The sequence below is a fragment of the Rhipicephalus microplus genome, chromosome 1, assembly GCF_043290135.1.
Source record: "Rhipicephalus microplus isolate Deutch F79 chromosome 1, USDA_Rmic, whole genome shotgun sequence".
NCBI classification, from domain to species: Eukaryota; Metazoa; Arthropoda; class Arachnida; order Ixodida; family Ixodidae; genus Rhipicephalus; species Rhipicephalus microplus.
In genome coordinates, this window is record NC_134700.1 from 287,404,205 (window position 1) to 287,465,152 (window position 60,948).

The window sequence follows — 60,948 nt, forward strand, 5'->3', positions numbered from 1 at the left end:
AGGGTTCGGCATCGAAATATGTCCAGAAAACGCAACTGAGCGTGCTACGCTGGTAATGGTAACAAAATACGTCAAGAAAATGCGACAGATGTATAACGTATGTACAGCGGCGTTCAAAATTTTGCGGACCACGGGAGCGCGTGGATGGATGGATGGATGGATGGATGGATGGATATGGCTGTACCCTTTAGATCGGGCGGTGGCTAGCGCCACCAAGCCGTAATACTTAATGAACCAAAAACTAGATTTTTTTTTCTTTAAAGAGTGAGTTTGAGGATTCGTACTTTGCAGTGAAGGGTTTAATTTTCACTCGTGCTTTGACTTCAGCCACCAATCAGATAACCTCCTTCTAGTTAAGTCTACCCGCTTAAAGTCTATTCTGCCCTCCCTGTCCCTAAACCCCAGTGCTTTGAAAAACTCTGCGCCGTCATCCTGAACTATAGGGTGAAGCCCTTTACAAAACATTATCAAGTGTTAGGCAGTTTCTTCTTCCTCTCCACACGCACTGCATACTGTGTCTACCCCTTCGTATTTGGCCCGATATGTCTTGGTTCGCAGTACTCCCGTCCTGGCCTCAAACAGTAGGGAACTACCCCGAGTATTATCATAGATCCTTTCCTTGGCAATTTCCTGCTTAAAAGTTCGATAGATCTCTAGTGCGGACTTCTTAATCATGCCCATTCTCCACATGTCAGTCTCCGTTTCCTTCACTTTCTTCTTAACCGATAGTTCTTTTTGGTTTGGCCACCTGCTGTTTTCTAAGTATCTACCAGTCAATTTCCTGGTTCGGTTCCTCCATTTTGTATCGACATTCTTCATGTACAAGTAGCTGAAAACCTTCCTAGCCCAACGCTCCTCCCCCATTTCTCTCAATCGCTTCTCAAATTTTATCTTGCTGCTAGCTTCCCTGCCCTCAAATGATGTCCATCCCATATCACCTTGTACTCCCTGATTTGGTGTATTCCCGTGAGCTTTTAAAGCAAGCCTACCTATTCCACGTTGCTTAATTTCTAATCTTGCTTGAACTTCTGATCTCATGCACAAGACCGCATTGCCGAACGTCAGCCCAGGAACCATGACCCCTTTCCATATTCCTCTCACAACATCATACCTATTGTAATTCCACAGTGCCCTATTTTTCATCACTGCTGCATTCCTGTTACCTTTAGTCGTCACATATATTTCGTGTTCCCTCAGGTACTCGGTCCCATTGCTTATCCATACGCCCAGATATTTGTATTTATCTGTTATCTCTAGCGTGTCCTCCTGTATTCTAAGCTCACTACCTTCGTTATCATTGAAAATCATGACTGCTGATTTTTCCTTACTGAATCTGAAATCTAACTTATCTCCCTCATTACCGCAGATGTCCATCAATCTCTGCAAATCTTCCTTGTTGTTGGCCATTAGCACTATATCATCTGCGTACATTAATGCTGGTAGTGCCTGATCAATGAGTTTTCCTTGTTTGACTAAAGAGAGGTATAAGCCCAGTCCACTTCCCTCTAATTTGGCCTCTAATCCTTGTAGGTACATCATGAATAATAAGGGTGACAGGGGACACCCCTGTCTAAGCCCCCGTTTTACCTCTGCAGGCTTGGATACCTGTCTTCCCCACTTTATAACTACCTTGTTACCTTTATAGATATCCTTTAAAAGATTAGTGACTACATGTTCCACGCCTAGTGTGTCCAGTATTCCCCACAATTCCTCTTGAACCACGCTATCGTACGCTCCCTTGATATCCAAAAATCACCGTGTCAAACAGCACCGGGGCGCCGTCTGACGGCTGCCTGCAAAGCTAGAGACAGCGCACTGCGCACGCGCGTCCTTTTTTTCGTGTCAGCCTGCTTGTTTCTTCTCTTCAACAGCGCGCGCACCGGAACGCCAGAAGAAGCGCGAGATGTCACTTCTGGCACCGCGGAAACACCGAGCGATGATATCTAGAGGACAAGAAGTAACTCGTACTGGTAGTGCCCGATTGTACGCGCCGCACTCTACGCTTTAGTCCCCGACACTTGCGCAGAACACCACGCGAAATTCCAGCAGACATGTCTTTCACGAATGAAATCTGTTCAGTACCCTTATCATTAGGGCCTATTTTCGAGAAACTGACACCGCATGCATGTTTTCGTTGTCGCGGAGCGTCTGCAGGACTAATGCGCAGAATGCGGCGCGCACCAAGCATCGTCAGTACAAGTTACGTGTTTTCGTCTCGATATAATCGCTTGGTGTTTCCGTGGCGACAGCAAGAGTGACACTTTGAGCTGCTTCTGGCACTCGGGTGCGCCCGCTGTCGAGCAGAGCGATAGAGCAGGCTGGCAGGAAAGAAAGGGCGCGCGTGCGCTCTCGAGCTTCGCAGGAAACCGTCAGACTGCGCCGCTGTGCTGCTTGACATAGTTACTTTATATGCTACCTAAAGGTAGAATATACAGTAACTCTAGCTTGACATAAAGCCCCTATACTTCGTAAGTATAGGGGATTTAGCTTGACACGTGTTTCCGTGGTCCGCAAAATTTTGACCGCCGCTGTACAAGTGCTGGCCATGAATCTGTCTCTCCCTGGTGTGATTAACTGCAAGATTCATCCCATTTGCCCTTTCCTAAACGCGCATCGTTCATACTCATAGGCGTGCGCAGGAGTGGACGAAGTTTCACGGCGGCGTTCCCATTCCCTCTTTGCAAACTCCTCCGAATGTCCTTACTGTCAGTAAATTATGCCAACACGAGGTATTCGGGAGGAAGGCGCCCCTGCTAGGTATTATAGGAGAGCCCCCCCCCCCCCTTTTTTTTTTCTGCGCGCACGCCTACTGTCATACTGTCATTCTTGGTGCGAGTGACGTACCTGTCAGCATGACACTGGCCCGGTGTTCTGGCCGGCAATGGGCACAGAGTGGTGGAATAATTCACAGAAAGCAACAGCTCGTCACAGTCCAAGTGAGCGACCGTTTTTTATTGATCGCTAAAACCATTCATAAGGAAATCGTCGCGAATTTCACAGGCTCCTCCTCTTCGAAATGAGACAAGCAACGCTCCCAGATTGAGTCGATAAGGTGAGACACAGCTTCGTCACACACAGCACACTGTACGCAGTTCATCACGTGCGGCGAAGCGGCAATCTACAATGCCCAGCAACTGGCGCATGCGCGTTTGGTTATTCTACAGAAAAGAAGGAACCCGACACACACAATACACTCGGTTCACCCCGATCAACTGTTCGTGCACTACCACGGTGGGGTGAGCTATACAAATCACGCGCAGAAGCGGCGAGGCGCGGACTTCCTGCGTGCTAAGTCTGCGGGCGTGCCGTACTATTGCGGCACAACTGGGGCCGTGTCACTATACCGCATGCCGACCTGTTTTACGGGCAACCCCACAGTGCCCGTATAGTTAACCGAGTTTCTGCTGCGCAACAAGGACTACAGCTCCACTACCACGCGGTGCTTACACTGGACTAGAATTTCTACGTTACAACTCTGTCAGCATGCACTGTTGGTCCCTGGGACTTCGTCGTTAGAAACAAGAAAGAAATGTTCAGTTTCCAAATATTTCACTCGTTTTGTCTTCATTGTTGCTTTCGACTACTGTTAGCCAAACCGACATAAGTCAACACGTGTTTCTTTTGAGGAAGATAAAGAAAAAAAAACAATACATTTCGCACTACACCAGATGCAGACTTGGAACGTGGTGCTGTCGCAGACCGCATTACTGACATCAGAATGTTCTGCACAGATTTGCTTCAAAATAAACAAGCAACGATTTGCAAGACAGGTTTCTTCACTCGTTCCATGTAGAAACATTTAAATGCAATTCGCTCGTCATTTCGAATACGACCAGTAAAAATCAACTGCTACCGGCTGAAAATTGCACAATAGTCCACATAAACGTATTTCTACCATGGGCGAAGAGACATTAGTAGTAAACTCAAGCAGAAGCAAAACTAAAGTGCGAACAAATGCTTCGTTGAAAAAAAAATGTTTAGTAGCTAGGTTTGACATCTTTAAGTTGCACTATCTCACGCATTGTAGAATTATTTGCCCGAATATTAAGAGATCGCATACAAATATACAGCAAGACTGTAACCAGAAAACATTACAGCGACACAAATTAACAATGCATGACACAGTTGTGTCTGTTGATTTCATACAGACGTCCTTACTACGAATGGCAATCCGTTATCCATAAGCACACCTACCTCCAAATACGCTGATGTCAGCGCGGATGCACATGCACGACTGAAACGTCACTCATAACAGATTGTTGTCGCTACCACAGTCGTCACCAGCTTTGTGCTTGTTATCTCACACATTGACAGGGGCTGCGGCGCTAATATGCTTAAAGATGCAAGATTAACCGTATGAGTACAGTGTCATGACAAGTCCTTAAGCTAACATCACATAAAGCGACTGGGACACTGAAACTAACGTGTCAACATAATGAATTCACGCTGCAGTAATTGTCTTTGCAATATCTCTGCCGTTATCTACGTTATCTATGGTTGCATGGTTGCATTCAATAACCCACGCTATCAGCCCCAAAGAGTCTCGCTTTCCTGCGTGGCTTGGCGACCTTGCATATGAGCTTGTCAAAGACAGAAGAGTCTACATGGAAAAGTCGCACGATTTATTTAGCGAATGTTTCTAAATGTAAAGCAAGATGGTTATCTTGAAACAAGAACTGTCGCACTGAATTCGTGCGAATACAGAAGTTACACATATATATGAAGTTACTAATTAGTTCGATCGTTCCATTCTACTGTGACTTTTGCATTGATTCATCTCAAGCATGACAGAAAGAAAATTATATCAAAACAGAGCTGCTTCAGAAGTGAACATGAGGAGGTGGTCACTGAAGTTCATACATATTTCTAAAAAAGTTCATACATACATTTAAAGAGCTACAGATCTTGGTGACAGGTATATGTGTATATTGTTGCATTTAGAGAAATTTTAGCCTGACCATTCTAAGAGAATGTCGCAGGAAAGTTTAAGATGCTTGAAGCCAATTAATTTAATATCCTGAGTTCATTGTTTTGTTAATACAGTGATATATACTGAATCCTGTACAGCAACAGTCCTGAAAACATCAATGTCAGCACAATGACTGTGCCGTACCATTAATGAAAGTCCTGCAAGATGCAGTATGTTCACGTTTGCAACTCATAACCCTCCATCACACATCTAGACTTCTTCCTACAGAGCACGTCTCAGAAATAAACTCAAGCGAGCAACAAATCGCATATTGATAAACAATTGGTATTTTCATTTTCATCCATGTGTTTCATCTTTTGAGCCTCACTTGTACTAAAGACAGTGACAGTTGAAGACGACATATGCTAATGATTAAAAGGAATGTTCTTGCTACGCCGCAGCGTCTACCGTACACGGTCTGACATCATGGCAACAATAGGACAATGGTCCATTGAATCACCTGGCCATCAACCTATAGGGCATAATTCACACACATGTGCTGCCTCCCATGGGAAGAAGTAAATTCAGTGCCCGTGGGTAACGGCACTGATTTTATTGTTCAGTTCTACAACCAAAAGAATGTACTCTTGCAAGAATTATGCTTGGTTTCACCATAGAGTTAATGTTTAAATTTCCATGTTAAGTACTTTAGATCTAATGAAAAAAATAAAGAATAATGGTCTAGCGAAGCTTTTCCCTTAAACAGCACTGTTGAAACGAATTAAAAGGCACATAAAAGCTTTCAAACAATGTACAAGACAGAGGACAGCATCAACTAAGAACACTGGCAGTGCAGTCTTAAGAAATGCATGAACAACATGGGCTTCTATTGGCAAAGGAGCTCAACATGCTTTGTTCTCCCCATACAGTGGCACAATGAAAACATGCACATAGTGTAAAGTCTACGGAGGTACATCAAGAGCAGTAGTCCTCAATTGCACAGAGAAGCAACCTGCAGAAATTACATCTTGCTCACAGCAGAACTAACATTTAATATTGCTTTCAAGTGCAGCTCCTTTCATAAAAAGTGAAGAACGTTAGTTATCTAGCAAATGAGCAGCCAACTCCAGGAGTGGCTCTAAAGAGAGGAGGGACCCCCAACCCCTTATTGCCCCTCTCACACCAATGCTAATTAAATGCCTTCATATACTGCCTTGCCTCTCTCCCATGAAATATTCTGGTGCCATCTTTAGTTTATTTCACTGCCAAAGGTTCACCTGATCAAGTGATTCTAGACAGACATCCAAGATGAAAGAAACCATCGTGAGGGTGCGACTAAACACAACACACAAGAAGAGACAGAGGAGGACAAGCTCTTCCTGTGTTATGTTTAGTTGTGCCCTCACAATGCTGTCTATGTCTAAGCACCAACTTGTCCAACAGTCAACTATTTCCAAGATGAAAGGTTTATGAGAGATAAACATGGAAGTATTTTAACACCAAGACATTATTGACACCAAAAATCTCAATTACACCTTCCTTACCAAGGCAGGCAGAGGTTGCAGGAAGCAAGCAAAAATGAAGCTAGATGATTATTCTAATTTTCTTCATTATATGTCACACAGGCCACACATGACCAGTTGTAGGCACCAAACTGAATGCTCATTTGAAAATATTAGTGGCATGTATATAAAGAATTAAAATTTACAACTGATCAACCTGGTGACAGTGTAAACAAGGTGACAACTAAGGACATTTCCTCATACAGCAGAAGTGCTTTGAAAAGGTGCAAATATTCTTGAGTCGAAGAAAACTTCAGATAAACTATTCTATTCCAACGACAGTGCCACACCTTAGTGCAACTTTCAAGCTACAGTCCTTAACGTGCAGTTATAACATAGTGCTTATGAATACCACAAGTGACCACATGCTATCTGTACTGATAGGGCTTACTTTATCTTCCCAGCACTCTGAATCATGTATGAATTAAAAAACCTTCAGCATGTTCCTGATTTTCTTTTTCCAGAGATAAATATTGAGCTGGCCCATTGAAACCATACCTTGGAACCATGTGCAAGGAATAGCTCTGTATAACTATCATGCCAAGTAAGAGGCTGCAAACAAGGTGATGTGTTGATAAGAAGTGTTTGTGATATCTAACAGGTCAACCATAAAGCAATATACTATAAATTACATTCTCTAGCAAACAATGGCTGTTTGCTTTTCACAACTCGCATAACCAAGAACACTCTCAAAAACTATTCAAGCTTACATAATGTAACCTGAATAAGTTAACCAGATAAGTTATTTAGAAAAAACCTGCATGATTAATTAGTCTTGCTAAAAAGACAAAATGATGTTTAAGAATAGAGATAACATACACGAGGGCACAACATGTGCAGATTTATTATGCTTTTGCTAGGTCAATAATTTATTTGATATTGCAAAGCATAAGGTCTGTTCCCTAAAGTCAAATTATAAAAGCACGACACCACTTCTGTGTTACTACAAGGCTACTTATGGCGGTTCATAAAAAGCCAGCATGGGAGAGTATGCAAAGTAACTATCAACTGATAATTAAAAAAGAAGACAGGCCAACAACCCATAGACGTACAAAAGATATATAGTAAGTATGCTCAATTAGAAGTTGTTACGATGTTTGCTTTTGAAGGTTATTTAAAGCTATATGCAATAATCACCAATACAGATATTATGCCAACATTGCGAGCCTTAGATACCTAACCACTAGCCCTAACAAGACACCTCATTTCATTGAAGCCTGAAGTACTCAACATCACGAGATGTCTGTAACAGAGACCAAGTGGTGGATTAGCCAGCGACACTTGGGGTGGTCATAATGCACATGCACTCAGGACTTTTGAGTGGCGTCCACAGGCCCTCTAGGCCACAAAATTGCTCTCGGTGCTCCCCGTGTAGTACACTCGCCTTCAAAGTCATGTGTTAACCCTAACATGCGCGTGCCTGCTTCGAGGCGGCCACAATTGTACCTGTGCACTACTATCTTTCGTTTTCTTTAATATAAGCATCCCCAGGTAACAGCAGACCATCATGTTAGCTCCTGCAGAGCTTCACATATGTCATGAAAGCACTGCACAAGTGTGAATGAGGGAATAAAATTTAGTTAGAAATCAAATAAGTTATCTTTTTTGAAGTGAGTTCCAAAAAATTTTAATACAGGTTTTCGATATACCAATGAAATGCCATGGCATGTGCTTAGAAGAACAGCTGATAAACATAACTGTTGAAAACACCATGCTGAGCTGCCAGGTTGACCACTAACTATCACTACAGTGTTAGGAGTTTGAGAATTTTCATTTTTATTCCTACTCACAAAGCGTAATCAATAGACTAAACAAACAAAGAATACAAATGAATTGAACACGACTTTTAGCTCTTGAGAGTTGATAAGTTAGAACAGTAACAATTATTCCCTTTTTTTTCTCAAAATAAAGCACTCAGCTGATGAAAAAAAAATAATGAGCATGCTTGAGGGCTGTAAAGTACAATCCTTTAACTATCAATGGCTTCATCGGCATTCCAGCTATGTGATCAAACAAGCACTCATTTCTTTTTTGCAGTAATTGCTAATAAAATGTAGGCAGGCATCTTGCTCGTGAAATAGAGGCAAGACCTCAAAAGTAGATATCACAAATGTGTCTGTGTTGATTCCACTGCCACAAAGAGAACAAGATAAAAAATTCAGAGACCAGCTCATTTATAGAACCAGGAATGCTACAGTCTGGCAATTTCACAAAATAAGACCACGAAATACATTTGAACTATGCCACTGTTAAGATATAACCAATTTCCCAAAAGCCGTTCATATTCGTATCACTATGTTCAAGTGTATTAACGCTGTTTTTGATCTTTTTTTCCAAGTTTTTGATGCTATACAAAAAAGCAGATTGAGTAACAAGATACTAATACAAATAAATATGATTCTTAGAAGACACTAGCATTTCTATAGATGTGCAGCACATGCTACTTGCAATTTATTGCATTCGGGATCGTTTAGAAGCATGCACCTGTCCGAATGGACAATGCAGACAAACAACACTTTGCATGAAACAAAAGACCGTTACCCTAATGGAAAGACAACATTTCGGCAAGAGGTCATCTACAATAGTTGCTTTCAGCCTCACACATCATAGGAATCGGCTTTCTTCCCTAACAGCAGCCAAACAGATTATGCTTCAAGCCTGGTCACATAACGTGCAGCCGAGTTCCACAACAGCGTTTAAGTGTTCCCTGGCATAAACTTTGAAACATTTAAACCAGCCTGCCACACTGTCCCAGAAAAATTTCTAACACGAGAACAATGGGAGGAAAGAAACAACCTGCAAAACAGAGGCCTTTCTTTTTTTTCTTTAAATGCTATGTCTGAACTCTGGCTAGAGTATAAAGCCAACACTACCTACCGAGTAGTTCAAATGCATTACATGTGGAGCTGCAGTGCACATGCACAGCTATCTTGCTGTATGGCAACACTAAAGATTGCTGCAGGAGTAACAGTGTTTGTTAGATATAAGGGCTAGCAGTGTAGAGTTATATGCGCAAGCTACACAATAAGAAGCACTTGGGTCAATGCTTCAATCATGACTCAAAAACAGCTTAGCCCAGAGTTGCACAGAGAGCGAATGAATTCATTCGTAAGTAAGGCACATATATTTCTTCACACATAGGGTGACAACACTGTGTTAATGATACTAGAAATATATCCTCACTCGTAGGTAACAAGAAAGAATGCACGTATGACGAAACACAGGCAGTTGACATAGCTTTCACAGAGGCAGCATCTCCCAAGCCTCTTCTGAAAAAGACTAGTACTCAAGTATAGTGTGCGATTAGGACGAAAGCATGTTCACACACATATAAAAGCATGCATGCACACGTAAGGTTGGCCAACTGCGAAAGCACCACAGCCATCTAGGCAACTCGCTATTGCATTTCCCACATCATCACACTGAGCATGCTTTCTTTAAAAGCTCAGTGCAACATTATGAAACATGCTAAGAAAGTTTAATGAAGAAACTGACAAACGAAATGCGGAATCGCTTGGTCGCTCGTCTAAGCACATGCAAAGTGAATGTTTCACTGCACAACCAAGAATTGGGGTAATATCGCTTAAATGGTATCACCAAAAGTGAAAAAAAAAAAAACTTGTCATGAGCTGTGTATACAAAAGCATTGCAATGGGACACATTCTGTAGAATGTATGACAAATATTTTTGTTGTGGCTGACCACAACAAGATGCACAATTCAACAAGACATGAAAACATACAACACAAGTGAGAAAGATGGATGAAGTATCACTCCCTATGCAATATCACACATACATTATGACAAATGTAATAGCATTCCTTTGCTCAGCCTCCACTGAATACAGCTTGGTGTATGCTAAAGTGGAACAAATATTGCCTTATGAAAATGAACCTCAGAAAGTAGGTAAAAAGAAAATGTTTTAGTTACGTCCTAAAGATGAAAACATGCTGGACACACAATGTGGTTTGAGTGATGTTACTAGTTGAGAGAACACTGAGAAGACAGACAATACAAAGCCTCCTAGGGACATTGAGCCAACATGATCAATAGCAACTCAATATACCTTGATGGCAGGTATACCTACAGTGTGCGTGCATTCACTTTTTTTTTTTAGAATGAGTTGAGTGTTGGATGGCAGAGTCAAATCGAAAAAATGCAGTAGCAGAAAAAAGTTGGTGACAATGGAAAAATTCTGAAATGCTATCATTTCGAGGAGCTGGCTGTGAGCACTCGGGATTAGCTTCCACATTCAAAATTATATCACAGACTCTCGCAATGAGACCAAACCACCAGCAGCCGAAAGGCACCAGAAAAACAAAAGGAAAGACAACAGAATCGGTGCCCGCAAGAGCTTATGACTAAAACAAGACATTGTTTACGTACTTTGAACAGTATTTCCACTGAGCGAGCGCTTCAAGTAAAGTGCTGTATTCAAAGAAGTGTCTTATGCATGTATATATATACAAGGTGTTTTGTTTTTACTCATGCAGATCTGTTACAAAAGGAGAGGAATTATTAGTCATGACATGTAACCCGCCTTTACGGACCAATTAGTGGGCATGCCAGATGCAGGATGGGGTACACGACTGTCTGTACAGAAGACATCTTTGTTCAGATTTTGAAGCAATACAACTGATAATAGTATTTCACGAAAGAGCATTTTGGGCCAGAAGCAAAGGTTGGGCAAGCTATTTCTGGGCAACCACAGCAACTTGTTTCAAATTACAAGCGTAAATATGACTGTGTGAAGCCTTAGATGCAGCCTAGGGTTGCAAGGCAGATGACTCTATCCAAATAATGTAAAGGGTTATACACTGATATCATGAATGATGCCATACTGTTGTACAGTAAGCATTAACGAAACCCCCTGTCATCTGAAGCAGCACACTAGAAGATGCGAGTAAGACTATATAATATTGCGCACATCATGTTCCTTACATGAACACTCCCTAAATAGTGTATATACATAAACTTAAATGAAATCCTTCACCTTTTCGCCATTAACAAAACACAGCACTAAACAGATAAGGAAAGAGTAAAAACAAGCAAAGGCTTGTCTTGTTCTCATTTTGCACGGCCCCTATATTCATTTAGCCCTGTAGCTTGCCATTTGTGAGTTAAATCTAACTCATCTACGTTTCTCTTTATCTTACAATTTCAGGTTATGTACACTACATGTTAGATTGTGTTAAAATATAACAAGGTAACATTTCTCATTGTTTTTTCAATGCAACGAGTCCCACTGCCAAGCATCTGAAGCCCTGAAAAAAAAAAAAAAGCCGGCACTAGACTACACCCACATAAACAGACTTCTCAATGTAATCTATCACCAAGTTTAGCCCAATGCAGCATAGCATGGTCAGACAAGTGATGCTAACTTGCTGTGCTTACTGGTGGTAGTAGAAGTGAAGCTAGTGAAAATTTATCAACTTTTCTTTAGACCCTTAACAGTGGCTGCCATATGCTGTATCAGATCCTTTGGTTATTTTTGAAACACCAAAGAGTTGGCTCCTACACTACAATAAGTAACAGTCATATTAAGCTCATGCAGGCATAATGGGAAAGTTCCGAGTACTAGACCATATGGCTGCATTCTGAGATTATCATTAATGGATATATCACCAAGTAGTCACTTTCGATGACCACTGATTGACTGGTGAGAAAAAGCTAAAAATTGATGGCATCATTTAATATTTCGGGCTAAGTCAATTTAACGCCACAGTGTTCTACGGGGCTCTTGACACACATGGAATGAACTAACATACTTTATCCCCACTAATGGAAAAGTTTAGAATTTTCGTGCCATACCGTAGGTGGTAAATTCTAGTATTGTTCCATGGCATATGTGCACATCATATTGCCTGAACTCTGTGAGTATGCTATTTTAAGCTCTCAACAAAAATATGTATCACGCAAACATGCATTCTTTGAAAAATTATACTGCACTTTGCACAATATGACAAAAACTACAAACGCTGAAAACTTTTTCAACAATTTTTGTTTCCTAAGAAGCCAAAGCCAGGACTAGCCATGGCACAGAAGGCTGTACACTCAAAAATGCCAAACTTTGGCCATTATTGACGTGTCCAATGCCTTTACTCTTGTGTTGTGAGATATTTGAAAACACCGACGGCTAACGCAACAATGACATTACAGGCATGTACTTGATTCAGTTATAGAACGTGTGAAACTCCACACCATGCAAACTACACTGTTGCCGTAAGTAATCATCTCGGAATACGGTCCCAGATTCCAGTGTGATGCCACAAATCTTCTCACGCATTTTGAGCCCTTTGTTTTTTATTGAAGCTGCCACAAACAGCAAACAGCAGCAGCACAAATATAACATTAATGCTCAATTTGAATTTGAATTGATTAGTGTGGGAAATTTTCTTTAAAGGGTCTTAATAATGATAATATCTGGGGGTTTACGTCCAAAAAGTACAACATTATTATTCTTGACGCTGTATTAGAGGGCTCAAGAATATTTGACGCACTAGTGTTCTTTAATGTACACTGATATCGCACAATACACAGGCCTATACCATTTAACCTCCAGCAAAATGCGACCACCATGGCTGGGATCAAACCCGCTACCTTTGGGTCAACCGCCGAGCACTGTAGCCACTGTTTCAATAAGGCGGACATAGAGGGCTTTCAGGTTTACAACAATGAAGACTTGTAGGTTAGTTTAATCATAACAATCACAATTGTGCATGCTGTCATGATGATCCTTTCCATTCGATACTTTTACCAGAAGCGAGAACAGAAGAAAAACATTATAGTAATAGGAGAAAAGAAAAGTATGCAGTGAAATACTACACAGCATCTCTTACAAGTACAGCCTCGGCAATGTAAATGCACCAATCTGAAACATACTCATACAATTTTTTAAGTACGGATAATTTCGTATGGTAAGACAAATTTTGATCAGGTGATGTTCAACGCAAAAACTGATACAGATTGTTGCCAATCAGCAAGGTTATCAACATAGTAGTTGGATGGTAGAAATGGTGTGGTCATAGAAGCATGAAAGCAACTCGCCCTATAAGTGAGCCTTCGAGCCCTATTGGCAATATCAAACGCATTTTGTGCAGCTGCTTTCATTGATAACATACAAGCTTCATAAGCCTTTACGAGGTTTGGTGAGGGCAGGCTTGCCAACTCACAACAGCTATGTCACTACAGTACACTCTTAGTGCTACGCTACGCAACATGGGGAATTCCGGCAGTCATCATATTCTGTTGCACTGTTATAGGTGATCATCTCAGATGTGGGCTTCACTTACATAAGTATGCCCTCAATCATTCAGCAGTTTCAATGGCATGCCTAGGCTTTCAACAAGTTTGCCCGCATGTTTACAGACCGTAATGAAGGAAGTCTGCATGCAGCAAAAAGATGCAAATCGAGTTCATGCAACACGGCATAACCGTAGAATGCCAACATTAACACTAGCAGTAACATGCAACAAACATCGAGCAGTTGGCATTGTTTAAAAATTGGGCTAACAGAAGAAGCACAGCTACTTCGAAATGTAAAATAGATGATATTATAGCACTAAAGTGCAAGATTCAGCAAAACTCTACTGACAAGCATTGGAACAGGCAATCAATTATTTTTCTTTAAGTGATTAAATTAACTTTAGAGCATTTTTTCAGTAGCAGGGAAGTTTATAATCACATGCATGCTCAAAAGATCAACTGGCTGCTATGACAACCATTCCAGCACTTTGAATGCAATTCTGCTTCACTATAAATGACCATTTTTTACTTTATAAATTTTGATGCTCCAATGTTTTCACGTGTGTACCTTCTTGAAAGGACTTTTAGTTAGCTTTGGGCATGTAAAAATAAAAATATGGTGAAAAACATTAGTGAATTTGTTGCAATTTTACTGCCGTGGGACTTTGTTAAAAATGACATGGCATGTGAAGCCTATGTCCCCTACTAAATGTTCTCTGTTGTAAATGATATTAACGATGTAATATAAGCCCAAGTCACATTTCAATTATTTTCACACATTGAAGCATGAAGTTTTCCTGTACTGCTGTAGCTCCAAGCAGACATGCTGGTAAACTGAATATTAATGTTTAAATGATGCAAGAATGACGAATCACTGCGGAGTGCACAAAAAAATATCGTCTTTAAAAAGTCAGCATAATGGCACTTTTCTTTTTCGGTGCCTTCACAAACATTCATCTTCCTTCAGACTGTTACAATAATCTAGGAAGCTTATACATTACAAATAAAAAGTGGTATATTCTGAAATGTAGCACTACCTGTTAGGTACAGACTTTTCAATTATGGCAGCATCAAGTGATGGCCAGAATGCATGAATGATGATTGGAAATGAATCAATAGAGTAAAACAGCCACACCCACTTTTGTCCACGTTCTGACATGCCCAAGAATAAGATGTTGCTGGTAACGATACGTTTATGCAGCCGTCACTCTCCATAAGTGGCAGGTGAATTCCAAAAAAGAAAAAAAAAACACCATGTATACACATACCAATATACATAATATATATATGTATAATAGTTGTATGTACTATCGTACAAGTTCTATCTTATGAAGGAAGACTGTATGCTATATGCACACTGTAATAATGTCTACAACTGCTATACAGCTCTTTATGTACAAGCCTTCCTTGACGACACAGGAAGGTGTCTGAAGAGAAAGACCAGCCAAGCAGGATTGAAGCTAAGAGAGGAAGCTGATGACCCAAAGTTTTTGAAATGGTGTAAACGGTGTGCTTCAACAAGCAGCTGATCTAACTCCAGCACACGCTTCCACAAAATATAAACAATCTTGATAAAAGAGGGCATGAAAATTACGGACGACACGGTTCTCGAAACTGCAGGTACACAGACTTCGGCGCTCCAACAACAAAACCAACTCCGCATAAACAGATTGCCAAGATAACAATGCAAAACAGCAAAAGTACGGCGACCCTTGTGACACAATGGGCACCTCTGTGAGCAACACACACGATAGCTGCCCACTCACCTAAAGCTATGCTAGTCAACAAGATCCCCAACATTTTGTGCATGGCCATGGAAAAAAAATACTTTGTAGCAACACATAGTATCTTGTATATCACAAGGAACCAAACATAGGCAGGTTCATCAGCTTTGGATACACGATTCAGCATTGGACTCTGTACTTTTTCATACACAGCGTTCAAATGAAATATAAACGAAGTCTCCAATGTTATTTTCTACTTCAATGAGCAATGTGTCCTTTAAATACAAGCACTCATACCATCCAGGAATGTGCGTGTGAGACAATAAATTTGCCCATTTTTTCTAGGAAGGGTAAATATTTCACAAGACGAAAAATGCTTGCCTGTTTATGATAGCACTATGCTGACAAACAGCACCTACTTGAAAAAAAAACAAAGATAAGCCATTATAACTTTTTGTTCCCATCGAATTCTATGGGTAGCCATATCTTTATCACAACTATTTTATGATTACACACCTTACAACATTCCTGCTAAAATTATATGCGCATTCAAACTGAGCTATCTCAGTAGATATCACAGTAGTCTCATCATAAAAGCATGCAACATATGAGTGCCAAAAAAGATGTACTAAAAAACTTCCAAATGTTCATTCACGAACTTCATCAGTAAAAACAAGTTCCTATATCCAGATAACACGGTTTAAACGACTGAACTTTAAATTGCTCAAGTAAACTCTGCATAAGCAGCCTGTAAACAAGTCAAAGAAGTGTTACCACACCGTTTTAACTTCATTACTGCAAGTAAACAATGTTCCCAAATTTAATTAGTGTTCTTATATGTTGGAGTTATGACCTGGTGCCTTTTAATTTTGCGGGAATTACGACATAAGATGAAGCAGCTCCTTCTGGAAGTGTTAGCCAGGCACTGCAAAGTCAAAGCACTGGCCTTGCATGTGTGTGCCTACAGTGACGTGACGATACAGAGAACTTCTGTGAGAAAGAGGTAAACCTATCACCTAGGCATTCAAGCTGCCAACCGGAGGTACATGTTAATAAAAGGTGAGATCATCAACTATTTGGCAAGTTTATAAGCTAGCGAATAACTGAGACTTATCCCAGTGGAGAACATCGCGTAGCTACAAGGCTAACAAGAACTCTAAACTAGCAGAAGGGCACTATGCAAACACGGAGGCAAATGCTATGCTTGAACCATTACCAAGAATGAGCATGGTACCAAAGACAACCGACTCAGTGCAGCTTAAAGATGTTTAGAGCAGACTGATGTGAGTACACATCAGTAAAAGTGACATCATGTAAATATGTATGCGAAATATATTAACCTTCTTGTTCAAGCTTATGCACTATCACTGTGTGGCTTCTAAAGCATAGATCCATATGAAGCAGTATAGACATATTTTTGCCACTTCAACTCTTACTCTATTACTAACCGGGCATCTTCATGAGTGTATCACCATGAAGGTCAAAGGGCCATTCATATTGAAAGAACAGCAAATTGATGCCTGCAGAGCACATGTATGGCACAAACAGAAGGTCATACTACATGAAAGCTCAGAGAAAGAGGGGCAAGCTAAGAATAAGAAAATATTGTAAGTCAGTGTTATTTTTCTCAATCATCTACATTCCCTTGTTTCATTTTTTTCATAACTTGTCAAGTAGTAGTGAATGAAGGCAACACTAAATGTACTCCTTATCAACAAAAGGTCAGGTCACAGGGTACCATGTCAATAAGACATCTCTAAAGAAAGAAATATGTATAAAAATAAGTGCTGTTATGATATTTAAGCATACAACTGATGCAATCTGGCCCAAAATGCATGGATGCTAAACCTCTCCTGTGCATCCTGGGAATGCATGCTTCTTTTATGTTTACAGGCCTCCAACTTCTTTTATCCAGCAAGCTGTTGTGTTGTAAATGGTGGAAAGAAAGCAAAGAGTACAGAAACTAATACAGAAATGAACTAGCATTCCTGAGAATTGCCTGAGTGTAGGTACCATTGTAATTAAATGGAACGAAATATAAAAGCTAGTTTTATTTATATATATGTATATGTATATACATGGCATGCACTAACACAGAGGCAGAACAGAATAAGGTAGAAGCCACCCTTTTTCTACCCTTCCCGTGTCAAACCAGCCAAGCTATATTTAGAATCAGCTTTAAAATGGGCATGCCTTTCCTCTTACCAATCGAGTTTCCATTGAGCAGATGTCCTTTGTACAAAAAGAAGAGGAAGAAGGCTTGGTGATGATGATAAGTAAGCACGGAGACACACAAGCACCTCCATCAACAATCCTTCACAATGACCTCTCACTGTGCTTTCACATCAATACCACAAGCGCGCTCCGGCACGCCTAATATCTACAAAGGTGCCTCAGGAAGGAGGCCTGCACACGATGCCCGTACAGGGGAGTACACTTTGACGAAACAGCTGAAGTGAGCAAAGTGAAGGAAACAAAATGTTTCTGAAGGTGCGGTCGAAGAGAGTTTGGAGAAGGACAAGAATGAGCTCCGTGGGCAAATGCCAGCAAGACCTGCGATGTCTCAGTCAAGGCTACGAAAGGACGAGAAAGAATACGATGGCAGCCACAGCAATGCAGACGATGAGCAAGATGAATGCGACAAGGCAGGCGAGCTGGCAGGGGCGCTTCTTCTTGGCCACCTGCTCGTTCGCAAGGTTCAGGTAAAAAAAGGAAAGGTGGAGGGTGCCAGAGAGATGTCAAGAAAAGTGCATTAATTACTTGCTTGTTAGCTGGCCACACTGCCTGTTATCAAAACAGCACTAACGTAGGTTGCATGATACCATGGTCCTTTAGTACTTTTTTTTTTCTGATAGTGACACTCCCGCGAAAGTTTTATATGTGGACAAAAGTGGCCACCAGAGGTGCCACCGTAAGCAGGAGGGCATCGATAGTCCGTGCTTGGCAGGGCTGTAGCGCGTTTGCGGAAGCATTTCTCATTACACTTCTTCAGATATTTTCATTCTCCGAGTTCCCGCTAACAAATCATAGCAGCTATTAGTATTGTCAAAGTTGTTCCTGATGCGCATTGTCGAATTGTCTAGGCCCTCGATTGCTGACAATGTTTTAACTGAGTCCGTCTGTCAAGTGTCAAGTGACGGGAATTCCGTAACGTTCTTAAATTTCTCAATTCTTCCATAGTCGGTTTCGGGCTTAAACAGAACACTTGTGACTGGTTCTAGGTAACTGAAAGGTTAACATATTTTGCGCAAGAGATTGCGAAGCAGCCCTGCCCTGGCTGCACGTAACGTTCATTTTCGGAATAATTGTCATTTTATTCTATAGGGCATCACGAAGCAGCCAATAGAAGTTCGCGTGCCAATAAACAAATCTGTATATCAGGGTCACTTGGCATTAATAGCCTTAAAGTACCTCTTGATGAATATCGTTACGGATAAAGCCGAAAAATTAAAAGCTCAGATTGAGACACCACAGGACGAAGAGGGAGGCTCCAATTTGTTCTTTTTTTATTTGGTGTCACAATTTGCGTCCTTGATTTTAAAGATTAAAAATTATATGAAACTGTTGTGAGCTACTAGATATGTGCTATTTCAAAATGAAAGCTTTTGATTTTACGCATGCAGATTTGATAACGCGGGCGAGTTTTGATATACACGGATTTTTCTTTTTTTTATTCATTCCCATGTACTCTCCCAATGACTTCTAAGTCCGCGTTCTAATTGGCCGCCCCATTCCTCCTACGTGCACAAAGAAATCAACGAGGATCTACGCCCTCTATCTACGCCAGCGCCGTAGCACGGAAAGCGTGGGCGGCATATAAAGCTTTCCCATTGAGTGACGCGAGAGTTTCATAACCAGGAAGAAGTGTTTGAAGGACCATGATGATACCAGTGCAAACGATGGTACTGCAATATAACGATACACTGACTATGGGAATGGTTAAAAATCTACACTAAGGCATCATTCAGAAAGGACAATTAAGGAAGGCAATATATCCTGAAGATCCTTTCTCGAGTTCACAGCGATGCAGCTAACATTGTTCTTTCTAAATAAAATAATAATTCTTATACTTAAACAAAGCCTTCTCTCTCAGACTGATAACAACTTAAAGTGAACCAAGAAAACAAGGTCATCTCAAGGTGAGGATAAAATTAAACAAACATAATAGGCATGCAGAGTTAATGAAAGAATACACACAATGTAGCTTTTGGTACTCTCAGTAACATGCGTTCCTTGCTATTCTTTCCTTTCAACGCAAGAGGTAGTCAAATGCTCAAAATACCATAAATATGCAAAACTGTTTGTTAACTGGTGATGCTATGGAATACTTTGAATTGGAGCTATGCTTCTCTGCTAACAGCACAGTGCCATCTCCACTCACTATCTTATGTCCAAGAAAGACAAGCCAATAGATGAAAGCAATAGTCCTTGCTTTTTCAGAAGTTAAAAAAATTGGCCAGGTACAGTAAAACCTCGTTAATTTGAGCTCAGTTATCTCAAAATCCCGCTCAATTCGAAGGATTTCCGTGGTCCCGTATTTTGCAATGTAAGTTTGAGTGGATAATTTGAAGTGGTGGCCGGTACCAGTACAGTTAATTAGAAAACTTTGGGTGCCTTGTGGCAATTCCAGACTCCGATTTCGCTGCAAAGCGCGGAACGACGGCTATTAATAGCCACAAGGCAATGAAAAGTATTGATACTAACGAGTGGCAGCTGAAGCACGCCAGCCTCACTACTCCCAGCTCAAAAAAAAAAAAAGATGAAAAAAACGGTCTCGTGGTCAACCAAAACATGTGCCTGCGGAAAACGAACCGTGCTTCAATGCAACACAGGAGTGACACACGGGCAGCTTATTGCATGTTTCTCGCAACGTCAGCGAGTCATGGTTTACCCATTCTTTCTGGGATTGTAAAGAAATTAATAAAGGACAGTTTAGCGGAAGTCACGATGTATGCTAACCTCCGATTGCCGTTTGCTCTAGCGATTCGAGTCTTTGCACTGCTACCTACTTCGAAAACTAAGTTCGAAAGTTTCAAAGATCACTTTTTCTAGCCAAAACACATCGTGAGCTTCGTCATACTGGCCATTCATAAATTCATATTTATAATAGAAAGAATGTGAGAATGGTCGAATCATGACGTGCTGACGAAGCGAGGAGCATGCGATACGATGCCCGCATATCACTACTGTGTTGCAGTGAGGATGTCTTGTCTTCTGCAGGCGCACATTTTAGTTGATCACGACCGCGTTTTTCTTTTTTTTTTTTCGGTGGCAGCAGCGAGCCCCGCCGTTCCTCCATGTTCGCGGAAAAATAAATAAAGACCAGGTATTGCTGGAAAACATAACCTTTGAAGCCGCAAGCTAGCGGGCACAGCAAACGATGAGCACTGATTACTTTGAATAGTTCCAAGTTCCTTGCATCTCACTTCTTGTATGTTCTGTTAATTCAAAAGCCCCCTTTATTGGAAGCTTTTTTGCAGCCACAGTGACTTCTAATTAACGAGGTTTTACTGTATCTGCATGTTTCGCTGCAAATGTCATCAAAAGAGGATTTATTTTTGGCCTTGCCTCAGGCAGCGCCTCCTCTGTGTTGAATAGGATGCATCTGGCTGGCATAGATAAAGTAGAGGAGGCGCTGCATGAGATATGAATGCCATCTGGCAGTCCCGTTGGGAAACATGAACTTGTGCTGAATAGAGAGCCAATATCAGGTGGCAGCACCATATTGGTGGTAGACGGCTTTTTCATGCATAGCATCACATTTTCAATGCAGCGGGAAAAACGCCCGCTTTTTAGTGCACAGCATCGCATTTTCAGCACAGTTTAAGAAACACTAGGGTTTTTGGAATTATGTATTTACATGTTTTCTAATAAAGCAACACACCATCCAGTACTTACTTATTGATGCTGTGCCTCAGATATGCATAATATTTGCTTTTTGATTGACAGTGTTCATAAGTATGTGCGCAGCCACCAGTTCGAGATGGCTGGGCATTCAGCAATTGCTTAATCTTTTGCCGGGTAGCTGAATCATGTGGCACACAGACAGACAGACCAATATTTTTGCATTCGTCTTTTAAAAGATGAGTATTGATTTTACGAAGCAGATTTATAGGATCAAGCTCACCAGGTTCTCTTCAGAACTGGTGGCAGAGGCAGGCCCAAGCAGCCTCAGATTGCTGGACTGTGCCATTTCACTGGGTTGGTGAGCCTTGGACAGTTTGTCATCTGAAAAGCCAGGCCATGCCTTGCTCACAGACACAATCACAGGATACGCTAAACTTGGTATTCTTGTCTACTTTTTCCACACACAACAGCAGCCTGGCATTGCACATCAATAGGTAAAAGCAACTTTATCAATGTATAATTTGCTATCACTCTAGGCAAACAATGCTTGCACTCTAGAGTCCAACTTGGTACATGCAGCTGAACCAGGAATCTTAGCACACTTAGAATGCATCTTTTTATGTTCAACTACTTTATTATTATCATTACTGTGCAATTATACACCAAAAAGGACACTTTTTAAGTATGGCTCTTTTTTTCCCACTACCAAGTAGGGTACACAAAAACACATTTCCCTCAGTGTGTTAAAAATGTTGCATCTTTTTTTTTTAATCTGGCATCAAATGTTATACCACCTACATGTTAGTTTGAATTTCGCATGAGATCTCATGTAACTGTGCTAATACAGAGTAATTATCTACTATCCTTTCATTCCCATTGTGTATTGCTCACCTCTTGCTCATTGCACTCATTGATAAGTAACAATGACACAATGCAAAAAACGTTAGAAAGGATCGATGTACAGGACGATGGTGTTATCTAGTAACAATTGACCTATGTATTGCCTTCAAGCCATCGAAAGAAAAAAGAAAACACTTCAGGGCTCATTCCTTTTTGTTTAGAAAGGCAGATATAAATTAAAATAAGTAGATCCAGACACAACAGCATTCCAAGAAGGCTTTTTGGCTCAGGCAGCCTTACAAACTGTCACAATAAGGCATCAATATTTTTCAAAAAGAAAAGAATCTAAAATTTTTCAAGGGAAGTCTAACATAGCATGTGTATGAAGAATCTAAAGGTTAGATGAGAGGAACAGGACGCACCTGGATTAAAGATGACATAGTCAACCATGGATCCTAAAACGGCATCCGTATGCAATGAATCACTGAGTGCCCGTATGTCCATAGTAAGCCTGGGTACAAGAGAATAAGACTATTGTCAAAGGTATACCAAAAAATGTCAAGAGAGAAAGTCTATCAAATGCAGGCAAATAAGAGAAAACATCAGCTGTGGCAGTGGTAGAAAGGTTGCAAAGGTAAGAAAGAAACAGTAATTACATTGTGTCAGACAAATTATATTCTATATTGAATTATATTATTCAGACAAATTAATTTAATTAATGCACATCATTTCTGCTCTTGGTCTCGATACTCCTAGAGTATATGATAGAAACAGGCTAACAATAAGTACCCACTACAGGGCATCTTTCTGGTTAATTAAGCTTGCAGTTATGACTAGGACTTCAATAAATTCATGACTAAAAAATGATTTCTCTAATACAAGAAGTCACTGAATAATGGACTGAGAGTAATGTTGATAATAAACAAAACTGCAACATTGATTGATATGTGGGGTTTAACACCCCACAACGACCGTATGATTATGAGGGACGCCATAGTGGAGGGCTCCAGAAATTCAAAACTGCAACAGACATGAAAGTTGGGTGCAATGTTATTTACAAAAAATTTCATTCCTCTTCCACTTCTTCTGCATGTTACTGCTGTGAACAAATGATAAACACGCTGAATTCAGTGCTCACTTTGCCAGCTGCTTCCAGCTATCCCGTTCTTGCCGGTACTTGTCAGCCGTAGACAACATTAGGGACTCGCAGACAGCACTGAACATCTGCTCCATGCCACCAGTGGCGCCCGTGTGCACGAACTGAGCTTTCACCGAACCATCTGCAATGAAAAGGTGCAACCGTGCGTGCCATGAACGTTAGGTCATCATCCATAGCACATGTAATATGACAATCAGTAATGCGACAACCATCTTGAATTTCACTTTCATTGATTATGTTGCGCCCCTCAAACAATGTCTCCTTATATTTCTTGCAACAACCTCCCATGCTATTTCATACACTATGCCATGAAAATCCAAAGCAAGAATATTTATGGTAAATGTATATTGTAACTTTATTATTTACAATTTTGAGCCTATGAAAAGCAAAGACAGTTCACATTAAGCCTCTAAGGAAGCAATGCTGCTTTCTTCAGCATTAGACAGATCCCACAATCGTGGAGTTCCCAATGACTCTGTTCAGTCAACGTTGTTCTTACAGTAAAGCAGCCTGCATTGATGCCTCTCCTTTAACTTTTGTTTTTCCCTTAGCCACAACTTCCAGAATGCTGCAATTTTTTGCCAGCTTCAGTGAAATTAAGATGAGGCTTGAAGATAGCCACTGCTTGCATTGCTGTCCATTTAGAAGTATTGTAAAACAACCTGAAAGTAGCATAATGCTAAAAAAAGTTGTCTTCCTTAGAAGAAACGCTTCACGGTTGAATAAAAATTCTTGTGGTTTGATTCCAGCACTGACATTTTTCTGGGGAAATTACCCAAACACATGAGCTAGCTATGGTGCTTAGCATATGACAAAATGAGAGCTAAAGATATGCAAGTGAGCGTTCACAGACATTGAATGGCTAAATGAACTTGAGGAAATTCAAAAGGGTAGGAGGAAAAACCATGACCTTCATGCTACACTATCACAATCCAAAAGTGATTTGTCTAGAGTATAATAGCAGTAGATAGTTCAAAACAGACATTGTAACTAGTTCTTTTTTTGTTTTCTTAGAAAGGCAGCAAGTCAGGTGAGAAGCCCACTAACCAGGGGTGGGGTGCAAAGGAAACAGCTGGAACAGATGGGCCGTCTGGTGAAGCTCTTGTTCCATGGAGTGCAGGCAAGCCATGTAAATGCGCAGAGACTTGCCCAGCTCCACAACGTCGGGCTGTGACAAGGACTCCATGCTGAATGGCAAGACAGAGATGAAAATAAACCAATGAGCATGCCAACTCTCAACAGTAGTGGCCCTTATCACAAGAACATTATCGGCAGCAAAAGACAACACAACAGTACATATTGTAAACAGTTTCAATACAACTCATTCGTTCCATCTGTATGTATTATGCAGAGTCTACAAAATGTCAATGGTGAAATTCAGCAGTGTGAAGTGCAGAATCAAGTTTTGTAAGTTCATGTGACACATGTTTATGACACCTTATTTGACCCACACATTATATCATGTATATGCAGAAGAATCTTGATACGTTTCTCATGGGAACCAGGAAATAAAATTTATTATGCAAGATGTATTAGGCCAAAAACACATTATGCAGAATCTTATCTTCAATATACTCCATACATATCTGTTTTGTGACCGATAGATACAGTTGGTAGTCAGTGCTTGTGTTCATTCCTCTGTCGCTTCTTCAGTCTTTCCTTGCATTATTTTTGCACTTCTGGGCCTTTTGCTGATCGTTTAATGTGAATGAAAAGCAACTCACCTACATCACCATTTTCATTGTACACAATATATGGTGTACATCAGTATAGTCAGTATAGTGCACACAACTCGTTTTTCAGCTGCACCATTATGCTGTAGAAGAAATGCTCTTATAAGGAGTCCACTGGAGTTGATGTATTTCCATGCGGGCTCATCATAGTGACAAGGGATTGGGCTTGAGGTGAGGACATGATTTAAATTTTTAGAAGCAGAGATAGAGTAAACAGACCACACAAAGGAAGTGCCAAAATTCAAGATGTTCTAGAGAAATAACAGCTGTGGGGAAACCATGTACATATATAAAAACAATGTTGGGATCTTTTGAGTGGCCATCTGATAAACCTGCGCTGCTGACTGCACATGTTCATATCTTCGTAATGTCAGTTTGAAATGTACTCAGCTAGTTATGCATAAAATATATAAGATAAGCTAGCTATATATAAGAGATAAGCATCAAGCATTGGTTTCTAATGGTATTGCATCATCCTTAATGGCCACAGATGAGTCCGGTGGAAACGCACCCATCCACACCAGCTCTCTGTGAAAGGTCAATGCCTACACCCATAAGGTTAGAAGTCTCATGCTTGACCTATTCAAAAGCATTATGCAGTGCGTGTTATAGTAAATAATATAAATATCCTGAAACAAAATAAAAACCGGACCTACAAATGACTGGTGCTGTCAAGAAAGTGAAATCTAAAGAGCCAAACAATCTCGTTCCTTTGACATCCATACATTTTCACTAAAATACACATGGACAGTCTCACACCACATAAAAACACTTTGTCAGTGACTGACGGATAGATGGAAAAACTTTGCTATGGTCCCTTGGGATGCGCTCTAGCATAGTGCAGGCTGCTCCCACATTGGAACAGAAAGTCCAAGTCTCTCTGCTGCATTGCAGACCCCTTGGACTGCCCATAGCAGTGCTTTGAGGGGCTTTACACTTTAGCTAAAACAAGAATGTCTTATTATTTTTATTATTATTTTGTATGAAAACACCCATATACAAAAGCCAGAAAGGAAAATCAGGAGGAAGCAGGCTAGCAAGCGTTGCAACAAGGGTATAATGCCTGAGTACTCCTTAGGAAGGGAGAAATGGAAATGGAAATTAAAGACAGTTACGAAGGAAGAGGAAAAGGAAAACAACATGACATGCTGCAAGAGCTAAATTAAGGTAAAGATCCACCCAATATTCATGCAGCATTTATTTATCTACAGCCTTATTTATGAGCCATCACAACACAATCCAACCTTTCAGGCCTGCTCTATTCCATGTTTGCACCATTCTTGTTAAACTTAGTGTTTGTAAATAAATTTTTTTTTTCAATTAAGTGGCATGAAATAAATGCAGTAAAAAAGTGGAAGAATTGAGCTCAGAAACTTAATTGTGCATAAGTAGTATAAACAATGTGTCTTATACGTGTATTTAATTCAGATTTAGTTCACTTTATTTCGCTGAGAAGTGTGATCACTTACTGCACCGTAAGCTCTATTGCCTCTCCCCCCCCCGCTCCAACCCTGTGCTTGATGTGCTGTCTCGCTCAATATGACTTGCCACATGGTAACCCATGGCATCACGAGCTCTAGCATCACCCATAGCTCCCAACAACCATTCATTCCCCAACTAAACACTATTCTCCAACTTGGGGATGACACTAAATAATCAATTCCATTTAGTTGTGAAAATTAGGGCAAGTTAAAGTGATGTAGGATATTTGAGCTCGTGAGCTCCCATCCTATTGGGCACAGCTGTACCTATACAGGAATGAGAACTTGGTATATCAGATGGTCACTTTTATTGTCATCTTCCTATCAACATTTTGCACAGACAGAATCATTTGCAGCTGGTAACAACAAATGTGAGTCGAAAGGGAATGGCAATGTTATAATAATGGAGGAGCGAGAAAAGAGAAAAGGAAGAATGAGCGCACCCACGGAAGATGTCCACAAAGTGTGCCTTCAGGCAGTGCGCCATCTGGCAGCAGCGGCACTGCAGAGCGGACATACGGCTCCGGTGAAGGAGACCATCCTTGGGCGTTCCCACCAGGCGCATCAATAGACTGTGCTCCGTCAGTGAGTTGGACAGCTCTTGAACGAGCTGAGTAGTGTATTCAAGATGAGAAAAGGAGAGAAGGATGGATGTTGAAAGGAAAGTAATGAAGAAAGCTTGATGAAGCAGCTGATGAGAGAATGCATTTTGGAAACGAAGCAGAATACAGCAAGACTAAATGGGAAAGAAATACAGATAAGCACTGCAATTTCGAATCCACCAGAAAACTAGCACATTCTGCTTATGGCAGTAACACATGTAGTAGTACCATGACAGAACAACATTACACAAAGCAGTATTCTACAATTGCAGTTATTGTTTCAGTGCAGGCACTTGAAGTAAGAAGTTACTTTTACTTTTTCTCTTTCTTTAATATTTCTCTTTTTCTAGGCAACCATGCAATGTGCAAAGCATGTTATAAGCTTCAGAAATCGCAAAGCATTTGAAAGGGCATAACAGCTACTTTCTAATCACGTGATGTCGGAGAAAGGAACAGGCATAGAACATAAAAAAATGGATTCACCTTGAGCAGTGACTTTGTAGAAATGGTAGACACATCCCGAAAAAGGGCAGGGATCAATCGATGGTATTCCTGGTTGGCTCCACCAGAGGGCACCACCACAACGTGGTCCCTGGAAGACTTGGCCAGGAAGCAGCGATGGCAAGACACGGGTGCTATGGACAGCTCCTGATTCATGGCACCCTGCATCCACAGCAGTACAATGCCAATGGCTACCTGCAGTGCTCACCGCATGCTCAAAGTTGGAAGATCTGCTCAAGGTCACAGCAATGGTTCGCAATGCAAAGCAATGCAAGTTTTGCACTCATAAACTGGGGCAGTAAGTAGTGGCACTTAGTCATCTGAGGAGCATTAAGCGCCATCTTTGGGCTTCATTTCTAGAGGTATAAACAAGATAGCATTAAAGAGAACACTTCACAGACATTCCAGTTAAGGAGGTGTCATTGATTTGAGTGAAAATCAGCGTTGTCCGTGAGCGAAAAATTTAGAACGATGCAAACAAATAAATAATAAAGATCTTCAGCTCAAGTGACGTTCAAACCCAGGCATTCTGCATGGCAAGCAGATCTTCTATGTAGTAAATGTGATGCATACAAAGGAGTCATCTTAACGCATGTAATATTGCATGGCAAATGCGTAGAATGGTACCAGGCATCAAAACATGCAACTTGCACAATGAGTGAATGTTTGTTTTACAGAGTTCTTTAATCATGCGAGTTGCGAAACTCCTTATAAGCGCCATATATCAAAATCTGAGCTAGCCAGTCGCTGATGTTACGGGAGTCTACTGATTGTTGCATCATCCCTTGACGAAAAAGTTAATTAATATACACTTGCTTGCGACAACATCAGTGCTGGATGTAGATTGAGCAGTTAGCGAGAAGTGCACGAAGGAGGAACGGTCTCATGTTTTTTTGTTTTATATTGCTGCTCATACATGATGCAACATCTGCAGGCCTTTGCATAACTGCAGAATGCAGTTTTGCAAATGACATGACTTATTGACTATGGTTGTTTTAAAAGCCCAGCCAATATAAAGCAATAAGGAATAATTAACGATCATTATCAGCAACCGCAACAAAGTTTGCAGACACGTATGGCCCTTTATAGATACGCAGCGGGTAGTTTGCCGATTCCCAAAAGGAAGAATTAAGTCAAGTCGGCACTACTGTGCTTGTAGTAGGTATTCTTAGATAGTTATTGGGTGCACAGATGTCTGTTTCTTTGTGACACAGTTGAGGTACCCAACAAGAAATGAAGCAAGGTTAGCAAGTGAGAAGGCAATGCCCACAAGCCCCGATTATGCTATCGCACTCTACTTTTAAAGGCAAAGCTTTACCACAGGCCATTTTTTTTTTGTGTGTAAAGTAATATGTTAGCTAATGTATACCAATCTTGGCACAGTTAAGCAGGAAAGAATAGCGAATGAATGACTTATCTGCCTTTTATGAAAGGGATTAACAACTACATGACTCACCAAGCATGCTGACTGCTGTCCCTATCACTGAGATTTCATTATCCTGGTTCACTGCAATGTTCTCTATTGCTAAGCAAAAAATGCACGGCACGGGCCATGTTTTTATTAGAGGAGAGTAGCAGCTATGGCCAAACACAAGAATTCCATGAAGACAATGTAGGTTGTGTTATTCCCAAGATTAAACAATCCATGGTGCATCGGGCAAGTGAAAGGAGGTAAAGAACAACGCAGGACAAGGTTGCCTTGATGGCTTCTTGCCATCTAGCTCATCCTGGAAGCATAATTCAAATTTTGTCGAGGAATCTGTCCTATAAGTCCGTCATACTTGAAGATCTAAAGCTCAATCAATAGAGCCAGCTACCAATGACATTATTTGATAGTGTAATTATTGGTGGTGAAGCGTGCACAAAACGAATTTGCTGTTATCGCTTGAGCAGGAGGTTCCTTATGTATTGGCACGTATCTCGGGTAACAAGTGCCGAAAAGCTAGGTAAAAGTAATGTAAAGCACAAGATAAGTGCTAACATGGTACTACAATGCCGACGCACAGCAAACTTAACCAAGCTGACGAGACATGCTTTCACAGAGTGGTATGATTAGTTACATACCAAATTTGTAACGTGTCTCATAAACTTGAGTCCAGTTATGTCAGCACATTGAAGGTCAAATTGGTTCGTCAAGTTTATTAGTACTCTTGGTATGTGTGCACACACGTTCTAATCATGTCATTATTCAGCAATTGCATCGATATGAGTGAACTTCTATGTTGTACTACTAATATACATCTTAGTTTTTCACTACCCACAGGTCATGCACATTAATCCTCGTGAGATTATTAGACATTAAAGCTCCGATTGTTCTTTTTGTTTTTCTTAAGCATTATCTACCTTATTCCTGTCAAGAAAACTATTGTAATGACGCTAGTTTGCTTTGTTTGGGCTTTCATCATACAAAATCAGTCGTACATCCCATTATTTCCGACTTAGATTGCGGTTGTAGCCACTTAAGATATTGCAATGGTGCGTGTTGGCACGCTCATGAGAGCGTAAATAACGGTAAGCACGTAAGCACTGGATGAATAAGCATTTAAATAAAACGCATTGCGTACCAATGTGTACTCAACGTAACAATTACAGGTACGAAAAACACAAATGAATAAACCACCTATCCTTATCAGTTACGCATAACTTTCTGCTCAAAGGTCATTAAAGGCCCTTCACGGTATTGGAAAATCTGTTCATTGCGAGCGAAATAGGACGAAAGCAAGCTACCGAGCTGCGCAAGGAACGTCAACAGTTGAAGGGCACGATATCGACTTTTGAGGCTGAGCGAGCCTGAATTGGTTCCGTACGCCCCTGTGCACATGGACGGCTACAAGTGCACACGTAACAAAACATTTGGTGCACTTACCTTGGTATCAGAGCCATTGCGAGTGGAAAGCATTTTTCACGACAAAGGGGTGGGAGGGGGGTAGTCTGTTTTGGACAAAAGCCAGTAACGCCGCCTTCTCATTTATGCGGGTCCCGGAGGAGTCCGAAAATTCTCCAGAGCCATTCTTCGGATCCGGCGGCTCCGATGTTCGACGACTCGAAGGTCCCGCAAAGCACAACGGGCGACGTAAATCGACGGAAGCCAGTCCTACCACTGCACTTTCAATAGTCCGTCGTCGGCTAATGTGGGAAGCCTAAATAGACACGAAGAAGCATTCTTCGGCGCCATCTTCGAGTGAAGGGCGCCTTTCACGACGTCGTTACAGCGCTCGCTCACCAACAAGGAGGACAGAGTTTCTGTAAAGGCTGCAACTGTTGCGACAAACAGCGATGCCTTCGGTTTCGTTACATCGTCGCAGCTACGGGTACGGGCGGCGAGCATCATAAACAGTAGCCCGAGGTTGCCAGCACACTCGGCGGCTGTTCCCGGGAGTTCGCGGCAGGAACCCGGAACCGAAAACCAACGTTTTTAGAACGTTGCCGAAAACTGTGTTTCTGCAAAATGGCTCGTCTATTTGTCACTTCTACACTGAGCGCGTAAAATGTTCGTATAAGCAGGTATTGCACGATTGCACTAACGCATCAATAACGGCGTCGTGAAGTCCCCAATGCGTTGAGTGCGTGGTCTAGCTGCTATTTATATTTCCGGATTAAGTGGCCCTTCCTTCTTTTTTATGTCTTTTGTGTGCTGTACTAAATTTGACACTGTTCGTTTAATAGCTCGCTTGTGGCATCAAATTATTTTATCCCCCTGCCTTATCCCCCTGCCCCTGCCTTACACCCCAGCCTTGCACCCTCCTTGATTGGTATTCTGTTGCTTTCTTTATGCAGAAACATAAACTGAAGCGTTACTACTAAGATTTTCGTCAGCGTCATTTAAGTTTATTGTGATAAAGTTTCTCTACTTTTACGATACACATGCATGTTCCTGAATAATTCAAGTGTTACTTAAAAGCTTGCTTCACTGCAGGCATATTCATATGCAGGAGAAGCCCACAGGTTGAGTAGTAAACGATAGTCGGGGAGAACGGTAGCTTTCCTTGTGTGTGCTACTGTGAGTCTAGTTATGTATGGCTTGTCATTGAACATATTTCCACAAGCAGTGCTGAAGCTAGCTGTGAGAAACGCTAAACTATATTTAATCTTAACTGGTTAGCACTTGAAAGTTTGCTTTACTGTCTAGAGAAGCACGAGCATACCGCGTAGTATGCCGGTCGGTAAGAAGACAATATTTCTTTGTGTATGTATCTGTCTTTGTGTGTCAGTTTTCTTGCATGAACGTTCTTTGTTTATGATTGAAAATTAATGTATGTTTATAAGCGCGATCTACTTCACATATCTGACAAAGCGAGTATCACGCCGACCGCGTTGGGTTGCTCCACAAGTCTGTAGCTGTTCAAGATAGCCAATCTAATACTTGCTGCTGTGTTAACTGCAACAGACATTAATGCTGTCACGACCACTTGCTTTAACTTACCTGCACTTTCTGAATAGCTCGTTTAGCTCCACGCCGTTGCATGCAATTGTCGCCAGTATCGTAAATCCAGAAAAACACAAGGGGGCAGGGATCTCACCATGGCGACACTATTGTTACTTATATGTACATATATATAGCTGACCACCCTATATACATATATATAGATTTTATTTTTAATAATGCAAAAATAAATTGTACTTTCAAGTAAAATAACAAAAGCAAGGATTATTTTTATGTAAAATAACTTTAGGCGGACAATCGTATTTATCCTTTCATGTCAATGGCTTCCGCCTAATCATTGACATCAATCAATAGAGTTAGATGATCAGTAATTTTTTTACTATGTGTCTTAAAACCCAACGTCATAAAATAGTTCAGTAGCATTTCAGAAATGCTCGTGCTCTACATGTGTCTTTTGAAATAAAAAGTAGTTTTCAATTACGCAAATTCCCGTTTCTTCTTCAGAAGAGGTTTAGAATTCATGAGAATGGTGCTTCTTGGGCGAGTTGGAAATTCATAGCTTAATATAATATTTCTGGCGCAACTCCTACAAGGAAAGGAAAGGAGGAACAGTTGCCTAGACTGGCGCCCTATCCTGTCTCCTCCTTTTCTTTCCTTGTCGTAGTTGCGCCACAAATATTATATTAAGCAGAATTCATGGTTATAGAGAGTGCGTTAACTCTCAAGAAGACTAAATATAATGCCGAAAAATAAGTCTCAGGGGAAAACACCACTTGCAAGGGCGCTCAGGATCGCCCGACCACCCGTGATTTACGCGATGCAGTGATTGTCACACTTATTTCTCTGTGACATACATGCTAACTGAGTTGCGCAAAAAATTGAAGTACAAAAGGAAGACGCCTGGACACAGCTCACTGGACAGTGTGCAGTGTCCAGGTGTCTTCCTTTGTTACTTCGATTTTTCGCGCAATTCAGTTAAGATGAATTACAATCTCGCCCATGCAGTCGGTGCCTCTCGACATACATGTGTGTTGCCGTTAACCTTAAGTAATCGACACACGCAGACGAATGAAATCAATTAGCAAGAACGGCGACACTTCATCACAGTGGCACACCGACTGTGTGTGTGTGGCGGAATGTAGTCGCGGTTTTACCCTTCCCCCTCCCTCTGTCAGTGCACCACAGGGGCGGGGTCGCGTTTCTGTACAAATCTGTTTTGTTCACTCTTAGGCTGAAGGAGTGCGAGTCGCATACTCGGTGGCTCTGCATTAAGTTACAGTGAGGCAGCTTTAAGCGAAAAAGAAAAAAATATGCCATCCGGGTTCAAGGACTTCCAGCCAGGCGCCCCCACCGCCATCATAGACGGTAGGTGGGACGAGACGGTGTTAATACCGTCCCTACCCCCCTATCCCACCTCAAGTGAAGGAAACTGCCAGACCTTAAAGTTCATTCATTCATTCAATCAATCATTCAAGTGTTGGCAGTTTGACGTCTTTTCTTTTCTAGCGGAGCGCCTTTCATTATCGCAACAGAGCACTTCGAGACTGAAAATTGTCTGCCCTATCGCAAATTTGCAGGAAAATCGCACTCATTATTAGAAAATGTTCTTTACAACATATGAATGAGCGCAGTTTAGATGATATTAGAAAACTAAGGAAAACAATAAACTATTTCACGCTTGCGCTGCTTTTTAGAATGGCTTCCCGTCGAGCTCTTTCATACCTTCATACACGTGAAACGTTGAAAAATAAATATTGTGATCATGGTAAATGTTCTTTTTATCTGGCATTTTATTTGCTGTAGGATTTACCCAGCTGAAGCATGGCAATGCATACTATGTAAGGTTCCCGCTTCCACACTACCGCCTATATAACCCTCCGTCCACTCGGCCACACCCTGCAATGTTATGGTCTTAAAGGGCCCTATACAACACTTTTTGAGCATTATCAGAAAACGCTGCCGATCGGTAGTAGGGGCTTTCGAGAACACGCAAGCTAAATATTATAGCGCAGAATGCAGCCTTAATTTCACAATAAATTATCAAAGTTAGCTAAAAATTGTTTTCTCTTCTCTCGACAAATGACGGAAGATGCTCAAAAAATTCACCCGTAGAAAGCCATCTATCAGCAATTGGCCGATTTGAAAATGGCGCGCTCGGCCGTGACAGGGATCGCCATGGCAAACCGCGACTCTTCCACGTGTGCGCGCGCGATCACACTGAAAAAAAGCCGTGCATTGGAAGAAAAAAAAAACTAAAACAGTGCTCAAGGTCACGAGGCACATGTGACGTATTTTCTTTGCCCCTGCCATCCCTCTCTGCTTAGCTTCCAGCGCCTTCGTTGGGACTAGAGAAGAGATAATGCGATTGCAGCGTGCGACAAATCTTTATAACTCCGCTAGTACACGACGGATTCTTAAAATATTTGCGGTGTCGCATTCATGAGACAATAAGCTAATTTACTGAATCCATTCCATGGTTACCTGAAAAAGTGTTTCAGGGCCCGCTTTAATTGTAAAAACCCCGTGCCCGTTGGGCCATTTCCTGTCTAAGTCACTGCATTTATTCTGTACTTGTGCCACCTGGCCAACCTAAACTTCAAATCTCGATCTCACCAATCATTTATTTTGTGTGCATCACAACTTCCCGCATGTCCCTTGAAAATTAATGGAACGCCCCTGCAGCTTAGCTAGTACAGTGTTAGTACAGCTAGACAGGTTCAGAGCGCGCTTGCGTCGTCCCTTTCGCGTTTGTGTCTAACCCGGTGTGCGCGGCCGTTTATCGTAAATATGACCATCCAACTGGCCCACAAGTACATTTTAAAGTTATCTGCGTTGGGCGTCCAAATATAGGGGCCACCATGACTTTTAATCTCATCGGAGATCGTCAGTGCAATGGAGGACACGCAGTCGCTCCATCCCTGCCTTCTCTTGTACTCCCCCCGCTTTATTTTGTTCGCCAGCCCCTCCAACGGTAAACACAGAGGAACGTGAGGGGGTACCGGCACTAACATGATTTGACAGTTTCTTGTCCCGAGCGTTCAAATAAGAGCTCACGCGGTGTCTCAGCCAGCTGGTACCCGAAGATGGCGCCCATGGTGACGTCATGCGACGCTAAGCGTGTGCGCGTTGATGCACTATATTGTTAAACTTTGACACTTGCATATAGTTGTGACTACACCAAAGATAATGTGCTCGGCGGAATAAGCGTGTATCAGTTTTTCCCTTTCCTCTTACCGCGGTGGACTTTTCCGCAAGTGCTTCAATTGACCATATCATTGTAAGTAGCGCTACGAAACAGCACGACAGAAAAGAATAAACTAACGCTGCTGTGCTGTTTCCTTAAATTACAACTACGATTTCGCCAAGGCCTGCATAAGGGGTGATAAATATAATCATTAAAAAAAACAATCCTTGCAATAGGAGCCTATACCATTGTTTAAAAAATACCGCGTGTTTTGTAGCGCCACCTAGTAACGCCAACAAAAACTTTCTTTCGGTTATAATGTGGCCAGACGAAGCAAGCGTCTGGTATCCCAATAAAAAAAAAAAAACTTCATTGCGTATTTATATATTTTTAGAAGCTTTTCATAATTTCTAACCACAGTAATGTGGCTGCGATGTGCTCGCAGAATGTTTGAGGTTACTGCAGGCTTGTTGAGTCGACACATAGTTTATCCATTCACTCGGTGACTCGGCCAACTCCTTGCATCACCTTTCACGGTGCCTGCTGGTCTGTTGCAAGCACCTGAAGAAAGCCCAAATCTGGTGTTTGGACCGCCTCTGACAGACTATTTCTTCGTGATCAAATCAACTTTTCGGAGTTTGTAGACAAGCTTCAACGCACAACATGAGTGAAGGCACCCAACATGCAGAGGAGAGTGAGTTACGAAGTTTGCTACATCAACTGCTGTCATGGCAAATACCGGCATCGTGCTCTGCCAACTCTTACCACATCTTGATGTGTCTTTCCTCATGTCTAGCAGCAGAACACAATAGCCTGAAGGCGCATTTACACGTAGCCATTGAGGTACTTATTTTACCAACTTTATTAACTGATTGACTTAATGCCCGTCTTGGATCACCGCCGTCGCGTGTTTGAGGCTTGGTACTTTCGGTTGGAGTGAAACATCGGCAGCTTTCGCGTGTCCGTGCGACACATGTGGCTGGTTACGCGCCACAGCGTCAAGTCAGGCAGAATGGACGTAATAGCAGTCATAGTTCGAAGTTGACCCGGCCCAACTTTGCCGATCAAAAGGCCTTTCGCATTTCTTGGTGCTGTGACGGACTGCCAACGTCATCATTCTTTCGTTTTCAGTTGTGCATCGCGTTAGCGCTTTTGATAAGTCATAAATTCTGGGACATTTGGATGAAGTCACATCAATACTCTGCACACATTTGTTACGATAAACGCTGAGAGAGGGCTCTGTCTACTACAACCATCAACTGATTCTCGTTGATGTATGGAGACAAATAATGGACAAGCACATACATTCAAAGTTCGAGATGACGCAGACACGTGGAAAGTGTGTACTCGTAACAGTTACTGGCCAAGGCGTTTATGAAAAATTCTATTTCAAAGAGTTCCTTCCATGTGACAAAGTAAGAATTCTGCCATGAGAGAAAGCAAGTTCTACACCTATCGTATGGACACCTTTGAGCATAGTAGAACTATTACAGGTTGATCTAGCTATAATAATTAATGTTTTATTACCTCTCTTGTAATAAAAAGAAAAAAATTCAATGCAGCCCAAAACTTTTATCATGTATTCAGCTACTGAACGTGAATGATTCCTTATGTTTTCTTTTTCTACCGTAAAATCCTAAAAAATCCCCCTCCTCCTTCCTATTTGAAACATAATTGGACAAGATTTGAAGAGGGAGGTATTCTTACTTGTTCGTAAAGCAGAATTCTAGATGGTGCCAAAGAACCTCTAAGCATCTAAGCAAAACGCAGTCTTGTGCTGCTAATATTTTTTTTTTTTTGAATATGCATGCATTTACTGTTTCTACTGAACCGGAGAGAATCCTCGTGTTAAGTTTCATGTTTCATGACAAAGGGGAAAATACCCTTCAAGTGTACTGACAACTTGGGACAACTTGGAATGCAATCCTGAGGCACCACGTTGTAAAAGTACCAAGAAATTGTGCAGATATCTTAAGGCTCGCCGGACTTAGGTTCCTAGAAACAGTTGCTGCGGGAATCTGTAGCAGAGAACAGGTTGAATAAAAGAAATGTAGAGGGAAGGGGGGGGGGGGGCTTGCTCAGAGATTAGAGCTTATTTCAAAAGAGATAGAGAATAAGGAGAAATGCGGGGAAGTTAACCAGGGTTGAGTCTAGTAGGCCACCCTGCACTGGGGAAGGGTGAATGAAAGTTATCACCTATTCTGGGAGGAAGCGGGTTGAAACCTAGTAGATACATGATGCCGTGGCCTGGGTCACAATGTGCTGGCACATATTTCAAATTTTCCCAAAAGCGCAAGAGGTCGCTTGCTTGTGATTTTACAGTAATTGTGACGCATCAAACTGAAAACAGCCCCAATGTATTCATCAGACGTATGTCAGTGGAAGGCTTGCGATAAATGACATGTGAGATACTAGTGCCTAATGAAGCATGAATAGCAGCAGACAATGAAACAGCAGCATATCACAAAAAATACGCAACAAACAGAACCTGAAAACCAGGTTGATAGCATATACAAAGATACAGACACCAATTAAGAGGAATTCTGTGACGGAAAAAGGTTTCAGAAATATGCATTTTTTAAAATCGCTCTCTGCATATGCTGGTACTCATGTAATCATTGGCTAAGATCTTGGTAGGATTGGTGCTGAAGCTATTCAATGTCACCTACCTAGTGCAACCTACGTGAAAACTTGGCTTCTTGAGGTGCCTGTGTATGAATATAAAACCAGCACTTGGCTTCCCTCTTAACAATCTGCTATTTTGCTGAACATAAATTGCAACAACACCTGTACAAGATACTTCATAAATTTATTTAAGTGACAGGCCATTCTACAAAAAAAGTATTTCTGCAGAGTACAAAAATGTCTGGAAAAATATTTTGTTACCTTGAGAATACTGCCAAGGTATGTTTGCTAGTGAGGCTTGAGAAAAAAAATTATTGTGAAACAGTCTGCCAAAATACTTTATTAAAATAGAAATTTCAGATATGTTCACGCTCATACCATGCCTTTGCTCTTTGTCAACGGGTTGCTGCTAGGAACTCGCAAAAATGTGGTCTGCAGAATGCTCTTCTAAATTACTTACTTCAGGTAGCTAGCCACCAGAAAATTTTTTTACAGTTTTTTTTTTCTGGACTGATTTCAGAGGCCTACATTTTACTGTTCTAAAAACGCAAATAGGTAAAATTTGTTGAAGGTCAAATGTCACATCTCATATTTGCAAGGTGTTTCAGCACGCGAACAAAAGAAAAAAGGACAGGGTAGACAGAAAGAGTGCTGTGCTGACAAGACAGGTGATGGCAGTGAGCTCTTTCTGTCTACCCTGTCCTTTTTTCCTTTGTTCGCACGCTGAAACACCTTGCAAATATGACTACGCACCAACTAGCCCAAGCTTCCACTCTTGTGAGTCACATCTCAATTTTTCTGTCTGTGTTTGGTGGCCGCGTGTTCCTTCGGAGTATCACCACATCTATGTTTTATCCAAACTGTCTGTAGTCAAAGTCCTACTGAACAGCCACATACATCTAGCACTGCACAACAAAGTACTCCTGTCTGCTGCTTGCTTTAAAATTATGACTTGGCCTTCCATCTCACAAAGTTTAGTGGTGATGGTACCTGTAATTTTAATGGGCATTCGTTTTATATCATGTACTCCACAATGAGTTGAAGTGTACGCATTTTGATCTTGCAGGAGAGCCGCTGTATATATCCGAAGCACATGGTGATGACAAGACAGGGGATGGCAGTGAGCTGAAGCCAGTCAAGAGTTTGCTACAGGTATGTCTCCTTGCTCCCTTTAATAAACTGAAAGTGCACTTATTTAGCACTGGAAAAGCTTCTTACAGAAATATTGTTCATGCAGGCAATGAGGATAGCTGCCAAAGAACCCTTCCCTCAGTTCTATGGTGATGGCAAAGATGGAGAGGTAAGCATGGCTTCCAAGCTCATGTCTTGATAGAGATATCGCACGGTCTTGGTCAAAGATAGAAGGCCACCATGTTGCATACCCATTTGGTCCTTCACCTTTGTAGCGCAGTTAAACATTCACCCAATTCTACTGTACAACTGAGACTTTTTACTTAATTTCCTGTGGTCTGCTATATGCTTTGCCTTATTATATGTGGAAACAAGTAAAAATTGTGCCTTGTTCTCTCTTTTCTCCCTTGCAGAAGTGGACCTTAGTGTCTCAGTCTCAGGTTAAAAAGGTGCGGAAGATTTGGGCACGAGAACAGTATAAAAACACTGAGCGAACTCAGAAGGAAGCCGAAGATGAGGCACGACGCGAGAAGAACATTGAAGAAGCCAAGAAGGTGAAGATACAGCTAGATCCGTCTTTACCGGACCCCGTCAAGGTGAGTATTGTGTCTCGTGTAGAACCGTTTTTTTTTATTACGCTACGTAACTTTGTGCGGCTGATGTTCTGCTTTGAGTTCTAAAACATATATGCATGCTTGTGCTGTAGCACTTATGAATGGCACTTATGAATGCCGCACTCGAGAAACCCTGTTAGGTGGCTATGGCAGACGGTAAGCAGAGAGAAAAATCACAGGTGTGATTCAGTATCCAGTTTCGGCAACAAAGTATTTCTGCCACCAATGCAAAGATAGCCATGCATTGTTCATGTACTAAGCGCTAGAGCTGACATATGGGTTTTAATGGGCTCTTTCAGACAGAAGATAAGACTCACAAGAATAGTGCGCTGGCAATCTATAGAAGCTGGAAAGAAAGGAGCCAAATGCACAATTGAAGCAGTCATTTTAAGCAAGTATTTAGATCAGTGCTGTGCACTGCATGAGGACTAAGAAACTAAAACTAAAAGTCATCAGCATGCTGGATTGCTAGCAGTCACATAGCTCATGGTATAATGGCGACAAGCTCATTCCAAGAAAATAGAGCAGTTAATCTAGCACGATGCCTCTTTTATTTTTGTTTTAAAGTTATAATAAACTGCCGAAACAACTAGCTCAATTGGGGTTTCTGCTACAGTACCTGAAGGCCTCATGGTTGGGTTTTTTTTTTTTTTTTCCAGGCTGTGTGTTCTCATATGGCCTGTTGAGGGGCTTTGGGATTTGGTTATGTTATTATTTGCTAAATATTATATTGATTTGTAGGACCAAAAAAAAGAAAAAAAAGGCAGATGCAGTTCCTGAATGCTCTGCGACATTTATTGAAAAGGAGCAACATTACTAGCGTCCGTGTGTTTGCTTGATTTTGTACTTTTTTCACTCTCCTCAGGGACTGTAGCATTTTGTTGCATAGTTTGAGGTTGCAGATATGATTCTTGGTCGTGTGTGCAATATAGGATTGTGTGGTAAGTAGTGAAAGTGTTGTGGTATGTATTTTTTATTTAGTGTATAATCAAAAGGTATGCAGTTTAGTCATCTGGTCTTTAATTGCCTGCAATTTGCTTTGGCGCATTGAACCAATTCAATTTTAGTCTGTGGCTCATTCTCACTGGTTTTTAGAGGTGTATACACTAAAACCTCAACATAACAAACCTGGATATAAATAAATATGAGTTATAACAAAGAAAATGGAGAATAGCCTCGCAATAGACATTGTGTTAGGACTATACCTTTATTACAAACTTTTGTATAGTATGACGAACTTATTTTCAACTAAGATGCTACTTTGTTATAGTAGTAATGTTTGAGTGTATCTGTTTTGTTTTGAACTCTGAAGGCTCGACGAAGAGCATAGAGTTAAATTGCTTATAAGGTTGTAAAAGGTGCCTCTCCTATGACCTAAGGCAGGTCTGGAAAATTGTGAATATTAAAATCTGGAAGGTTGTGTTAAGGAAGAACCAAGAGATGACTTAGTTGCAATTATCTCTTTGACTAAGTCATTGCTCTCATTACAAAACTTTTCAAAAGTACCCAGTTTAATGACATACATTGATGCAGTGTCTTCCTTTAGAGAAACAAAGCATCAATTTTATTTGGCCAAATTGGGGGCTAATGGTAGGACACTTCTCTTGATGCAAGCAGTATGAATATGAGCTCACGTTAACAGCTAACGACAGTTAGCTACTGTGTCACCATCTAATATTGACCGTCTTGGTTTCTTCGTTGTTCACAGATCAAGATCCGTGAAGCCAAAGGCCATCGGGGCAAGCGTGTGCATCTGTATGGCTGGGTCCACCACCTGAGAAGGCAGGGCCGCTCGCTCATGTTCATCCTGTTGCGGGATGGCACAGGCTTTCTTCAATGTATCCTCACCGACCAGCTGGTATGTCATTCCTGCATGTACCACAGATTGCTTGCGCAACAATTTCGTGAACAGAAAACTAATGTACATTTTGAATAACCTTATGAGCGTTCTCTATGGCATCATCCTGTTATATTTATATGTACACTTGATGTGCTGTGCAGAAAGCAGTATGTTGCTTGTACTGCGACAGCGGAGTGGCTTATCCTGGTGGTCACAAAAACACACCAGCTGTGAGCTTTTGAAAAGATAAAAGTAAAGAGAAAAGTGTGCAATGAAATCCAGCTACAGTTGCCTTTTTTTTTTTTTTTGCAGCATTCAACATGAGTGGAAAATTTAATAATAATAATAATAATAATAATAATAATAATAATAATAATAATAATAATAATAATAATAATAATAATAATAATGTATTCTTGTCAGTTCCTCTGAGGTGTCTATGAATTGTTTAAATTGGCTTAAGTAATTGTCATTGCAACAGATGCTCACTTCTAATTTAGCCATAATTGAGAAGTGTCTACAGAAGCTATTTTAACGAAGCTGTAGGGCTAGTTTCGTATGGAAGCTGCTGTATATGGAAGCAGGTGTTTTTCACAATCGAAGATGATGTTACAGTTGTGTTTCAGTGAGTAAGAATAGTGTTCTGATACCTTAAATCACAGTGCTGATATGGGAACATAAAGCTCAAAGTGTTTTCATTATTGAAATCATCCAGTGATTCCTCGGCTGTTTTGACACTAGTGTTTTGTTTTTTCAAATTGTGTGCATGTTTGCTAGCTATCTGTCTGCATCTCTCCCTTCCAGTGTCATACATACGAAGCACTTATGCTGTCTACAGAGTCATCTGTCCATCTTTACGGAGAGCTTCGTGCTGTTCTTGAAGGCAAAACGGTAAGGCTGTAGTGACTACACATGATTAATTAATTCATTCATTCATTTTTGTTTTCTTAAAGACCCCTGAGAGAATATTACGTAAGGAATGGGTTAACATACAATCGATAGTATTGTCACAATGGTCAATGTGCAGTTACATTTGAAATGCCATGCATGAGGCTTGATGGGCAGGGGTTCTTGGCAATATCGTGGAAAAGGCCATTCGTGTCTTTTGTGGCTCTGGGGAAAAAAAAGAAGCAGAAAATGTTTTAGTACAGGCACCCTTGCCCAGCTCCCAATTTAGAACAAAAATATTTTGTATTGTTGGGCAAGTAGTCCCTACATTGTTGTCAAACAGATGTGGCAGAGCTATGCACCCTTCATTGTTGCTTTTTTGTTATTCAACATTGAGCGTTCAGGCAATGTAAATCCAAATTATAAGAAACAGCTAGCACTTCGTAAAAATGTTACTGCTGTTGCACTGTTTACATGTGGCTGTCAATCCGTGATTAATAGTAGAGCTTTGTGTATCCCCATAGAGAGTATCTAACGTAAATCAATCAATCAATCAATCGTTTTATTTTTCACTTGAGCAAGTAGAGGGCATGGGAAGAAAAAGCTCCTGCGAGCTTGACTAGGCTTGTTGTTTAGGTTGCTGTTTTGTGTAGTTATATTGTTTTCTGATCATGTTTTGCAGGCACCCGGTGGCCATGAACTTCATGTTGACTATTGGGAACTTGTCGGAGATGCTCCGGCTGGAGGCCTGGAGGATGTTATCAACAAGGTATTTATGGGAATGTAAATAAAAGAAATTGATGCACAACGATAATACCTAGTTGAATGGCTACTCTGGGATTGTCATTTCAATTGAGAAAGGTTTATGTCTATATAGCACTCGGAATAAGCGCTTTTGTATAAACCTCACAGATTACAGCTTTTGGCTATTTTGGTGCCTTTGAAAACAGAAATACAAGTAGCAAGCTAGCTTTTCGCTCAGCTGGTGTAGCCACACTAACCTCACCAACTGGAACAAAATTTTGCACTGGGTGAAAATGCTGAGTTTCTTGTAGTGTTGTGTATGTTATAATGAAAGTAGATGCGTCACAATCACCTGGGGCAGCTGTGGTAGCTGTGGCTGACTGGAAGATCTAGGAGGCAATGACCTGGTGTTTGAATCTATTTGTAGCGTACTTTCTAAACACCAGGTGCATGCATTGTTTTGTTCTTCGTGCTATTTAGAGGCTATTAATAAAGAAACGACAGGCCTGCACGGAAGACACGGCACAGTCACAGCGAAAGCTAGAACAGTGGCCTTTCAGAGCCTTTTCTAAACACTCATTGGGTAACTACTGCAAGTATACTTGCTTGGTACCCACTAGGGCATTAATAATAAACTTTTGGGCAGTAGGCCGGCATTCGCTGTGCTATTTTTCGTCATTCTTCTGCGAAGCGTGGTATCCGCTAAACACGTGCAGGGAATTTTCGTGCTAATTGTTCATGCAGTGGCTGATCACGATGAGGAATTGTGCCTGAAGTGTCTATGTGCCACAGGTAATAGGTGAACAAGAACAAGCTTTTGTAATGGGTTGGAGCATTGGACGACCCACTCGGTACGCTATTTCCATTGTGTGATGACTTGTTGTTGCTTTGCTGTCTTAAAATGCTTTATAAGTCGTATTAACGCGATTACTTTCCCCACGTCAAGCCTGCCTAAGGCAAGTTTGCCAACAAGTACCACGCACCAGCGTGGCTCATTGCAAAAACGTTTTTTTTTTTCAAATTACACACCAGAACACTTCGTGTAAGAACCTTTCTAGAGAAGCGTGGGTTTTATATGCCTTAGGGATCTCACTGTCTAATCTCTAAGAAACCGGAAATTATTGACCATGTTTTTCTGCACTGAATGAGGATGGATTACCTTTCGATTTTATCATGATGACTGCCTTGCACAGTGCATGGCGCTCTAGAATGGCTGGATTTCATTGTGATCCAGACAGGAGACCAGCAAGAGAGTATTTTAAAGAAAGCATCTCAAGATTACTCGAGGTAGTAAGAACAGATGAATGTGTACCTTTATGGGTAGAAAGGGTAGAAGCCCTACTGACTATGAAGGAATTCTAGGACGTCATTTGTTATAGTAATGCTTGATGGCCTTAGTTATTTTCAAGTTTTTTACATTGTTCGTTGTGATTTGTAATATAGTTATCTTAGCAACCCGTTTGTGAAGTTTAATCAGAAATAAAGAAAAAAAACCCAGCGTGGCTCAGTGGTAGAATACTGGGCTGGCACCCAGCAGACCTGGGTTCGAGCCCCACTGTGTCATTGGTACTTGTTTTTTTTTTTTTTCTTTCTAATTTCGTGCGTTGTGGTTATGGACACCGACAGCGGCAGCGGACAACTACGGCAGCGTGTGACTCGAGCTTTGATCTCATAACAGCCTTCGCTGTAAAAGAATTGGGCGATGATAGCCCGGAGGTTTTGCCAAGAGGGCTTCAGTAGTGAGCACTACTCGTGCTTGATAGTGAAGTTTTGATGCTGTTTGGCTTTTAACTGTCATTCGAAAAATCATCTTTCTTGTTTCTGTCCGATTTCAGTGTCAGCAGCTTATTTTTTTTTCCCCCAGGAGTCTCACATTGACATTCTGCTTGAAAACCGCCACCTTGCACTGCGGGGAGACACGGTAAGCTTCAAGAATGTCATAATTACAAATACAGTAAAACCTCATTGATATGTTTCCCCCCCAAAAAATGAAGAATATAAATGTATGATCTGAATCGTGCTGTCTGAAACAGGTTAACTTAATTTTCACGATTGCAAGCATAGGAGCCAGGAAATCATATAAGCAGGAACGTATCAACAAGGTTCTACCGTTAGTCATATGGATGCCTGCCATCTTTAACCAATGTAAAAGGCAGTGCGATTCATCGCTTGCTGACCTCCTATTGAAACTGGTGTCTCAGTGCCAGTTGATTGGCATATCAGCCAGCTGTTATACACTCGTTAGTTTGGCCAGTTATTGCTATGAACATGTAATGTTAATTTGATGAGCTTTCACCATTGAGCACCACACAGCATTCAATCGGACACTCAAGTGAGGTGCTGCAAGTTGTGAGGTTTTGGCATTGGCTAAGTGTCAGCGCATGAAAAGATGGCGTGGATTTTGCTATCTTGTTAGCAGAGGAAGGACTACAAAACTGCTGGATGCTTAGGACATTTATTATAGAGAAATATTGGATTCAGAATTATGGTCAACAGTTGGCTGAGTATTACACAGTATGTCAAAAGCACTGCCATTGAGGCTTTTCACTTTGAGTCTATCATTGCATTCTACAATCACATCTATTCTGCATCAAATTTAACAGTTTTTATATACCATCTTGCAAATTAAACTGACAGTGATGTGTTTTTACTTGGCTTCTGTGAGTTTTTGAGCCCTTCGAATATTCAATTAATAATACAGTATTTGAATGTGCTTCTATTAAAATTTAAAATATTGTAAATGGGAAGTATTCGAAATGAACGAATAAGTGTATATTACCTAAATCAGGCCGCATGCAATCCCCTTATAAAGGTGGTTTCACCTTACAAGCGCATATCCAGGGAAAATTTATGCTGTCACGAACTTTCAACTGATTACTCTCGGATCAATTCATCATTATTTAAGTTTATAATCTTGTTATGGGGACTTTTATTCTGTAAGTGTAGTGAATTTTAAAACTTGATGTAATTTACGGAATATCATATGCATTCTACAGAAAGTCAAACCCTGCTACTATTGAAGGTTGTTTCCAGTTACTCTGAAGCAAAAAGAATGACATTTGTACATCCCCTGTTTCAATTTAAAAAAAATATTGGGTAGGTTAGTTGGGTCATGAAAGACATACTCATTTTTATTTGTAATATGTGATACAAACTATTCAAATCTGATTCAGAATTATTCAGTTAAATTGAACCTAAATTTTACTATTTGCACAAGCTTAGTTTTCACTCATGATGACACTAAATTTGCTTTTCTGACTGGGGTCGCAGCTATCAGTAAGCAATATTAAGAGGGCTGGTTGCGTGCTTGTTTGTTAACGAACCCACCCATTCCTTTTCTCTTCACTTCCAGCTGTCTAAGATAATGACTGCCAAGTCTGCTGTAATGCACTGCTTCCGGGACTACTTCTTCAGCAACCACTATGTTGAGGTTATTCCACCAACCATGGTGCAGACACAGGTTGAAGGGGGCTCAACACTGTTTGCATTCGACTACTTTGGGGAACAGGTATGTTGTGTGCACACTGCTTTTGTTTTTTTGTATGTCCAGCAGTTTGTCTTGTCCCTAATTTTAGGTTTACAAGACTAAATATAAGCATGCATTAGTCATAGTTTCAGCATAGACCTTGTCAAGAACACAAGATAAGTTTCAACTCACAACTTTAAAATACATTTCAGAAAGAATTCGTACAGGGTGTCCCAGATACGATTCAAAGTGTAAAAAATGAAGCATGTAGATAATTTTATTAAAATAAAACTGAGTGCGCATTATAAAAGGCTTGTTGAACCATCAGTAATTCCTTTATGCTGAACATAGTTATTTAGTTATAAGTAATTATTTGTGAAACTAAAACCACATCAAAGTCCTAATTGACCCGCAGCACTTGGCTGCTTTTTCTCTCATAGCCCAGTGTTTTGGTCAGGCTTCTTTAGAAACTTGCGAAATATGAAAATTTCATGAGACTATCTGCCTTTGGGGACAGTGCAATCAGACAGCTTTAGAAAATAAGCAAGCTTTTACTCTCGGGCTTGCCATTCAAAGGGGTGAATTTGACCTTACTTACATTATTTAACTCTGTGCATTATTGCTGAAACACTATATATAGCCAGCCAGCACTGCTGTCTTCAGTGATCACCTCACTCATTGTTGAGGAGTAGTGGGGCTTAACAGTGTGATTTTATTTAAATATAGTCATGAATGTGTTTGCTTTCATTTTATATTTTCCCTACTGCATCTAAACCTGAAGAAACTGCCTCACAAAGCAACACTCCAGCCATCTTTTCTCAAAAAAGAAATTAAAAAAAGAAAAAAAAACTCTTCAGCTTGGATTGCTTTTCTTTGTTTCTAACACTCTTAGTTAGTGTTAATAGATAATTGACAGCATAGGAAAAGCACTGTAGGCACGTTGCATTGAAACATGCCTTTGCACGATTTTAGTTTAACCGAATGACTGTCATGCATTGTCGAGCTTGTGAAAGAACTCTCCGTGTTACATTATCTACAGCTTCTGATTCTATCTGTCGCAGGCCTACCTGACACAGTCCTCACAGTTGTATCTGGAAACTGTTGTGCCTGCTCTTGGAGATGTCTTTTGTGTGGCACAGTCCTATCGAGCAGAGCAGTCTAGGACGCGGCGACATTTGGCCGAGTATGTTTCTCCTTTTTTGCTGCTGTATGATGAACATGCGGGCATGTTGCGAAGCATTGACTATCTGCAGCATTTTATTATAAACTTCTTGCATATTTTCTCAGATTCATATGCTTGTGTTGTCCTTTTCGTGTTTCGTGTTTGTGTCTTAGCCCGGTGTGTGCTGTCGTTAATTGTAGATACAGTCGAGCCCACATATAACGGCCCCACTTAAAACGAACAATATTCGCGTGACCGTGAAAATATACATTGGTTCAATGGCACAAAATTGCACTTACAACGAACGCCTCCGAGCGCCGCTGATCGGTTACAGCGAACGGAGTCGGCGGTCTACCGACTTCCCGGGAAACCAATTTCGACCACCAATCAGGCATCCGCGAGGTTCACATACATTCATTTTTAAGCCACCGATCTTTCGAAAACCGGTCGGCCAGCTACCCTGTTTTTGATCGCTGGTACTGTCATTGGCGTCGCAGCCTGGAGTGACCTGACCATTCGCCAACACCGACTGTATCCGATAGTCTGCGTCTAGTGCACGTGCGTAGGCTACCCCACCGACTCTGATGATTTGCGATTTGTTTCGTGTTTAGGACTTGTTCTCGCTCGCTCACTTGGCACTCAACTCAGCATGCCTTGCGCACGCGTGTGGAAGCGCAAGAACGGCTGTTAATTTTCACGGAACGAATCGGGAACTATCGAAGTTCGTGAGGACACGCAAACCCGCCGGTGTAGCAAAACAATTTTATGACCACAGCCGCCGATTCTTCGAACACCGCTGCGCGCACCGAGCCAGGCCGCAATGCTTTGACTTTAGTGCGCGCAGGCACTCTTTCCAAGTTTTTCTACGTGCCAGTTTCGCGAACCTTTCAAGCAAGCTACCCAACCTGCCTCCTTCCCGTATGTTTTGGTTTTCAAGGTCGCCCTCCCGCCGCATCCTCCCCTCTCTTTATCGCAACTCTTTGCCCTTCTCTCGCAAGTCTGCTCCCTTCTCTCGCAAGTCTGCTCTCCTCTCTTGATCACAACCTCTTCGCCCGTCTCCACCTCTCTGCGATGCCCGCCACGCTGGCTTGAATTAGTTTTGTTTTCTGACTGGAAACGGGCTTAGAGCTGTTCCACGCGGTCTGGCGGCACGTGTGCGCATCTTGCTCGCTCTTGGTGTGCGTGTGTGGTCATGATGGCCGACGGGAGGACTAGCACACTTTTTCTTGCGCTCAACAAAACGACGAAAGTGTGACCGTTTGGCTTGAGCGTAATGCACGCGGTAGGTGCTGCGTTGCGGAGCGCTTGCTCGTAGCTGTTGACCACCTGGCAGCCAACTTGCCGCTTCGGACGTCCCGGTATCCAGCTGTGGAGGTGGTGAATATTTCGTGGGCAGTGGTGATGACTACGTGCGCGCGAAACTGTTTTCACGAGGCCGACTTCGTTGACGTCGGGCCCGATGCCGAGCCTGAAGCTTCCGAACTGCGGCGGCGATTTGTGGCAGCGCGTCGTTGACTCCGACCTGGGAGAGTGGGTGAGACATCTGTCACGATGGTTTAATTACGGCCGATGATGATGCCGACACTGCGGAACCGTGCACGGATTGGGGCATTGTGAATGAAGTACATGGCGAGAGCGATTTGGAGGAATCGATTTGCGAGAACGATGAAACTTTGGAGCCGGTGCCTCATGCAGCTTCTGCTACGGGCCTCGGCGAACGAGCACCCTGCCGTTTTAGATGAACTCGAGACTGCCCTTATCGCTTCTGCTCTTCGAAACACGTGTATCACGGACTTTTTGGGGTGAAAAAGCTTGTGTTTTCACTCGCAACTTTTTTTAAAAGCTGTGTTTAATTTACTATGAACTTTGGGATACAGTGAACGGATGCTGCATCATGCTCAGGTTCGGTATAAGCGGGTTGACTGTATGCTAAATAAATCTGATTAGTCTTAATTGACCTGCAGCACGTAGCTGCATTTTCTCCCATAGCTCTGTGTTTTGGTCAGACTTCTTGAAACACTTCCTTTAAACAAAAAGCTTCTGCTTAGCCATCAACTTCCATGTGCTCACTGTGCACAGCCAAGCACTAGAATAAATATGAGACTCAGTGCAGCCTGGGCCCATGAAAGCCTTTATCGTTAACAATACTCGTCCTGTAAGGCGTGTTTTAAAAAAATATATATTTATGTGAAGTTGGTGAATGGTCGTGCTATGGCAGCCTGGTAAGTTTTTTTGTGTGTTTTTGTGGGTGCATGCATGCATGTGTGAATGTGTTCATGTGTGTATGGGTGCCTGTGCATTTGTCGGACATGTCTTAGCCACTGACTCAGGGCATACTTTGCAGGTTTACGCACATTGAGGCAGAATGCCCCTTCCTGACCTTTGACGAGTTCATGGACAAGATAGAAGATTTGGTGGTGGGCGTGTGCGAACGCATCCTCAAATCTCATGTTGCCCCCATTGTGCTTGAGCTCAACCCTGTGAGTCACTTGTCTTACTTTCAACTGGCATTGTTAACTTGAATTTGTTGACTGTTGTTGTGACAAAATTTCATTGGACAACAGTACCTTGTTTTCTGTTGCCTCTAGAAACAACTTAAGTGCTATTGGCATAAATCAAAAAATGGTAGTGAAAAACGACTGATAAGCACATATGTTGTGCACAGTTACCACAGAGTTTACCTAAAGATGTTGTGCACCAAACATATACACAATAAAAAAATGCTAGTTTGGAGATATATATTGTAGTTGATACGAACTCCAAGTAGGTTTTTCCTTCGAATGCATCATGTAGTGTTATCATTGTCATCTTAGACTGCAAAATTTGTGCCTATTTGGTTGCAGGAATTTGCTGTTCCGGAGCGACCTTTCATGAGGCTACACTACTCAGATGCAATAAAGTACCTGCGTGAAAACAACATAACCAAAGAAGATGGCTCGTTCTATGAGTTCGGTGAGGACATTCCAGAGCTTCCAGAGCGCCAGATGACAGACAAGATCAACAAGGTATTTTGTTGCCAAGATCATTGTCCTGGTCATCATGTTACTTTCTTTGCTCTCAAGGATACTCAGCCTGGTCTGTGTGTGAGGAAAACAGATTATAATCTATTTACTGAAGGGATGCTCATCTATGCTAAGAAATGCAGCTGTTGTTTCAAGGGAGAAAAAGCTGTGAAATTGACAGTGTAAAAATTGTAGAAGGTATTCAAAGACACCTGAATAAAGTGTTTGTGATGAGCTAGACATCTTTGCTCAGGGCAGGAAGTAAAACGGATGTGCTATGCAGAGCTTTGTAGACGTTAACTGCCATCCCGTTTTTTTTTTTTTTTTTGTGCCCTTTTAGGTGTTTGCCTTCAGGGCTTATAGAAGAAAAAATTGCAGATTTGTGAGGAAAACTTCATTTGGCCATCTCTTATGAAGCCTCACATATTGGCATTTTTGGCATTTTAAACCTCGCTCTTGCTATTAGTAGAGCTGTGCGAATATTAAAACTATTGGTGCGAAGTGAATTTGAATACTATATGGAAGTGTGAATCGAATATTTCTTAATATTTGTTTAATATTTTAGAATATTTTTTAATACTTCAAAGCAAAATTGCAGAAGGAAAGGTCGGGTATAATTCCTAAGCATATTCTTATGAGATAGCAACATGAAAGTGTTGACTAGGTTGACAAAGCGCTGGTTGGGTGTTGTTTCATAGTTGTCTTTTCAAGAATGAGGCAATGCAGAGGCCCAGTTTCATGTACAGAGGGGTCTCCTGCCAAAGGGAACACCGGAGCACATGTCGTCTGTTCGGCGCCACCAGAGGCTCGCTGCGACAACTAGTTTCGCGCAGGATCAGTGAGCACTGTGGGCGGCGCTCGTTTGCCGTCTACTGCAGTTCCTGCTGCGCTTCAGCTCAACGCGAAGCGAGCCGTCCTCGCGCTTTAAAATTTGTCTGCAGGCGGCATGGCCACGCTCAGATGGAAAGCCGTGGCAAAGCTCAAAAGAAATTAGATTATGTAAAATACTACCTCATTGATACATTTGGTGGTTAAAGAAGCATGACTTATTTACAGACGTATATTACGTATTTGATTCGCACTAATGCATATTTGAGCTGCTGCAGTGCGTAAGCTCAACAAAGCATTTACAAGTGCCTTAACTGACGCCACCAGAAAACTTCCTCGAAGCGGGCATTTCTTTATCTAACGAGAAAGCAAACGAAAGTCGGCCATCCGGTTGATGTGTCAGGTGACATTTACCTGATTATAGACCATTCTCGTCATTTTCCTTCTAGCTCGAAAGAAAGCGATTTACTTCTTAAGCAAAAATACGTTTTCAAGATTTTGCGACTTAGCCGCCCGTCACGATGAGCTGAAGAGCGGCTGCAACTGCAGCGGAGGACAAACGAGCGCCGCCCACAGCGTTCACTGCTCCTGCACATAGCTAGTTGCCGCAGCCGGCCGGCGGTGGCGTGGAGCAGACAGCACGAGCTCCGGTGTTCCCTTTAACAGTGGACTTCTCTGTACATGATTTTATGCAACCAAAGTTGTCGACAGCACTTTACGCCTGAAAGACAGAGGTGCTATTTTCTCAGCCTCTCCTTCTTTTTCAACTTCTGTGATAGCCCAGCTGGTAGGGCAGTCGTGGGTGTGCTCCCTTCGAGTTTGAAGTTGCAGGTCTGTCTCGTAGACATCAATATATAAGAACATTTGAAATCTTGGATGCTAAAAATCTTTGCCATCCCATTCCTCAAACTTTTTGCCCCGATTTCAAGTCTAAAATAGCATTAATAGAGCCTTCCCCCTCTGCAACATCTATCATCTTCATGTTGGAACCAGTGGTTTACCGAGTCAATGCATTCACTACCGTGGCAGAGCCTAAAAGGCAGCTTGCTGCAATATGAGTGTGATGGAGCAAAGCGTATCGAAAGTCTGATAGAGCCGCTGCCAACCTGACATTGACTGTGTTTTTATTTGAGAAGTCCGAATAGTTAGAATATGGTTAGAATAGTAAAATTCTATTGTGCATCGAATTGAATAGCTAACACTATTAGAAAAATATCTGAAATATTGAATATCTACACACGGGCCTAGTTATTAGTTCAAATTACCTATAATTTGTTTAGCATCATGAAATTTATTTTGTCCCACAATGGGGGGGGGGGGGGGGGACAAAAACGCAGAGAGAACAGGACAGGTTACTTACATATAAACAAGAGATTTATTGAAAAGGAAGCATATATAAATGCATAAGCCAAGCAAAACAGTGCATATATCTCAGGAATATTGGTTACAGTCGAGCCCACATATAACAGCCCCTTAACTAAACATTAACTTTCTCTTAAAATAAACTTTCGCTTCAAGCAAACAATACTGGCGTGACCGTAGGATTATACATTTATTTTAAAGACACAAAATCACAATCAAACGAATGTCTAAGTGTCGCCAATCAGTTACAGCGAATGGAGTCTGTACTCCACCGACTTCCCGAGACATCATTTTCGACCACCGATAAGCTTTGGCGAGGTGCCCCTAGATTCTTATTGTTAAACGGCGACTCTACCTCTGCAGCCCTCTTGTTGTCGCTCTCCCCGACCGTTTTTCGTTACGCACCCCTGCGTTCTTTGTTCCCCCACCACTCTGAGCACCCCACATCACCAGACGAGGCCCGTGTTTTCGCACTGCCACCGATCTTTTGAAGGTCTGTTGGTTGACTAGTTAGTCTCCCATCAGTTTTTGATCATCGCAGGTCTTGTTACACTATCATTGTCATCACCAGCCTAGAGTGACCAGATCATCTGCTCACATCGTCTGCTGCCGACTGTACCTGACCATCTGTGTCTTGTCTGGATCAGTGTCACATCGATCCAGTGCACGCGCTTGCGCTATCGCACGAACGGTGATAGTTCACACGATTCGTTCCGTGTTTAGAACCTGCTCTCAATCCCTTTGTGTAAGAACGGCTTTTACATGGAACGAATCGCGAATTATCGAAGTCGGTGGGGCCATGCAAGCCTGCCAGCGCCACAATGTGATTCTCTGGCTTCTGCACACACAGGTCACTCTCCCAAGTTTTCCAATGTGTGAGTTGCGTGTTTCGCAAACCTTTTAACAAGCTGCCTGATCTAGCTTCTTTCTGCGTGTCGCCTTCCCGCCATATGCTTCCCTCTCTTCACTCTATTGCAACTCCTTCGCCCGTCTCCACCCCTCTGCAACACTGGCCATGCTGGTCTGAATTGCGAAGCTTCCTTTTCTGGCTAGAAACTAGCCCAGAGCAGCTCCACACGTCCAGGCTTGTATGTTGTGCGTGCGCATCCTACTTGCTGTTGGTGTGCGTGTGCGGTCAGGATGGCAAATGGGAGGCCTTCCGTGAATTTTCCTGCCACTCAACACAGTGTTGGAAGGGCAATCGCTTGATTTAGGCATAATCTGCACGCTTAAGACTTATATGTGCTGCGTTGTGGTGGGCTTGCTTATAGCTGTTGACTGCCCGGCAGCCAACTTGTTGCTTCAAATTTCCCTGTATTCAGCTGTGGAGATGGTGAGGGCTTTGTGCTCAGAGGTGACAGCTACATGTCTGTGAAAGTGTTTGAGGCCAACTTCGTCGACTTCCGACCAGATGCCAAGCCTGAAGGTTCCGAACAGGAGCACTCCGGCAATGATTTGTGGCAGTGCGTCGTCGACTCCGACACGGGAGGGCAGGACATTTGCTGGGATGATTTACTGAGGCCGATGATGATGCTGACACTGCGAAACCATGCATGGATGAGGGCATTGTGAATGAAGTGCGTGGCATGAGTGATTCGGAGTAATCAGATGTTGACGACGACAAAATATTGCAGCCGGTGCCTACAAGCGTTCCTGTAGTAATTCGCTACAATAATAGCATCGGGCTGCTTGTATTTGTTAAGGGCTTCGGCAAACAGCATTCTGCCACTTTAAACAAACTCAAGACCACCCTTGTTGCTTCTGCTCTTCTAAACATGTACATTATGGACTCCTTTGCGAAAAAATTTCGTGTTCTCATTTGCAGCATTCTTAAAAGTGTGTTTCATTTACTAGAACTTCAGGATACAGCGAACGGATGCCGTGTCACACTCAGGTATAAGCGAGCTCGACTGCATAAGGTAATTTTGTATTTCAGCCATAGCATTTAGTAGACATCATTCTTGTATTCAATTCACCAATCATTCTTGCTGTGGTGCTATTTTTTTGATGCTACTCTTTTTTTGTGATAGCTTGGTCACAAGGGTACAATAACATAATTACCCCCGTAGGCTTAGCACATAATGTGTGGCAGTGCCAAGCCCGAAGGCGCTGGTTCAATTTATAGCCATGGTGGCTGCATTATAAATAGGGAGAATTGTTAAGAAAACCTTCAAGCACTAAAGTATTCTTAACAATTTTTGTATATGCACATTACAGTATCCCATCTGGAAAAAATTAGTCCAGAGTTAGGTGCATGGGACTACAGCAATTATTATATTATTACAATAAAATAAATAATAGTACAAAAATATTTCAGTTCCAGTTATTAATAAGCACCTTGATTCGTGGGATCTTTCTGTTTTCATCTATTGGGCTCTAAAACGGATGGCAGGTAGAAATTTATGTACTAAAAGCTTTCCAACTCATCTTATCGCAGTTTACAAGAATAATGTGGTGTGCACAGTCTTTCCAGATTTATTATAAAAAAAAACACCTGTCGTAAACACTGTTCCACTCTGTATTGAGCGAGCATGTCTCTAGTACCACTTCACACATGATCCGAACCTTATGTGCAGACCTGTGTGCTTAATGTCATTCTCTGTTTTCTCGCAGCCAATCCTTCTGTGCCGCTTCCCTGCAGAGATAAAGTCCTTCTACATGCAACGGTGTGCTGATGACCCTCGTTTGACAGAGTCGGTATGTGTCAAATCTGGCTTAGTGTACGGCTTCTAGAAAGCTAAGCAATAACTGTCTTAAAGGGTATTGTATTTCTTCACGTAATGGTAAACTGAATGAGTAGTTTAGCCAATGAAGAAAAGGTAGGCAACTATTTCTAAAGGGGACCACATGAGAGACTGAGACCGTCTTGGAGATTTGGACCAATTGGCTTAGCTGAATTCTGTGCTGCTTTTATTGGTTGTACTCCTGCTGCCTTTTTATTTATACTTTTGTGAGGTTACGGGAATGTGAAAGGTACCGTAGAACTTAAAATTGGTGGCTGAACAAGCTTGTTAGTACGTACATGTAGTTTTTCAAACAGCGCAGAAACAGGACACCAAGAATAGGCTACACGACACAGCGCCTATATTGTGTGGCGTATTCCCGGTATCCCGTTTCTGCGCACTTTGAAAATCAATGTAGTGTAGACCCTCATTCATACATTTTGGATTACAAATGCAATTATAATGCTGTTAGACCTGCTCATAACAAACCTCTTTATAATGACTTGACTTCCTGAATATAACAAAGTTTTTCGATTCCTCGCTGTTACTCCATAGAAGCACATATATTTGTGACCTCTATATAACTAATTAACAGCGGCAGGCAACCTTAATATAAAGAATATTCACCACGGACAATATAGGAATTTTGCCTTGGATTTTGTCATTTTGTCACGAGCATGCATCTTCCGCTGTTTTTGTACCAAACCTGCATATTAGGAAATCCTCTTTTATGAAGGATTTTTTTTTCGGGAATGTGTCAATTTAACTGTAGCACTATCTAGAAAAAACTATCTGATTTCACTAAAAAAATGGTTTTAGATTCACCTGAAGGGTAAAGTTGTCATAGAGATAGCCCAAGTATACTTGACTATTGGAAACTATATTATAGAGGCACTGGTAAATGCAAAATTAAGTCGACATTTATTGCTGCAATAGTGGTTCGAAAACCTGCTAGTGCTACTTTTGTGCCAAGGAAGGGCTTATTTTGAAATAAAATTGCGTTTTAGTGGCCCGCATCGGGTTAGTGTACTTCAAGTTACCCGCCTCAAGAAGCGGACCCACTCGCGTCACTGTTGCCGTGCGCAACGTTGCCCGGCTTTACTGCGCGATCTCTGACACTAGTGGAAAGAACAGAAGTAGCGGGAGCCACAGCAGCAACGGCCACTGAAAAATTTTCTGCCATGGCCTACGCGATGGCAGGCGTGATTGGTTCAACTGGGCCCCGCTAGATGGCATCACCTGTGCAGTTTAACCAGGCGAAAATGGAACTTTCTAATCACTTGCGCCATTCCCCATAGTAACTCCCGGTGGTTCTGTTTCTATAAATCAGCATTTTATTGCATCTTTTGATGCATGGAAGGTTCCTTTTTTATTGCAGCTAGGTTGATTACTAGTGATTAATTGTAGTCAGTTGCTCTCACTTCGTCGGTATTATTTCCAAAATATCCCACTCATGGGTCCTATCGTGTGGTACATTTAGCTTAATTTATCGGTAAGTAGGGCACTGGTGTTGATAATATTGCCATTTTAGACATTGTCACACATTGAGCTTTCACTCCGACATAAATTGCTATTTGCCTTTAGTGTCCCTCTAAACATACACTTACTAACTGAAGTATAATGCAGTCAGACTAGTATATGTTAAACCTAAAGGATACCACAAAATAGTTTAATATATTAGTAGTATACGATACACTGAGAGAGGTGTAGGCCTTGGGTGCTACTCTTCACTGTATAATCATTACTTCTTACATATTTGTATACCTTGGTGCACTGCAGCGCTATATTGCAGTGGAGCTTCATGAAGCAAATGCATCGTTACGGAGCACAAATAAGATCCTTGCTTAGAGTTGCCAGATCCTACTGAGCTAGCAAGCAAATAATCATCATAAAAGAAGCAGAAATTTATTTTTCTCATTCTTGAAAATATTTTTAATTATAATAAAAAGGTTGCTTAAGTAATAAGGGGAGTTGGAAAAATCACTTCACTTATTTTGTACTGTAAAAATATGCACAACTATGAATGAAAACTCATACATACACACACACACACACACACACACATACATACATACATACATACATACATACATACATACATACATACATACATACATACATACATACATACATACAAAGAACTTTATTAAACCACCAGAGGGACTAGTTGTGGGAAGTTCTAAAACCCCCCTCGACCAGTCGGCAAGCATATACGTATTTACTTTTTAATGTTGTCTTCAGGGTTAGTTTTTATTCAGTTGAATGCACATTTCCCAGTGCATCATTAGTGTTACTTGCTGATTCCCGCAACACTTGACTGACCTCAACATTTAACTGCTCAAAGTCATCGGCAAACACACTAATTAGTTAATGTTAAGTGCTCGTTTGGGGAATGTAATAGACACTAAAATAACTATATTTACCGGGAAAGTGCAAATAAGTCTTAAAAAATACAAGAAACAACTTTAAAGCCCAAATCCGCTTAATATAAGCAGACCCGCCACGGTGGTCTGGTAACTAAGGCACTCGTCTGCTGACCCGCAGGTCGCGGCATCGAATCCCGGCCGGGCCAGTCGCATTATCGATGGAGGCGAAAATGCTTGAGGCCCACGTGCTTAAAGGGGTCTTGAAACACTTTTTTCAAGAAACCATGGACTGAATTTGCTGGAAGAGCTTATTGCCTCACGAACTCAACGCCGCAAAAATTTTATGAATCGGTCCAATGCGAGTGGAGTTACAAAGCTTTGTTGCATGCTGCAATTGCATTCTCTCTTTTCTTGTCCCGATGAAAGCGCTGAAAGCTAAGCAGGCGCGCCTCGTCACCTTGAGCACTTGTTTCCTTTTTTTTCTTTTTCTTTTTTCCGAATGTGCAACTTTTTCAGTGGGATCGCACGCGCACGCGTGGCCATGACACGGCTTCCCGCGGCGATCTCTGTAACGACCGAGCGCGCCATGTTCAAATCAGCCAGTGGCTGTTACGTGAGCTTTCTAGGAGTGGTTTTTGAGCGTCTTACATCATTTGTCGGGAGAAAACTATTTTTAGCTCACTTTATTTTCTTTCTTTTTTTTCGAATGTGCAACTTTTTTAGTGTGCTCGCTCGCGCGCGTGGACAAGTCACGGCCTCTCGTGGCAATCTCCATAACGACTGAGCGCGCCATGTTTAAATCAGCCAGTGGCTGTTAGATGGCCTTTTTAGGAGTGGTTTTTGAGTGTCTTACATCATTTGTTGAGAGAAGAGAAAGCTATTTTCAGCTCACTTTGACAAATGTGGATTCCAGACAGCGTGCTGCGCTATAATATTTGGCTTGCGTGTTGTCGGGAGCCTTTACTACTGATCGGCAGCGTTTTCTATGCTCAAAACGTGTTGCAGGGCTCTTTAAGTTTAGGTGCACATTAAAGAACCCCAGGGGGTTAAAATTTCTTGAGCCCTCCACTACGACGTCTCATGCTCATATAATAATTCTGGGAAGTAAAACCTCAAAAATTAATTATTATCATTATAAACAGAACTGGCAACTCTGCCCTTGCTACACAAGCTAATCTGTATTTTGTGATGTGCCTTGCACATTTTCTTTCCATGTTATGTAATTCTCTTGAGATCAAATGCCTTGTTTTACATCTTCTGCCAAAGCAGTTACTTCTGCCAAAACAGCGTACTAGCTGAAATATTTTCTCAAACACACTCACAGGCATAGGCGTTGGCAGGGGTGTGCAAATGGGGCACTTGCCCTATGAGCACTTGCCTAAGCTACAGCAGTGCTTTCCCCCTTTACCTTGCCGCGATGCAACACTGTTTTCCACTGCCCAAGAAAAAACCCTGTTGTCGACCATGCTTACAGAGGTCCAAAGCTCAGTGTATTGGAAGTTAGCTGAACGATGTCAGTACATTGATGTGACTCGTACATCAATGTGTCAGTCACACCTGTGTTAGCAACAGCATTGTGGAGGCCTCAAAGCTTCATGTTTCAGCAATAGACAGAAACAACTGAAACAGATACTGTGACTTTCAGACATCTCATACTATTATATACACTTTAACCTTGATATAATGAAACCGGGTATAACGAAATATCGGTTTTAATGAAGTGAATTAAGGTTAGTTTTGCAACAGATATAGGCTTAGGTATATACCCTTAGAACGAATTCTTAGATATAGCAAACTTATTTTCATGTAAGATGCAACTTTGTTATAATAAGGTCTGAGTGTAGTTGAAGATTAGTGCTAACAAATTGTTACACCAAACCCTCCCTATCTTGTCGCAGGTTGATCTACTAATGCCTGGTGTTGGTGAAATTGTGGGTGGCTCTATGAGGATCTGGGATTACGAAGAGCTGCTCAAGGGTTACCAGCGAGAAGGCATTGATGCAAGCCACTACTATTGGTACACAGACCAGCGGCGGTATGGTACCTGCCCGCACGGTGGCTATGGCCTGGGATTCGAACGCTTTCTCACCTGGGTGCTTAAGCGCAACCACATAAGAGACGTTTGCCTCTACCCACGTTTTGTGGGCCGCTGCAAGCCTTGATTTGACATACGAGTTGCATAAAAGAGTGGCTTATTTCCCAACTTCGTGCTTCCTGCTTGAACTGTTGCCTTACATCGTATGCTTAATCTTTTAGAAAGGCAAGAAAAGGGAGAGGGAAGCTTGCAATGAGAAATTTGTAAATTGTGGAGTGGGTGCTGGAGCCGACGTTTCGACAAGCGGACTTTTTTTACAGCCATAAAAAAACCGAGTCCCCTCGTCGAAACTTTGACTCAAGCACCCACCCTCTCTTTACGAATTTCTTATTGCTTAATTTTAGGTATTCTTGAAACGTTTTTAGATACAAATTGGTATATTACATAAGCTATCCTAATGAAAACTTCACAGATTAGGTATTGAACTCGGTTTTACAGCAAAAGCTGTGTATGGCTAGGTGAAACAAAAAGTAATTCTCTACAAGAAACTAAAACAGTGTCCATCAGTAACTTCATTCTCTTTGTTGCATGTGCAGTCAGTGACATTGTTCATGCCTTCGCAGCCGTGTCGCAGGACCACGCGCAGCACTTTCAACTTACAACTTTCACATGGGTAGGGCACGTATCATGAACATTCGAACTGCAGACAACTTTTCAAAAACAGTGCCTGTTGAATCTACCGTGGGAAAACAGTGGCCCGAAACACCGTGCAGAGACAAGACACGTGAACAAGCGAGCACAAAGTGGGGCTGCTTGTGAGCTCGCAATAAAGAGCAGAAAAAGAGGAGTTCTACAGTCAAACACGAATATATCGAACTCGAAGAGGATCGCGAATTAGTTCGATATATGAAAAATTCTATACAAAAGACTGAAGGCCCCGAGAGTTTACCTGTAGCAGATCATCACCTACAATTGGTGCATTCAAGAATGAC

The 60,948-nt window shown here is 41.6% G+C and overlaps 2 protein-coding genes across 2 annotated transcripts; one reads left to right on the forward strand and one right to left on the reverse strand.

Annotated features, from left to right (window-relative positions):
* Positions 1-2,922: 2,922 nt before the first annotated feature.
* LOC119165509 (uncharacterized) lies at positions 2,923-30,943 on the reverse strand. Its single transcript, XM_075865085.1, has 8 exons — positions 30,469-30,943; positions 27,585-27,764; positions 26,943-27,109; positions 24,333-24,472; positions 23,265-23,406; positions 22,549-22,637; positions 21,567-21,667; positions 2,923-18,120 (listed from the first exon to the last, which is right to left on the reverse strand). The coding sequence occupies exons 1-8, from the start codon at positions 30,499-30,501 to the stop codon at positions 18,013-18,015; spliced, it is 960 nt and encodes a 319-aa protein (XP_075721200.1). The 5' UTR covers positions 30,502-30,943; the 3' UTR covers positions 2,923-18,012.
* Positions 30,944-35,697: 4,754 nt separating this feature from the next.
* On the forward strand, positions 35,698-60,124 carry AsnRS (asparagine--tRNA ligase). Its single transcript, XM_037412107.2, has 14 exons — positions 35,698-35,864; positions 38,862-38,947; positions 39,033-39,095; positions 39,340-39,522; positions 41,249-41,398; positions 42,185-42,271; positions 42,951-43,037; positions 44,877-44,933; positions 46,365-46,520; positions 47,540-47,661; positions 49,985-50,120; positions 50,484-50,645; positions 55,446-55,529; positions 59,820-60,124. Exons 1-14 carry the CDS (start codon positions 35,834-35,836, stop codon positions 60,081-60,083), a joined length of 1,668 nt encoding a protein of 555 aa, XP_037268004.2. The 5' UTR covers positions 35,698-35,833; the 3' UTR covers positions 60,084-60,124.
* The last annotated feature ends 824 nt before the right edge of the window (positions 60,125-60,948 follow it).

What these genes read in the sequence shown, in the direction of transcription:
- AsnRS (XM_037412107.2), top strand. Translation starts at nt 35,834, where the DNA reads ATGAGTGAAGGCACCCAACATGCAGAGGAGA. An exon ending in TCGACTACTTTGGGGAACAG is followed by an intron (nt 46,521 to 47,539) that starts GTATGTTGTGTG and finishes TATCTGTCGCAG; the next exon opens with GCCTACCTGACACAGTCCTC. An exon ending in TGACAGACAAGATCAACAAG is followed by an intron (nt 50,646 to 55,445) that starts GTATTTTGTTGC and finishes GTTTTCTCGCAG; the next exon opens with CCAATCCTTCTGTGCCGCTT.
- LOC119165509 (XM_075865085.1), bottom strand. Translation starts at nt 30,501, where the DNA reads ATGCTTTCCACTCGCAATGGCTCTGATACCAAG. An exon ending in CTACAAAGTCACTGCTCAAG is followed by an intron (nt 27,110 to 27,584) that starts GTGAATCCATTT and finishes TACACTACTCAG; the next exon opens with CTCGTTCAAGAGCTGTCCAA. An exon ending in AGCTGGAAGCAGCTGGCAAA is followed by an intron (nt 22,638 to 23,264) that starts GTGAGCACTGAA and finishes TCTTGTACCCAG; the next exon opens with GCTTACTATGGACATACGGG.